This window comes from Dendropsophus ebraccatus, chromosome 14 (genome assembly GCF_027789765.1).
Source record: "Dendropsophus ebraccatus isolate aDenEbr1 chromosome 14, aDenEbr1.pat, whole genome shotgun sequence".
Lineage (NCBI taxonomy): Eukaryota > Metazoa > Chordata > Amphibia > Anura > Hylidae > Dendropsophus > Dendropsophus ebraccatus.
In genome coordinates, this window is record NC_091467.1 from 9,146,324 (window position 1) to 9,218,412 (window position 72,089).

The following is a 72,089-nucleotide window of genomic DNA, read 5'->3' on the forward strand; positions in this document are numbered from 1 at the left end:
ATCTCTTTCTGTCCCAGAACACACCGGTCCACCCAGTGTGAATGGGGGAATTAATGTTGGGGGGAAGGCAGGAGTGAATGTGGGGAGGAATATGTCTGGGGCTTTGGAGGGTGGTCGGGGTAGTGTGACATGTGGTATTGGTGTAGGTATGGATTATGTGGAGGAGGGTGGTGAAGGGGCACAGACTAGTGGTGGGAGCATAGGGCCTGGTCCAGTTGCACCCCCAGCGGCTGCAGCACCTGTACGCAGCTATGCAAATGTTGCCGCTGGGGGAAGTGGGGTGCTTTCCTCGTCCTCGGGCCCTGGGGATGGTGACTTGCATCGACGTGTCCTGCAGGCCTTAAAGAGAGGGGAGAGAACAATCAATGTAGAGGGTAGGGAGGTTGATCTGTCTTTCTTGATAGAGAGGCATGGCCTTGCAGCCTTCCGAGAGGAAAGGGGTAGGGAAACTGTGTGGTCTCTCCCAACAGCCGGGCCGGGTGGTGTCCGAAGGAATGTGGTCCGTCTGAGGTGGAGAGGCAGTGATACATGTCCCCCAAGATCTAAAGTTGTTGAGCTCCTGCTGAGGATGAGCTTCAAGGCAGCCGACATCTTTGCCTTGATACATCCCTTTGGTACCCCTGAATTCGATATCAGCTTTGTTCGGCCGGAGGGGCTTGAGCTTTTTTGGTCGAACTACGAGCTGGTAAAGGATGAGCCCGGCTGGCGAGACTTTGCCATTCAGGCGGTGTCTCGCCAAAATAACGTCAAGAGAGTGACCGTTTTAACCCGTAACGAATCACTCTCTTGTATTGACATCATGACGTGGCTTGGCCGGTATGGAGAGGTGGTGGAAGTCCCAAAAAAGAACAGGGACGAATATGGCATCTGGTCAGGGGCTTGGACCTTTATGGTCAAACTTAGGTATTCAGGAAACACCGTTACCCATATACCATCTGCCACCTTCCTAGGAAGGGATCGAATCCAGGTCTTCTACCAGGGTCAGCCTAAGCTCTGTCACAGGTGCGGTGACCCCACACATTTCAGTGCTAGGTGTACAGTGATGAAGTGCTCATTGTGTGGGGAAATAGGCCATCTCGCTGCATCCTGTGTGGAGATTAGGTGTCACCTGTGTGGTGACTTAGGTCACCCATTCAGTCGCTGCCCTCGTTCCTTTGCCAACGCAGTTGTTACCCCGGTGGAGAAAGGTCGTGAGGAGGAATCTACTGGGGGGGCAGCTGGCGGAGGTGAAGGAGTAAAAGAGCCAGGGAGGAAAAGTAAGCAAAAGACGCCAGCCCAACTGAGGCGTCGGGATAAGCGCCAAAGGGAGAGGGAGATGGGGGAGTCTCAGGAGCCTTGCGCAACTGTGGTGACCTCTGATCTCATCCCTGAGGCCAATCTTACTGCTGAGGCTCTGAGGGACAGTGATCTGGATGAGGAGATTTGGAGGATTCGGAAAGAAGAAGGTGCCATCTCTTCACTGTCCTCCCATGGTGAGAGCGCGGATGAGGATAGTGGGAGATGGGTGGAGCACAAGCGGGGTACTAAAAAGAATAAGAAAAGGGGGGATGTAAGATCTTCTCCCACCCCCCAGATGCCAAAGGAAGGTACAACCATCCTCCCTCTGATTGGTCTCTCAAACCGGTTCCAAACCCTCCAAGATGTTTCCTCCTCAGAGGTGCAGGAGGCACAGGGTGAGGTTCTGGTTGTTGCAGTGACGGAGGGGCCTGCAGGGGACGTCGAATCCTCTCTCCCTGGGGAACGTATTTCCTTTGGGGGGAGGATCTGCCCAGAGTCGGGGGACGAGGAAAATGTAAATAAAGGGGACATGGATACATCCATTTCACTAAAGAGAGGTAAACCATCATCAGATGAGGAAGGTGGCGGGCAGGATGGAAAGGATAGTGGGAAAAAGAAAGCCGTCTAACTCAATCACCCATGATGGCGGCACCCTCTCCGTTGACGCTGGCTTCCATTAATGTAGCCAGCATTAAGTCAGATACGGCTAGATTTGCGGCCTATGATTATTTTGCCCACATTAATGCTGATATTTTCTTTTTGCAGGAGACCAGGCTAACAGACCTGTCATCTATATTTAAAGCCAGAAGGGAATGGAGGAATGGGCCCTCCTACTGGTCTCTTGCGGCCGAGCCGTATAGCGGGGTGGCGGTACTTTTTGCCGCACCGGTAGAATGCCGACGGGTTATTGAGTTAGAAATGGGGAGGTGCCTGATTCTAGATGTCCTCATGAAGGGACAAGAACTTCGCCTTATTAACATCTATGGTCCACAGTCCAAGTGGGATCGGAAGTGTCTCTTTATGAGGATCAAGCCCTATCTTTTTACAAGTCGGCAGGTGGTCTTTGGAGGGGACTTCAATGCTGTCACGAGGCCCCAGGATAGGGGAGGTTCCAGAGACAAGCTGACTTATGATAGCGTCGCCCTGAATAGTATAGCTAGTGAGGCTCGCCTGGTGGATGTTCACATCCGGCATACACCAGGCCACGCGGGATTCACCTATCATAGGGGTAGTTGTAGGTCCAGGATAGACAGGTTTTATTTAAAGGAGGAAGCCGTCTCTTCAGCGGTGTCCGTTGTTGAGGTGGAGTTCTCCGACCACTGTTTAATTTTGTTTTCTCTGAATGTTACAGAGACCCCCCGGATGGGTAGAGGCTACTGGAAGCTCAATTCGTCTCTCTTGGAAGAAGCGGAAATAAGACAGTCCTTTGAGGATTTTCTTCAGAGCCAGGTACCATTGCTGGGCCTTTGTAGCAGTAAGTCAGAGTGGTGGGAGATGTTCAAAAAAAGGGTTGCGGGATTCTTCCGCCAGCTCTCGAGCCTCAGGAGTCTGGACAGGTATCGCCTGTACCAGGGCCTGAGGAAGAAACTTGAACGTCTTGTCTCGACTGGAGGTAGTCGTGATGATATCTCCAGAGTGAAAGCCTTGCTACTGAGGTGCCAGTACGATAGACACGCATCTTTGGTTTTTGAGAGGGACTACGGGAAGTACCGCTCGCCCGACCCTTACAGAAACTGCAAGATGTCAGTGAATAGTAAAATCGTCTCAGGACTGATTGATAGTACAGGATCCCTGAAAAGGTCCAGATCAGGGATCCTGGAGGTCGTCAGATCCTTTTACTCGCACCTCTTGGGGAGGAAGGATCTAGATCGGGATAAGGCCTCAGCTTTCTTGACTGAAACCGTCCCTGAACCAGGGGTAGACCCCTCTCTTGACGTTTTGACAGAGATGATCCAAGAAGAGGAAGTCAGGGTGGCTATTGATGGTCTTGCCCTCAAGAAGTCACCCGGTCCAGATGGCTTAACATCTGAGTTCTATAAGACCTTTAAGGACACTTTGGTTCCCCTCTTGACTGAGGTATTTAATGAGTGTCTCTCCTCGGGCACTCTGCCGAGGTCAATGAGGAGGTCAGCCTTGATCATCTTGTCAAAGGGTAAAGACCCGACCCGCATTGAGAATTGGCGTCCCATAGCGCTTCTCAGTGTGGACAGAAAGATTCTGGCAAAAGTGCTGTTTAATCGGCTGGTGAAGTTTGCGCCCCAGCTCCTTTCGGGGGCCCAGCATTGCTCTGTTCCAGGCCGCAGTACCTTTAGTGCTGTGCTCGGTGTCCGGGAGGCTGTGGAGCAGGGTAGGGCAGGTCACTGGAAGGGGTACTTGCTGTCCTTGGATCAGGCAAAAGCGTTTGATCGGGTTAACCACGAGTACCTCTGGTCTGTTCTTCTGAGATATGGCCTGCCGGGGGGGTTTGTTGATTGGCTTAAGACCTTGTATGCAGGGGCAGAGAGTTTCCCGCTTGTGAATGGTTGGATTGGCCGCTCTTTTGAGGTTGGGTCTGGTGTCCGTCAGGGTTGCCCTTTGAGCCCACTGTTGTATGTGTTTGCAATTGATCCTTTCCTTAGGAGGATTGATTGTGGACCGTTGGCAGGGGTGAGAATGGACCCTGCGGTGCCGGATTCCACTCTGAGGGTGGTAGCGTACGCCGATGATGTCACCATATTCGTCTCCTCGCAAGAGGAGGTGCAGTGTGTGATGTCAGAGGTGGAGCGCTACTCAGAGGCATCTGGGTCCAAGATCAACCAGGGAAAGTGTGAGAGTCTCTGGCTGGGAGGTGGAGATCCTGGATTTGATCTCCCGGACACCCTTCCAGAGCCCCAGGAGTTTGCAAAAGTTCTCGGCATTGAATTTGGCCAAGGGGATTACCCCAAACAAAACTGGGACAGCAGGCTTAAGATCGCCGCTCAGAAGGTGGATCAGTGGAAGGGTTGGTCTTTGACCCTCAGGGAAAGGGTTAACCTGATCAAAACATTCCTGCTCCCTTTGCTGATATATCTGGGCAGTGTTTGCATTTTGCCAGAGCCTCTCTGGACTCGGGTCTACAGTGTGTTCTTCCAGCTGTTATGGGGGAATAGACTGAACCTAGTCAAGAGGGAGGTTACTTACCGTACGAGGAGACAAGGGGGGTTGTGTATGGTCAACCCCGTGGTGTTCCTGGTGAATACCTTTCTTAAGACCAACATTGCAAACCTCTGGAAAGAGAGGGCTCCTCCGTGGGTATTCTCCTGTAGGGGATGGTTTCGGCCTTTCTTCCAGGAATGGGAGACAGGAGGGCAAGTGAAGGATCTCCGCACACCACACGGGCATCTTCCGGCTTATGCTACCCTGGTTCTGAAGGTCATTCGTCGGTGGGGTTTGGGGATGTGGGAGATTAGGACACTGTCGAGGAAACTCCTTGACAATAGAGTCCTGTCATCCCATTTCCGAAAACCGCTGGCGCTCAAGGATTGCCCAAGCCGGGATCTGGAGGTTGGTTTGGGCCTATTGAATTCCATCAGGATCCCCTTGAAGTTTTGGGACTTGGCTTGGCGCTGCTTCCATGGGAAACTGTATGTGAGGGACAATCTGAAGTGCAGGAGCTCTGAGGATCGGGGATGTCCCCGGGAGGAGTGTGGAGGCATGCTGGAAAGCATGGAGCATTTTCTGCTTCATTGTCCCTTTAATACAGAGGTTTACAACAGGGTGGGCGCTTCCATCGGGTGGCCCAGGTTGGCCCACCTCTCCTATGCGGAATGGGCCTATGGAGCATTCAGAAACCTTGGTGGCTGGGACCGGAGCACTTTATTCCTAGTCAGCATAGTGGTCAGGTACCACACGTGGAGTGCACGGTGTTTAGTGTCGACGCAGCGTAAAATCCTCCCTGTGGATGAGGTGGTTAGGGGCACACTCGGTGACCTGGTGAAGGTGCGCTCTCTGGAGTACGAGAGGCTGGGGGCTGGTAGGGCCTCTTGTCTTTGGAGGGGCTTTGCCTATAAGGTTCCTTAGCCTGCGTCTCCTCTCCTGGTGGTGGGCTGATGCTGGCACCGTAGTCTTTTGTTTTGTGCTGTAGAGATACTGGAGTATAGGGCTTGCAGGCGCTGAACTTGGGTTTTCGGGCTGTGTGTGGGGCTGAGAAGTCTCATTATTGTTGGGTTTAGTAAGTTATATATATTTTTTCAAAAGTTTGCGTATTTGTGTCTATTATATGTTTGTATAAATTGTATATACTGTATATTATATATGTTTTGTTTGCACCTGGGGTTCGGGTTTAGTGATAGGTTGGGTGGTGGGTAAAAGGGGGGAGGGGGCTTCTGTGGGACTTTGTGGGGACTTTTATATATATATAAAAAATCCTGGGCTGGTTCATGGACGTCCGTGATCATGTACTGGGGGCATGGGATGCGGGACCAGCTCAGGGCCAAAAAAAAAAAAAAAAAAAAAAAAAAAAAAAAAAAACTTGTTTAGTTGGTGTTGGGTTGAGTAGAATTGTGTCTGTGGTATTAGGTTGTGCACAATGCAACTGGGCCAGGGGGTTCACATTTAGTTATTTATATAGGTGTATTGTATATAGTAGTGTATATAGGTGTGTTTATAGGTGTATAGTATATAGTGGTGTATTGTATATAGGTGTGTTTATAAGTGTATTGTATATAGTAGTATATATAGGTTTGTAGTGTATATAGTTTATTAATATGTTTAGCTAAATAGTTTATATTGTGTATATATTGTATATAGGTATATAGGTTGTATGTGTGGAAGAATGAGTGTGGGGATGGACCGGTGCTTTATGTTATGGTTTCATTTTCTATTGTTTTGTTCTGGTCAGATATGGTGCGTTATTTCTGTATTTATTTATTGTTATGTTTAAAATTTTAATAAAAGAAATACAGGATCAGTAATGTAATGTATGTACACAGTGACCCCACCAGCAGAATAGTGAGTGCAGCTCTGGAGTATAATACAGGATCAGTACAGGATCAGTGATGTGATTCCACCAGCAGAAGACTTGCAGTTCATGATCTCAGTACTTCGTAATTTGTGTTTTTTGTTCCATCATTGTAGCAGTAACGACAAATCACAGAGTGGTGGTGCACAGCGCCATCTACCGGGAGTTTCCGGTACTACATCTCACCAGGAGTGACCTATGGCGCCATCTATCGGTTCTAATATATATTTTTCAATGAACCTTTGTAAACCCAGAGCCTATATGTGCGGGGCGCTATAATGGCATTACAGAGAAGCTTTTTCACAAGCATTTCCTTACGTGTGAGGGCTATAGGCTGCCCTGTAGCTGAGCGCAAAACACACGGAGACATTACTGCTTTCTGGTGACTCCGGGTTATAAGCTCCGCCCATTGTCATGTGGCAGAGAGCTGATGACGTCAGTCGCCTCCTATCTGCGCTAGCGGCCGGTGTGTCCAGGATTGAGCCAATGCAGGAAGTGTACGATCCGGCGTCATGGAGGCAGCTGAAGAGTCCGGCCGAGCCCCGCCTGAGGAGGAGACCCTATCGTCATGGGAGAGGCAAGCAGCGTCTATGGGGCTTCATACAGGCATCGCTGCGGGCAGCTTCTCTCACCGGCTCTCAAGGACCCCACAAGTGTGTTGCCCATAGTAACCAATCACAACGCAGCTTTCATTTTTTCAAACGCAGAATACTAAATGAAAGCTGCCCTGTGATTGGTTTCTATTATTCCTGGTACAAAACATAGGAAAACCTAAGTGAGTAGGGTAAGTACCTGTAAGTAGGGTAAGTACAGGGTTTAGTTATGGTTTCACCAGGCTGAACACATTTAGAGTCCTGAGATGGTTATTTTCTAGACCCGCCTATGAGCAGTGGCCGCTATGGCGTGAACCGCGAGTGGTGTCAATTGCTTCAAGCCCGCTCACTACACAGGTTTGGCCTTGATAACGCCGTGGAATATTTGCATTTATTATCTATTCAGTATTATAGTAACTTATTACAGTAGTACCCCTCTAAAGCTGGCCATACAACATAGTTGCTTGCTATCCCCCTTGACCCCACTATACACCATAAACTCACCATACACTTTTACGTGTACCATATATACATACTTATACACATACCATATATATATATATATATATATATATATATATATATATATATATACTTATACACATACCACATATACATACTTATACACATACCATATATATATATATATATATATATATATATATATACACTTATATATATATATACTTATATATATATACTTATATATATACACTTATATATATACACTTACTTATACCATATACATATACATATACACATACCATATATATATACACATACCATATATACATACTCATACCATATACATATACACATACCATATATACATACTTATACCATATATACATACCATATATACATACTTATACCATATACACATACCACATATACATACTTATACCATATACACATACCACATATACATACTTATACATATACCATATATACATACTTATACATATGCCATATATTCATACTTATACCATATATACATACTTATACACATACCATATATACATACTTGTACACATACCACATATACATACTTGTACACATACCACATATACATACTTGTACACATACCACATATACATACTTGTACACATACCACATATACATACTTGTACACATACCACATACACATACTTATACACATACCATATACACATACTTATACATATACCATATATACATACTTATACATATACCATATATACATACTTATACACATACCATATATACATACTTATACACATACCATATAAACATACTTATACATATACCATATATACATACTTATACACATACCATATATATATATATATATATATATATATATATATATATATACACATACTTATACACATACCATATATATATATATATATATATATATATATATATATACTTATACACATACCATATATACATTCTTATACACATACCATATATAGATCCTTATACATATACCATATATACATCCTTATACATATACCATATATACATCCTTATACATATACCATATATACATCCTTATACATATACCATATATACATCCTTATACATATACCATATATACATACTTTTACATATATCATATATACATACTTATACACATACCATATATACATACTAATAAACATACCATATATACATACTTATACATATACCATATATACATACTTATACATATACCATATATACATACTTATACACATACCATATATATATATATATATATACTTATATACATACTTATACATATACCATGTATACATACTTATACACATACCACATATCCATAATTATACACATACCACATATCCATACTTATACACATATACACATACCATATATACATGAGTCATGTGGACCCTAAACTCCCACCGACCTATTCAGATCAGAACATTAGGCGCTGATGTTTTATAAATATGACATTTGCTACAATGATACCTGACGTGTCCATTTTATTTTAGAAAGCAGAACGCTCTAAGAGACAGACTGATCACCAGCAACACTGAGACCTGGCAGAATATGCCTAATCTCCAAGGCCTGGAGCGCATAGGAGGGGTGGACCTGTCATTTGTAAAAGAAGATGAAACCATTGCGTGTGCCTCACTTATAGTACTCAGTTACCCAGATCTGGAGGTACGGTCATCATAGCTGTATACCCATACTCACCCTGTATTCCCTAATGTGTGTATATTAGCTTGTTATGATCTCTCAGAGCTGTCATTAAAGGGGTACTCCAGCAAAAAAAATAGAAAAAAATCTTTCAGATCAGCTGCTGTTAGAAAGTTATACAGATTTATAATTTACTTCTAGAAAAATAAAATCACCAGTCTTCCGGTACTTATCAGCTGCTGTATGTCCTGCAGGAAGTGGTGTATTCTTTCCAGTCTGACACAGTGCTCTCTGCTGCCACCTCTGTCCATGTCAGGAACTGTCCAGAGCAGGAAAGGTTTTCTGTGGGGATTTGCTGCTGCTCTTGAAAGATCCTGACATGGACAGAGGTGGCAGCAGAGAGCACTGTGTCAGACTGGAGAGAATACATCACTTCCTGCAGGACATACAGTAGCTGATAAGTACTGGAAGACTGGAGATTTTTAAATAGAAGTAAATTACAAATGTATATAACCTTCTGACACCAGTTGATTTGAAAGAAAACAATTTTTGCCAGAGTGCCCCATAAAAAAACAGTTTTGTGTCTACACCTCCTGGTCAGGACTGTGTGGTATTTGTAGTCTGATCCTGTAGACACACTCCCTTCTTTCTTCATGTTAATAATATACATGATTTGTTTGTAGTCTGTTACCATAGCAACGCATAGGAGCTGTAGATATTTTTAGCGATGAGAATTACAAACATTGGTTCATTTTTCTTTTTGGATGCATTAAAGGGAAAGGAGCATCTAAGCCGCTGATCTGTCCCTATAACCCTCAGTGCCCTTTCTTCGATATTAGGAGTTTATTTCCTATGCTAATAAATGGTTTTGGTGCACTAGGGGCGGGACTACCACCCTGACTGCACCGATCTGCTCCTGGCTTTCTGCTTCCTCTCGTAATCCGGACGTTAGTGTATCCATGAGAACTGCGCACAACCTCTATTCAGATCCAGTGGAGGTCGCTTGCATTTCCGTCACTGCATGCCTTGTTGTCATGGATACACTAACGTCCGGATTACGGGAGAAGTTCACCACTGATCCGGCAGTGGGTGTAGGGACAGATGCGCTTTCCCTTCATATGACTTTATAGTAAACCTGGTCTGTTTTAGGTTATCTATGAGGACTGCCAGATGGTGACCATTGATGCCCCTTATGTAGCCGGGTTCTTGGCCTTCCGAGAAGTACCCTCACTGGTGGAAGCTGTGAAGAGGCTACAGGAGACGGATTCTAGCCTGATGCCTCAGGTGAACTATATCTTTCTGTATAGTGCAGTGTATCTGTGAACAAATGACTGGATCCATCACATCTTGTCAGTATAGGTTTCTGCATTATAGGGGTTTTCCATTCAAACCTAACTTTTGATATGTTTCTGCCCATGGTGAGACTAACAATTCCTTTCATACATGTTATTATGTATTTAATCTCCTTCCCCCAATTCTCAGCTGCTGCTTTCTGCTGAAGACACAAAAATCTGTGTATGAGTATTTCTTTCCATCTCCTGCTCCTCCTCTCTCCCTTCTGAGACAGCTGATGTAAACAAGTCCCTGGCAGGCTTTATCTGCAACATTGTAGCTGGGAGGATTAATCACAGTGAGTTCATTAGCAGCTTGACCTCAGAATAACCCTCCCAGCATTACAAATAAACTACATTGTTACAGATAAAGCCTGCCAGGGACTTGTTTACATCAGCCGTCTCAGAAGGGAGGGGGGATTTTTGTGTTTTCAGCAGAAAGCACCAGCTGGGAACTGGGGGAAGGAGACTGAATAGATAATAAGAGGTATGGAAGGAATTGTAGCCTCACCATGGGCAGCAACATAGCAAAAGTTATGTCCCGTGTGGATAGGGGACAAGTAAGAGATTGTGGAGGGTCTGGCCTCTGTAACCCCCGACAATCTCCAGATGGACCCCGGCTCCTTTGTTTTAAATACGGCTATGCGTCGGCACATGACCTGCCGCTCTATTCATTCTCTATGGAGCCGCCGGAGAGAGCTGAGTACAGCGAAGGAGTACTTTTAAGTCTGTTATATCTGATATTCTCCTACTTACCATACTCACATTTGACTTGTACATCTTTATGTCTTCCAGGTACTTCTTGTGGATGGTAATGGAGTCCTGCATCACAGGGGTAATTCAGGTTTCTGATTTTTCAGTCCAGGGGTATAACCGTTAGGGTTTGCAGGGAATGTGCGCTGGGTGCACAGTTATGTAACAAGTAGAGATGAGTGACTAATAATAAGGTCGGGTTCTGTAAGATCGCGCATCTCTAGTAACAGGGTCAAGTGCATAAGATGTAGACTTGTAGTATAATCATAATAATAATAATAATAATAATAATAATAATAATAAAAAAGTAACCTTCAGCTGGAATCTGGATACGTCACATACCCAACTCTTCCAGCTGCAACATCAAGGCCCGGCCAAGCGATTGCCCACTCCGCCAGTCAGTTACTTAGCCGACTATGTGACATTATTGGAGCTGCTGGAGGCCGATGGGCACGAGGACGGGTACATTTACTTTATTATTTTCCTGCACAGCTTTTCAGATTTTTTTTTTTGCATTTCACTGGACTTCTGGTTTAAGCTCTGTTTCTGTAGAAGCGGTCACAGACTACTCCTCCCAACCAGATAAAGTGCTCTGCGCCTCTTCAGCATTCATCCATGCGACCTAGACCCAGCTGAGATTTGTTTAGACCCGGTATACATCTTTGCTAATGCTGGAGCCTCGGTCCATCTAGCTACAGTATATAGACAGATGTAGGAATACATTATTGTGTCATCTGCCTTCAGTGACTGGCCTTCATGTATATATAGCTGCATTGTTTACCCCCTTTATTTCTCTCCAGGTTTCGGAGTAGCCTGTCACCTCGGCATCCTCACCGGTCTGCCCACTATTGGCGTGGCCAAGAATTTGCTCCAAGTTGATGGACTAGAAAATAATGAGTCGCACAAAGAACAGGTAACCACAACAATCCTTACCGATCCTGTCATCTACGAAACACCATCTACACTGTTCTGTGCTAATACACATCAGCGGGTACATGTCACTTCTCCAGTGCCAGACAACACCTGGGTTATATATGCCTATTCTGATGATAGTGCCACCCAGGTGCTCATGGACCCCATGGGTTGGCCTCAGATAACGTATAGTAACTTAATGAGTATCATATGGCTCACCAGTGTGTGTGGGGATTGAAGGCCTGTCTAGTCTGATTTCACAGAATAGCTACTGTAACACAACTTGCTGAAAAAAGTTCTTGCTGGCTATGATAGAAAGGTATCAGAAGACACAGGACACAACTTACTGTGTACAAGGCTGAGTAGCTACAGACCTGTCTGAGCACCCATGATGTCCACTAGAAAAAATAACTAGAATGGGTATACCAGCATCAGAAGTACAATCAGTGGAGACCATCACACAACTGTCAGGACCGTAATAACTATCAGGATCATAAGGCCAGAGAGATCAGGCAGGGCAGTGAGGCCCCCAAAACTGTCTCTGCCTACTTGACGACCTGACCCTAGGCTGTCAGCAGTCCCTCCCTATGTAAGGCTATGTTCACACAACGTAAGAGACCGGCCGTTCCATGAACCGTCTGGGTCACGGAACGGCCGGTCTTTAAAAAGATCCTTAGCGCTACACTATGGAGCGTGCGGCCGGAGCTGCTCGCTCCACAATGTCCACTGACAGGCTTTTCTGCTGCCGATATTTAATGAATAGCGGCCTCAGAAAACTGACATGTCAGTTTTCTACGGCGCCGCTAGGGATCCCGGCTATAGTGTATACTCTCCGGCTGGGATTCCCTCAAAAGGCAGCACTACGTGAATTCCGTGGGATTCACGGCCGTTGATTCCCACGGAACTTACGTTGTGTGAACATAGCCTAACAATGCACACAGAGACAACAAGACAAACACACACAACAAGAAATCGTCAGGCAGATATACACTCACCGGCCACTTTATTAGGTACACCTGTCCAACTGCACGTTACCACTTAATTTCTAATCAGCCAATCACATGGTGGCAACTCAGTGCATTTAGGCATGTAGACATGGTCAAGACAATCTCCTGCAGTTCAAACCGAGCATCAGTATGGGGAAGAAAGGTGATTTGAGTGCCTTTGAACGTGACATGGTTGTTGGTGCAAGACGGGCTGGTCTGGGTATTTCAGAAACTGCTGATCTACTGGGATTTTCACGCACAACCATCTCTAGGGTTTACAGAGAATGGTCCGACAAAGAAAAAACATCCAGTGAGCGGCAGTTCTGTGGGCGGAAATGCCTTGTTGATGCCAAAGGTCAGAGGAGAATGGGCAGACTGGTTCAAGCTGATAGAAAGGCAACAGTGACTCAAATAGCCAACCGTTACACCCAAGGTAGGCAGAAGAGCATCTCTGAACGCACAGTACGGCCAACTCTGAGGCAGATGGGCTACAGCAGCAGAAGACCACACCGGGTGCCACTCCTTTCAGCTAAGAACAGGAAACTGAGGCTACAATTTGCACAAGCTCATCGAAATTGGACAGTAGGAGATTGGAAAAACGTTGCCTGGTCTGATGAGTCTCGATTTCTGCTGCGACATTCGGATGGTAGGGTCAGAATTTGGCGTCAACAACATGAAAGCATGGATCCATCCAGCCTTGTATCAACGGTTCAGGCTGGTGGTGGTGGTGTCATGGTGTGGGGAATATTTTCTTTTCACTCTTTGGGCCCCTTGGTACCAATTGAGCATCGTTGCAACACCACAGCCTACCTGAGTATTGTTGCTGACCATGTCCATCCCTTTATGACCACAATGTACCCAACATCTGATGGCTACTTTCAGCAGGATAATGCGCCATGTCATAAAGCTAGAATCATCTCAGACTGGTTTCTTGAACATGACAATGAGTTCACTGTACTCCAATGGCCTCCACAGTCACCAGATCTCAATCCAATAGAGCATCTTTGGGATGTGGTGGAACGGGAGATTCGCATCATGGATGTGCGGCCGACAAATCTGCGGCAACTGTGTGATGCCATCATGTCAATATGGACCAAAATCTCTGAGGAAGCTTCCAGCACCTTGTTGAATCTATGCCACCAAGAATTGAGGCAGTTCTGAAGGCAAAAGGGGGTCCAACCCGTTACTAGCATGGTGTACCTAATAAAGTGGCCGGTGAGTGTAGGTCAGAGATAGGGCCCTATTGCACCAACAGATTGCACCGACACCCATGTAGGCATGGATGTTACAACTACTCAAGTGTCCCTGTCAGTATAAAAACTTTTTGCAGAGATATACAGAAAGGTGCAACAGCAGGCTGCAAATGCTCAGACATGAGGTTAATATAGAAAGCATGAGCTTATTGCCAACCGCTTACTGCCACAGGGTTTCTGGGCAGAAGCAGAAAGTTCTTGGCGCCAAATTGTGGAGCAACTTGTACCAAAAACTTTCTGCTTTTGCCCAGGAAACCCCGTCACAGTAAGCACAGATGACGCTGGAGGTGGAAGTTTTGCTTGTGTTCTTCTCTATTTTATTTTAAAAACAACAGTAAGAAGACCTGGACTACAGCAGGACGAGAAGACAAAGCAGATTTGTTTTAAACACAATAAAAGGGTTACTGAGGGGTCACGGGATATTTTTATTTTAATAAAAGTTTTTTAAAACCTGTGTCTGTCCTTTTTAACTTACCTATATGTGGCTTAGCAGTGGAAGCTATTACTGAACATAGCCTTTAAGAAAGGCCAAAGCTAACACTTTCCCTTATTACCCCAGTATCCACCACCACGGGGGACCTGGGAAGAGTTGGGTACTGGTAGGTGCGGTCTGTGCTTGAACCAGTAGCAGGCTGGTATTATTAGGCTGGGGAAATACATAGAACTTCCTACCCTTGTAATGCTAGGCTGCTACTGGTTTGTACCTGGCTGGTTATGCAAATGTCTGGGTCCCCCCATCTTCTATAACCAGCCAGGTACCAACCAAGCAGCAGCCTTGTGTTACCAGGGTGGGGAGAGCCAATTATTTTGGCCCTTCCTAGCCTAATGGTACCAACCTGCTGCTGCCCATTTGTGACGGTCTGTAACTGTCGCTACCCAGTTTTTCCAGTACCTGTGTGTGGGTGGTACTGGGTTGATAAGAAGGAAAGGGGTGGGGGCCTAACTCTATCCATTTTATAGGCTAATGCTAAGCCCCAGTTTAGTAATGAATGTTGTCATCAGATATCTTCCACTACTAAGCGTGCCTTTACACAGAGAGATTTATCTGACAGATTTTTGAAGCCAAAACCAGGATTGGATTTGAGAAGAGGAGAAATTTCAGTCTTTCCTTTATGACCTGTTCTCTGCTTATAATCTGTTCCTGGCTTTGGCTTCAAAAATCTGTCAGATAAATCTGTCTATGGCTCTAAGTAAGAAAAGAAAAAAACAGGTTTAAAAGAACAGCAATAAAATCCCCCGAGACCTCCTGTTAACCCTTTTATTTGTTCGTCATCTTCTGCTCTAGAGATGAGCAAATTTACAGTACAAACAAAACAAAGCGATTCATTAGCTTGGCAATCTGCTGATCAGTCGGCTGCCTTTGAACTCCATGCTGCTCCTGTCTGCTCCTGGCTACCTGGAAAAGCTGGATCCAGTCCTGGGAAACTTCGGCCAGTTTTTCAGGACTGGATCCAGCTTTTCCAAGCACCCGGGTCGGAGTGGAACTGAACAGCATGGAGTTCTAACAGATCCAATCACAGACAGATGTCCCTGCAACCTCAGAACCCCTGTATACACTATACCGGATGCTGAAAATTCAGGCTGTAGCCATAAAGTAATGGAAGGACAATTTCATGTGAATAGTGCCATAAAGCCAAAAGCCAAACATTAAAAAATGTTCCTTTAAATTACAATACAAGATGTAAACAATATGGTACCAAAAGAAAGACAATATATATAAAGATATAAAAAGCTGCCCTATTCCAATCTATGGATATAAACAAGATCAACACCCTGGTATAATGCTAGGAGCATCTAACCTGCTGCAAAGTCCCTTATAGTGCACCAGGTGCTGAGGATGAGGGTAGGTTTGATCCTTAGTGCTATTTTCTGGATATCTGTATGTTATTGCATATGCTAATTAAGTGGATAGGTGCACTGGGGGCGGGGCTAATACTTTCAGTGCACCGATTCACCCTGGCCAGGCCCTTCTAATGGAAATTGGGGTGGCACTCTGCAGTGTTGTCACTCGGGTGCTCATTGCTGCAGAAAGCCAGGGGCAGGCCAGGGTAAATCTGTGCATTGAGAGTAGTAGCTCCGTCCCTAGTGAACCAAACCACCTAATTTACATATATAATAAACAACAATGACACCGATGGTCAAGGTAAGAAAATTACCCTTATCCTCAGTACCACATGCGCTATAGGGACATATCTGCTGGTTAGATGCTTCTATCCCTTTAATGCAAAAAGAATATGGTATACAACAGAGATGGGGAACCTGCGGCCCTCCAGCTGTTGCAAAACTACAATCCCCATCATGCCTGGATAGCCAAAGCTAAAGCATTGGCTATCCAGGCATTGTGGGGATTGTAGTTTTGCAACAGCTGGAGGGTCGAAGGTTCCCCATCCCTGGCGTACCACAAGCCGTGGACTGTGGGTAGTCATGACATGAATTCATTTTTTTATATATTTTCTATATACTTTACATATAATATTTGTTCCAGGCAAAAGAGCTTCAGAATGGAGGGGACTTCTTCTATCTCAGAGGCAGCTCAGGAAATATTCTGGGAGCAGTGAGTATGCAGATTTCCTTCACTACAGTTAAATAGAGAAAAAACTAGAATATTTGATGCGGGTTCAGTCTCGGGTACCAGGTTTGCTGTGGATTTCACGCCGCGGATTTGTTGCTGCAGATTTTATGTTGTCATTTATATTCATCGACCTACACAGCATCAAATCTGCAGCGGACATGGATCGTGCTTAGCGCAGGGGTATCAAACTCAAGCCTCTCCAGCTGCAATATCCCATCATACCTGGACAGCCAAAGCCAATTTCTGCAAATTTTATTTTGATATGGTAAATCATAAAATCTACAGTATGAAATCCGCAACATATATACAGTGGTATGTGTGAACATACCCTTAATAGGATTTTCCAGGAATTATCATTGAGTGCCTATTCTGTTCAAATTTTCAGCAACGTATGCTAACCAATGAATAAATTGACAAGTGCCTGGTCCTAGCCAACCTGGGTTCATTGGACATGAACTTTCCCTATTCTGGCACTCCGGTCAGTGATGAGCCACAGATCCCATATTGGCCAGATGAGGAAAGTGAGACGACATTGGCTGGGACCACAGATTATATATATATATATATATATATATATATATATATATATATCTACATATTATTAATTAAAGGAGACATACCAGATGGGGATTAAAGTGTATCTGTCAACAAAAAAAAACTTTTTACCAAGAGTCACATGAAAAGTTTTTACGACCGATCAGAAGAGTGAGCAGAGAGAGAGAGAGATGGGTGCTGCTCTGATGGCGGGGTGGCCCCATAGACTTACAATACAGGAGAGAGCATACTGAGCGGTGTGATCACTCCTCCGCAGCTGGAACTTTGAGCACAATAGACATAGGGGTATTTATCAAACATGGTGTAAAGTAGAATTGTCTCAGTTGCCCCTAGCAACCAATCAGATCCCCCCTTTATTTTCCCAAAGAGTCTGTGAGGAATAAAAGGTGGAATCTGATTGGTTGCTAGGGGCCAGTTTTACTTTACACCATGTTTGATAAATCTCCCCCATAGAGTTTATCATTCGAGAGCTTTCTGTTTTACTCCAGTGATACGGCTATGGTGAATGCCAGTGCTCAGGCTATTAGTTATTACCAATGATTTTCTGTATATCCGGGGGTTATAGTAACCACAGGCCTCGTGTTTCTTCTCCTAGGCCTTAAGGAGCTGCCAAAAAAGCTCTAAACCCATCTATATCTCAGTCGGCCACAAAATAAGCCTGGAGACTGCAGTAAAGCTGGTCCACTCCTGCTGCAAATATCGGGTGCCCGAGCCAATTAGACAGGTACGTCATAAATCCCAAACCATGGGAAGTGAAGAGCGGCTATAAGGCTACAAGTACATGTATGGCATGTGATAATTGAATTGGCAGAAGTATAGGGCATCTCTCTGTAGCCAATTACGCTGATACTATTCTTTACAACTGGTCACTGACCATGCACCTTTCTCACCATCAGTCCCTAACTCAGGGATAGGGAACCTTTGGCCCTCCAGCTGTTGCAAAACTACAATTCCCATGCCTGGACAGCCGAAGGTTGTCAAGGCATGATGGGTAATGTAGTTTTGCAACAGCTGGAGGGCCGAAGGTTCTCCCATCCCTGCCCTAAGGAGTTGACTAAGGAAAAGTCTTCAAGCCTTAGCAAACATATAAATAAAACTTCCTAACTGCTCCATAGTGTTGAACGGACTTGCTAAACTGTTCAGGCTCAGCAACGTCCTTCGAACCCGAACAGTCAGCATTTGACTTCCGGCGGCTGGAGAAGTTAGCTGCCACCCTTGGGATGCCAGGAAAACATATATACAACTTACGGCCTATGGCTGTTTCCATGTTTTCCAGGAAACCCTAGGGCTGCATCCAACGTATCTGGAGAACGTGCAGAACACGGAACAGATCGGCAAGTTTGTTAAACTCTACTACTAAACATAGCAGATCCAGACGTCTGCAGCTCGGGAACCAACAGGTTGTCACATGTTTGGGAGCATTTTCTGGACAGGTAAAGAATTTTATTGGCAGGAACATATCTGTTTACCAATATGATAGAAGAGGATTTCTGTGGCATCATAACTATTTTTCTAGGACAGAGCAATAAAAATCATTGACAAAAAAAATAATGCACCCAGACAGGGATCAGGTTGTTTAAAGGGGTTATCCACCGCTTCAAAAACATGGCCACTTTTCCCCCTTTCTTGTCTCCAGCTTGGGTGGGGTTCCATTGAAGTAAATGGATCTTAAAGGGGTTATCCAGCGCTACAAAAACATGGCCACTTTTCCCCCTTTCTTGTCTCCAGCTTGGGTGGGGTTCCATTGAAGTAAATGGATCTTAAAGGGGTTATCCAGCGCTACAAAAACATGGCCACTTTTCCCCCTTTCTTGTCTCCAGCTTGGGTGGGGTTCCATTGAAGTAAATGGATCTTAAAGGGGTTATCCAGCGCTACAAAAACATGGCCACTTTTCCCCTACTGTTGTCTCCAGCTCAGGTGCAGTTTGCAATTAAGCTCCATTTACTTCAATGGAACTGAATTTCCAAACCCCACCCAAACTGGAGACAACAGTAGGGGGAAAGTCGGCATGTTTTTGTAGCGCTGTATAATCCCTTTAATTGCAAACCACACCTGACCTGGAGACAAGAGAGGGGGGAAAAGTGGCCATGTTTTTGTAGTGCTGGATAACCCCTTTAAAACAAACTAGAAAAGGAATACGTTTTCAGGGAAATAGAAAATACTTTTATTGTTATAAGATAAAAAAAAAGATAAAAAGCCCAAAAATGATGGGTCTGTAGAGCACAACAAGACATACACATACAGCAAAAAGAGAGGGACCCCGGAACAAAAGACCCTGAATACAGTCCACAATGTGCAGTGTTCCCTCATCACCGTGTCCATCCTAGTTCCTGTATGAGATGGGTGGAATAAGGAGGCCCTTTCCGAACCTCTGAGAAGCATCATCTGACTCGTTCTGGAGCAGCTTTGGTGCCGCAGACTTTTCTCCTTTCCCGGCTGCATCGCTGTACATCGAATGGGCTTTTTACCAAGGCGATAACAGGATCAGCTGCATGGAAGGAGGTTTCATCAAATCCCTTTAACCGCACACCTCCCTGTAACCAATAAATTATCTGCACCCAAATCCCAATTATTTTGAAGATTGCTTAAAGGGAATCTGTCAGCTGGAATTCACATTCCCAACTGCAGACGCTGTTAGATGCTGTTAGGTCTGGGAGACACCTGGTACCTTTCATATATCCAGCTGGGCTTCCAGAACATTGTAAAAAAATTTATATTCTGAAACAAAGAAACAAAGAGGCTTTCCCAAGTTCCTAAAAAGCTGCAAGCTGTAAGGTCTCCTCTCTCCTCCTCTCTGCTTGATTGACACCTGGAAGCTGAGCCCCAGCAAATGCAGGTATGAGAGGGGAGGAGGTGTTACTTGATGCACTCAGGAGCTCAGGAACGCCTCTTTGACTCCATGTACTGTAGGATAAAAGCATTTTTTATGCATATATACAGTATATATATTCTGGAAGCACAGACAGTTACATAGGAGGCACCAGGTGTCTCCTTCTCCTGAGAGCATCTAACAGCAATTTAGGACGTGAATAGCTACTGACAGATTCACTTTAAGGTCAATGTGTCATGTAAATTTTCTTTTACTTATTAGAGTCAGATACTAAAACTTGTTCTTTTATTCTAATCTGTTTCTTTTTTCTGATTTTATTTTTTTTTTACTTCCCTTTCCGTACATTGTTACGGGGGCGGCCATTTTGCCTGAGCTGCAACAGCATTTAGTGACATGCTTTACAGCAAGACTCATGGACAGACACGACAATAGACAGACTCTGTCCCCTTGAGATGAATGTGAGACATTACTGAGCGCTCGGTGACCTGTGAACAGGTTATTCCACAGGGAGCTGCTATTGTCCACACTATCTACTGGTATCACAAGATGCTGTACAGATCACTTTACAGCAGCCTCCTCTTATCACCACAGACACAACAGGAAGTCTCAGCTTAGTTTTAGCTACAGTGGTGAGAATGAGAACTGCAAGATATCAGGATTATTTTATAATATAGATGGAAAAATGGAAAATAAAAAAATGTCACCAAAAATTCTTTAAAAATATGTAAAACATACAGGACTAGAAAAACATGACCGCTTTCTTCCCAAAACTGTGCCATCACCTGTCTGTCGGTCTGGCGGCTATGCCAGTCATAACGCATGGGCAGGCGAGACATGACGTTTTTGGAAGAAAATAGTCACTTCTTTCTAATCTTGTACAACCTCATTAAACACTATAAACGTCTGCTGGTCCCGTATGTGATAATGCAGCGTGAAAGCACCAGGCCTGGGGTGGCTGGGACCATCATTGGGCATGTCCTGTGCCCATCGGGGTGACCCACTTCATTCCTCTTTTTAGAATAGTTTTTGTCGGACTGCTTTGCACTTTATAAGTGGGTTGTCGTCTTCCTGGAAGAAGCATTTGAGGACTGTCCACAAAAGACCTACTCAGAGTTATGTAACCAGGAAAGCTTGTTATCTGTAAGCTCCTTAATCTCGGGCTCTGCTGCTTTCCATCATGCCGGCCGCTCAGCGCACGTTAACCCTCTCAGAATTCTCATTAGGCAGAAAATCCACAGGGTGCAAAAATAGACAACAAAGAAACCCGTCATTTTTATATATATATATATATATATATATATATATATATATATATATATATCATCATGAGTGTCAAGCGGGTCTGTAAATATGTTCGGGTTCGGCAACATTATCCAAACCCAAACGTTCAGCAAGATGTCTTCTTTTTCCATGAAGAAGAATTCACATGTCACATGCACAGCAGGAACAAAAACGTATGGTATGGCAGCTTCTGGCCCCCAGGGGGAGCTCACCACAGCACACTTGTACAGCACAGTAGGGACAGCGTACAGTATGGCGGCTTCCCACCACCAGGGGGAGCTCACCACAGCACACTTGTACAGCACAGCAGGGACAGCATATGGTATGGCAGCAGGTGACGGGATAACAGCTCTACATCTGGCGATAGGAGACAACAGGGATTGTGCCAGGTGACAGTCTTCATGTCCTGCATGCAGCTGCTCTGCAATGGACGGTGAAGGTAGGGGACATCGGCGGCGGCTAAAAAGAATCCCAGCTGCATGCGCTAGTGCCCTGTAGAGATGAGCGAACTTGACGGATTTCTGGTTCGTATGAACCAGAAATCTCGGCGTCTGATTCCCGCTGTCTGCTCATTCCGTGCAGCGGGAACGCCTAGGAAACTGGGATACAGCCAATGCATCCAATGTATCCACCCGCTGCACGGAGCCGGCAGACAGCGGGAGTCAGACGCCAAGATTTCTGGTCCATACAAACCAGAAATCCATCAAGTTCGCTCATTTCTAGTGCCCTGTTCGGCGGGCATGCTTCCAAACAAAAACTTTCCTAGTTCTTACTTTCAGGGAAGACCTTATATTTAGCAATTCAGCAAAACCTCTACCAGGTCTTATTTTCGGGGAAACAGGGTATACTATAGTAGTCACTAAGGCAGTGTTCACACATAATATTATAGTAATTACCGTGGAAATCTCTACAGCTACAAACTGAACGATCAGCAGATGGCAGCACAGGACAAAGCGCTGCGCTCACCATCAGGCAGCAGTTCTTAGCTCCGTGCACTGTATTATTCATGGGTTATAAGATGAGGGTTTATACCTTGTTCTGTAGCGTTTTTAGATTTGTTTATTTCTTATTTTGGCATCAATGGGTGATTACAGATGATTGGACTGAGAAGAATGTTTTTGTACTCTGTATAGGCACAGCTGCTTGTCCGGTTTGGCAGCAGCAGACATAGCCCCTTTACATTGTGCCGATTGGAGGAAGATCAGACCCCCACTGATCAAACATTGGATAGGCTATTAGTGTTATAGTCACAGATCATTCCTTTAGTAAATAGACTCCATGTCCAGTGTAAAGCACATAGTATTGTACTCCCCCCTATCACGTACTTGCTGCATACAAAGGGTTTCCTATTCACTTTATAGTAAAATTAGTAAGTGTACTGACTGTATATACTGACAGCAGCTCCCTGTGTACTGACTGTATATACTGACAGCAGCTCCCTGTGTACTGACTGTATATACTGACAGCAGCTCCCTGTGTACTGACTGTATATACTGACAGCAGCTCCCTGTGTACTCACTGTATATACTGACAGCAGCTCCCTGTGTACTCACTGTATATACTGACAGCAGCTCCCTGTGTACTCACTGTATATACTGACAGCAGCTCCCTGTGTACTCACTGTATATACTGACAGCAGCTCCCTGTGTACTTACTGTATATACTGACAGCAGCTCCCTGTACTCACTGTATATACTGACAGCAGCTCCCTGTGTACTCACTGTATATACTGACAGCAGCTCCCTGTACTCACTGAATATACTGACAGCAGCTCCCTGTGTACTCAATGTATATACTGACAGCAGCTCCCTGTGTACTCACTGTATATACTGACAGCAGCTCCCTGTACTTACCGTATATACTGACAGCAGCTCCCTGCATACTCACTGTATATACTGACAGCAGCTCCCTGTACTCACTGTATATACTGACAGCAGCTCCCTGTGTACTCACCGTATATACTGACTGCAGCTCCCTGTGTACTCACTGTATATACTGACAGCAGCTCCCTATGTACTCACTGTATATACTGACAGCAGCTCCTTGTGTACTCACTGTATATACGGACAGCAGCTCCCTGTACTCACTGTATATACGGACAGCAGCTCCCTGTGTCCTCACTGTATATACTGACAGCAGCTTCCTGTACTCACTGTATATACTGACAGCAGCTCCTTGTGTGCTCACTGTATATACTGACAGCAGCTCCCTGTGTACTCACTGTATATACTGACAGCAGCTCCCTGTGTACTCACTGTATATACTGACAGCAGCTCCCTGTGTACTCACTGTATATACTGACAGCAGCTCCCTGTGTACTCACTGTATATACTGACAGCAGCTCCCTGTACTCACTGTATATACTGACAGCAGCTCCCTGTGTACTCACTGTATATACTGACAGCAGCTCCCTGTACTCACTGTATATACTGACAGCAGCTCCCTGTGTACTCACTGTATATACTGACAGCAGCTCCCTGTGTACTCACTGTATATACTGACAGCAGCTCCCTGTGTACTCACTGTATATACTGACAGCAGCTCCCTGTGTACTCACTGTATATACTGACAGCAGCTCCCTGTGTACTCACTGTATATACTGACAGCAGCTCCCTGTGTACTCACTGTATATACTGACAGCAGCTCCCTGTACTCACTGTATATACTGACAGCAGCTCCCTGCGTACTCACTGTATATACTGACAGCAGCTCCCTGTACTCACTGTATATACTGACAGCAGCTCCCTGTGTACTTACTGTATATACTGACAGCAGCTCCCTGTGTACTCACTGTATATACTGACAGCAGCTCCCTGTACTCACTGTATATACTGACAGCAGCTCCCTGTGTACTTACTGTATATACTGATAGCAGCTCCCTGTGTACTCACTGTATATACTGACAGCAGTGCCCTGTACTCACTGTATATACTGACAGCAGCATCCTGTGTACTCACTGTATATACTGACAGCAGCTCCTTGTGTCCTCACTGTACATACTGACAGCAGCTCCAGCTCCATTTTGGCAAGGTTTTTTTTTAGTGATCTACTAAGCTTTTGAGAATCACTTAAAGGGGCACTATCAGCAGGTTAGGTAATGATATGTCCCTATTGCACAGGAGATGGTATGTCTCTTACCTTCCTCCTCTGTGCCGTTCTGGTGCAGTTAGCCGTGTTTCCCATGGTCCGGTGAGATAGTTAGGAGCACTGCTCACCCCCATAGCTTCGATCCTTCCCCGGCTGTCCCATCCTTTTCCAATGATAATGAATGGAGTGGGGCGGATCGGTGCTCCTAACGGTCTCACCGAATCGTGGAGCAAAAGACTAACTGCACCGGACTGGCGCCGAGGAGGAAGGTAAGAGACATCCTCCTCTGAGTCTCCTGTGCAATAGGGACATCAGCAGGTTAGAGTCATCTAATCTGCTGATAGTTCCTCTTTAAATAAAGTATATGTGCAGGAAATGATGTGACTGTAGTGACTCGATGAATACTTTGTCAGTACTCTTCAGTACCTACCACCTACCAACTGTATACTAATATGATGAGATGTGAACCCAGCCTAATATATTACTGACACATTATAATTCTCACGCAGCTGTGAGCTCAAGTCAATGAGCATGACCAGGTTAGGACAGGCTTTTAGGCTCTGTTCACACACGCCATGCAGTCATGCATCAAATCATAGCAGTAATTTAAGGGGAAGTTCTGGGGAAGTAAAAAAAAAAGCAGAATGGAAGGAAGGTGCAAGGACATAATAAACATGGTATACCTTACCTGTCCGTATGCCTCCATAGCACAAACCGGCTGAGCGATTGCCCACTCAACCAATCAGTGACTGGGGCAGGACACCGCCCCAGTCCATGATTGGCTGGGCAGGCAATCACTCAGAGCTGAAAATGACAGTCGGCAGTGGGTCCTGGCAGTGCTGTTTATTATGTTCCTGCATCCCACTTGCATGCTGCTTTTTTTTTTTACTTTCACAGGACTTCCCCTTTAAGTACTTGATTTCCGTCCAGCCGTTCTTCATTGCGTTGCAGCAGTGACGCTCCAGCGTGTGCGCGCATACCCTCAGTCTCTGAACAGTTATAAAAACTATCATGATTGAGAAAGAATGAGGTGTGATGTGTGTGCGGGAATGTTTGATGCCTGAGGCCTCGGTGTAGTTACTGCCCCCCTGTATGCTGGCCACGATTTATTATATTAGCAGCCAATAGCCATGTGTTGTGTCCTGCAGCCAGGACATGTGAGAGATTAACTGCCTTATATCTTCCAGGAGGGCACAGACTCTCCAGCTGGTGGCCAGCCGCTAAGTGGGGATCTAAGTGCTGGCAATGAGATGTACGCCTTGGATTTAGGTGGTTCAGATAATGCCAGTACAGTGAAAACATTACTCTTTAAAGCCACTCTGTACCCACAATCTGACCCCCCAAACCCCTTGCACCTTTGGATAGCTGGTTTTAATTAAAGATCTGTCCTGGGGTCCATTCGGCAGGCAATGCAGTTATTGTGCTAAAAAACAACTTTTAAACTTGCAGCCCTGTGCCCAACGGCTGGAGCTTGGAGTATCTGTGGCCTAACTTTGCACCACCCCTCCGTCCCTCCTCCCCACCCTCATCATTAGGAATGCCACTGGAACATTTTCTCCATGCTGAACATTGCACAGGTGCCTTAACGATTGAGCCCATGTGCCGTGCTGACACAGCTGATGAATAGGAGACAATCTGCCTGGAGCATTCCTAATGATAAGGAGGGCGGGGAGGAGGTTGTGCCAGCCTAATGCATACACAATCTAGGCCACTCCTGTCGGGCACGGGGCTGCCAGTTTAAAAGTTGTTTTTTAGGACAATAACTGCATCACTTGCCGAACGGACCCCAGGACAGATCTTGGAGTAAGCAGCTATCTGAAGGTACAAGCGGTTTGGGGGAGTCAGATTGTGGGTACAGAGTCGCTTTAAGACATCGACTTTCTATATTCACTGAATAGAATATAACAAATATATTAAAATGTGTGCATGTCACAGTCACCCGCTACCATCTCCATGGATACAGTCACACAATAAGACCATAATGCACGAGACCCCCATTGGATCCAATGGAGGTCAGCCATATTATGTACTGTCGCCTGCACGTATCCATGAAGACCTGAACTTCTGGATTAACAGGGAACTGATCCGGAGGCGAGCCATCATACTAGACTAGTAATGAGTTAACTTTCGGGTTTGTCCAAACTCAAATGCTCAGCATTTAACTCATGGAATCAGTACTGGAGTACTAGTTTATATACCCCTTTTTTCCCAGTGGTTAAAATGTAACTTTTATTATATCTTTTAAAATTCTATATGCATAAGCATGAAAAGTGCCGCCCGGCCCGCACCTCAGGGACTTATACAGCGGGTTGTGACGTCACCATTTTATCAAGGAAGTGAAGACTTGATGCAGTAGTGGAGGGAAAAAAGCGCTTTATAATAAGTGTCTATTGAGAGATTGTATAACTGGCCGGACTTCTCCTTTAAGTTGCTTAAACGTCTTTTGCTTATGTCCATTGCTGTACCCTTACCAACAGTCACATTTATTAGACTATTCAGTAAAGTCCATTGTGCAAGCTCTTTATCTGTGCAACTAAGGGTCCATTTACACAGAAAGATTATCTGCCAAAGATTTGAAGCCAAAGCCAGGAATGGATTTGAAAAGAGGAGAAATCTCAGGCTTTCCTTTATGACCTGATCTCTGTTTACAGTCTGCTTCTGGCTTTGGCTTCAAATCCCCATAGAAAACCTCTCCTGCTCTGGACAGTTCCTGACATGGACAGAGGTGGCAACAAAGAGCGTTGTGTCTCATTGGAGAGAATACACCACTTCCTGCAGGACATACAGCAGCTGAAAAGTACTAAAGGACTGGAGATTTTTAAATAGAAGTAAATTACTAATCTGTATAACTTTCTGAAACCAGTTAATTTAAAAGAGAAATATTTTCAGTGGAGTACCCCTTTAAGCACTTAAGCACAGTGGGCTCTGAGCTCTGATCTAGCATGTGGCAGGCACTGGTTTCCATCATGGTGAGCAGAGATCACTGGAGCCTGTCGTTCTGTAGAGAGCACATCAGGAACTCACCTCAAGTTATGGTCACATCTAAAATAGAATCAATCTCTTGGGATTATAGAAGATTATTTCAGCACAAAGCCCCTCGTGCATAATAAGATATGTGTAATCTGCCTAAAAAGATTTCCCTGCATCCTCTACACTTGTAAACATAGTTGTAATGGACGGAGATGACAGTGATATGGAATGTTCTTTCTCTCCATGGTAATACTCATCGGCATTAACTCCTTAAGTGCCAGGACCATTTTCTCCCGCGTACCTCTTAAGAGCCGACATCCTACAGCGCTGTTTGGGGTCCTCAGTTTTGCGCCATCTTTTGTAGTTTTCGTTGGCTCCATATTGGTGTAGATGTTTTGATCGCTCTTAATTATTTTTTTTCTGATATATAATGCAACAAAAAATCTGCAATCCCGGCGTTTTTTGTTGCTGTTTTCATTTTCACCATTGCAGGATTACTATTGTTATAGTTTATTAGATCAGACAATTACGCACGCTACGATATATAATATGCTTTTTTATTTTTATGTGTTTTATATATAAAATGGGAAAGGGCAGATTTAAAGTGTATGTACCATCGCGTACATCACTTTGTGCTTTATCCCTTAATGGGACGCTGCCGGAGCGGGGATGCTGGTGGCACAATCCTTTTTTTTAATTGCTGCCCGGTTCCCACACACGGCCCCGGTCTATTCCCAAGCAGTGGCCTGGCAGGGAGCAGTGGGGGTATGCCGCCGGCCCCCAGTGTGATGAAACCCACTCCCCTCTGTGACGTGGCTCCATTAATTCTAATAAAGCAATGTCACAGAGGGGAAATCGGCACACTGGGGGCCGGCGGCATACCCCCACTGCTCCCTGCTAGGCCACTGCTTGGGAATAGACCGGTCCCACGGCAATTCAAAAAAAGGACCGCGCACTGGCATCTCCGCACTGGCGCCATTCTATTACAGGGGTACTCCAGGCCAGCTGTATAATCCGTATCTGGCCGGAGAGGGGATGGAAATAGAAGGCTCCGATGTCTTACCTCCCTGGTTCCAGCACCGGCTCCCGGATCGCGACGCCCCGTACTCCCGTCCCGCGGCCACTTCCTGGACTGAGCTGCGGCTTGACACGTGACGTCTCAAGGCAGCTCAGCCATTCAGCGGTCGTAGCGGGGTGTCCCGTAGTGTGAAGAGACCTCCTGCAGCAAGGGAAAACAATCTGGACCTGTGACTGCGGGGTCCTATCACTGACAGGTAAATTCTGCGATTGGCATCATTGAAGGGGTTAATGGGGGGAGGCCACACAATAACTGTGATTAACCCGGGTGCTGGTCCTCAGCCTCCATGAAGCTCAATTAGCCTACTGAGCTCGCTTCATAGAGCCCCCAGACCTTCTGGCGTGTCGGTACATCATGGGTCCTTAAGGGGTTAAAGCTACGGACAGGTGATATGAATAACAAGGAATAAAGGAATACTCCAGTGATTTTATTTCTCTCAAATCAACCTGTGTCAAAAAGTTAGATAGATTTGTAATTTACTACTATTTAAAAAATCTCAGGATTTCCAGTACCAGCAGTATAAGCTGCTGTATGTCCTGCAGGAAGTGGTGTGTGCTTTCCAGTCTGACACAGTGCTCTCTGCTGCCACCTCTTCATGTCAGGAACTGTCCAGAGTAGTAGAGGCTTTCAATGGGGATTTGCTACTGCTCTGGACAGTTCCTGAAATGGACAGAGGTGGCAGCAGAGAGCACTGTGTCACACTGGAGAGAATACACCACTTCCTGCAGGGCATACAGCAGCTGATAAGTACTGGAAGATTGGAGATTTTTATGTAGAAGTAAAGTGCAAATCTATATAACTTTCTGACACCAGTCGATTTAAAAACAGTTTTTGCTTCCCTGGAGTACTCCTTTAACCTAACTGGACTATTTCATAGTCTGCCATTTGTAACTACTAGAATGTTTTCCAGTACAGACAAGACCAAGGATCTATATAGAGCAGAAGAGTTTTCATATCACATCAGGATTGGCCTTTGATGGTTTTTGGAAATGTACAGGAATCCTATCTGCCGGCTATAGATAGTGTTGGCCGCCGGTGAGATATTAATAGATTGCAAACAATTACCTGCGGGATTATATCACATCATATGTGCGGTTACCGGACAGCAGGATACAGCGTCCAGCTGCCACACAGCATGGTCTGAACTGCGTCCCACCTTCCCTGGGAGGGTTAGTGAGATCATAGCAATGAGAGGGTCGGTGTGGGCAGCAGTGACGGAGCCATCAGTCATCTGCCAGCACAGATCACATTTATATTGCTGGCTCCTCGCAAAGTCGTCTAATGCAAATGTCTGTCACCGGACACTGTTACATATAGAGTTAATCTGCCTACAAGAAAAGCTGAGTCACTATGTCATTACACTGTACTATATATCCTTGTATCTGAGCCCTGCAGATCCCGGACCCCTGCTCTGATCGAGATCTGCTGTATTGGGCTATACCGAGCAGGGTCCCCCCTGTGATGTATACTCCTATTAGAATATATAGCTTGTGTAATAGGGCTCTAACAAGCGGTCAGGACAGCTCATGGACAACTAATGGAACTCATGGACACCTCATGGACTACCCATGGATGTCATGGACCTCATGGACAACTCATGGACAGCTCATGGACCTCAAGGACAATTCTTGGACACCTAATGGACAGCTTATGGACTTTATGGACCTCATGGACAACTCATGGACAGCTCATGGACAACTCATGGACAGCTCATAGAACTCATGTACACCTCATGGACTTCATGGACAGCTCGTTGACAACTCTTGCACACCTCATGGACAGCTCACGGACAACTCATGGACAGCTCATGGACCTCAAGGACAACTGTTGGACACCTAATGGACAGCTTATGGACCTCATGGACAGCTCATGGACCTCATGGACAGCTTATGGAACTCATGGACAGCTCATGGACAGCTTATGGACAACTCTTGGACATCTAATGGACAGCTCATGAAGAACTCACGGACAGCTCATGGACAACTCATGGACAATTCATGGACACCTCATGGAACTCATGGACAGCTCATGGACCTCATGGACAACTCACGGACAGCTCATGGACCTCATGGACAGCTTATAGACAACTCTTGGACATCTAATGGACAGCTCATGAAGAACTCACGGACAGCTCATGGACAACTCATGGACAATTCATGGACACCTCATGGAACTCATGGACAGCTCATGGACCTCATGGACAACTCACGGACAGCTCATGGACCTCATGGACAGCTTATAGACAACTCTTGGACACCTCATGGATGACTCTGTGCTTACCAGTATGATTCTTTTGAAGGGAAGATGCTTATAATCTCTCGCAGAGACAAAATAAAGTGTCAAGCCTCCTATACACGACTCCCAGATGAGCACTATAGCCAATGCTTCCACAGTTGCAGTAAGTAATAATATGTGTTCAGGGCTGCACTGCCTGGAATACATTAGTATTCTGCTAAACCTAAATCCCCGGCCAAAGAAATAATATTATATTGTGAAGCCATTTAAATATTAGCAGGTAAAGAAGAGCTTAAGTTAAAGTAAAAGGTATCTGCGGTATTCTTCCCTCCATTGACCTAACTAGCTGGTTCTATAGTATTGTGTCAGCTGTGTCCATACAGTAAACAGTGGTGGCAGTGTACAGGAGCAGGGAGTCCAGCATTAGACAGGTGTCCCTGCTTCTGTATGCTTATTCTATAGCACATAGAGATTTACAGTAATACCAAAGCAAATCACTGTTGTGCCTTTACAAGGCCTGATCAGTGGTACGTCCAGGCCGTACGAATGATTACTGCATTGTCTATGCGGCCTGTACAGTGAATTGTTGTCGGTCGCTCATCATCCTGTGTAAACTAACAATGATGCATTGAATGAGCTGCACAAAAGATTCAATCAGCCGACAAACAAGCATCTGCTCGTTTGTTGGCTGATCGTTGGTCCTCTTACATGGTCAATTTGTTGGCTATTAAAGGGGTATTCCTCTGAAACATAACTTTTGATAAGTTGCTGCCCATAGTGAGACTAACAATTCCTTCCATACTTGTTATTATCTATTAAGTCTCCTTCCCCCAGTTCTCAGCTGCTGCTTTCTGCTAAAGACACAAAAATCTGTGTGAGCTTTTCTCTCTGTCTCCCCCTCCTCTCCTCTCCTTTCTGAGACAGCTGATGTAAATAAGTTCCTGGCATGCTTTATCTGCAACATTGTAGTTTTTTTTGTTATGCTGGAAGGAACATTACAAAGAGGCAACAATGTTGCAGGTAAAGCCTGCCAGGAACTTGTTTACATCAGCCATATTAGGAGGAGGGGGAGACAGAGAGTAAAGCTCACACACAGATTTTGGTGTTTTCAGCAGAAAGCAGCAGCTGAGAACTGGGGGAAGGAGACTGAATAGCTATAACAAGAAGTATGGAAGGAAATATTAGTCTCACTATTGGCAGCAACATATCAAAATTTATGTTGGAGTGGAATACTCCTTTAGCATTCCTAGGAATGATGATCAGACCGTATAAAAGAATCTTAAGAAGGCCTTAAAGGGTACCTGCCAGCACAGCTGCTAACGGATCAGCGGCCAAGTCGACTATTAATCTGATAGTTACAAACCACGCGTGACGTAAATATGCATGACCGCTATTGGGTCATAGTGGAGGCCGCACACGTCTGTCATGCAGAGATGATGCCTTAACCAAAGTCATATCAAAAGGCCAAAAACTCCCAGAGTGAACATGCCGCATTGTATTCGCCCAATGGACAACCAAAGCGTTTTATTCTACAATGATCTTTGATAAAATGCTTTCGAAGAAGGTTGAGCCTTGCCGGTAAATGGATCCTGATGGAGTTTCTGCCTCATTTATGTGGATGATAGATGGAAACAAAAAGAAAATTCTACAGACGGTAAAACTGGCGCATTGTGATCAAAGACCTCGGGAACACAAAGCACTAACTGGTTATGGGGATTGAGAGAGAGGAAGACAAAAGCACAAGATGTCACATTCAGATGGAAGGATGCAAAACCAGCAAAGACTCCAATGGAAACAATCACCATATTGTGCTGCCATTGGTAACCAGTACAATAGAAGCATAGAAACATTGCTGTACCTTACACAGGAGAGGGGAATAGTAAGAGATTGTGGGGGTCCGACCTCCGTCCCATTCATGAGGCTCCTTTGTTTTGAATAGGGCCGCTGGTACTGCACATGAGCCGCAGCTCTAGTCATTCTCTGTGAAATCGCCGGAGAAAGCCAAGTATAGTACTCTGCTCTTTCCAGTGGCTCCACAGAGAATGAATAGAGCCGCGGGTAATGTGCTGTACCTGGCTGGGGCCAATATGGAGATTGCTGGGGGGTACTTGTCTTACTTGTCCCCTATCCTGTTTTAAGTATAAAGTGTATGGGGACCTTTAGCCTTAGCTGTTGGAAAGGAGTGTTGAAATATAGGCAACAGCTACAGACTCTTTGTTAATGGGTCCACTGGTTTCTCGTCTGATGTACTCTTTTCTATGGTTATGATGTCATTATTCTTCTTGCATACTGAAAAACAGAAGCACCAAGGGTGCACATAGCGTGAAAACTGCACACAAACAGGAGAAAGAAGATGGCTAAATGAGCCACTCACCTCTCGCGAGCGCAACACCACCAAACACTTTGGAGGATAACTCGTCTGCTGCCTATCCCACAGGAGCGGAGAACCGGCTGGAGAATCAGATAGGGGTGCAGAGGCGAGGTCCCTGCTGGTAGGAATCCTGTGACATCTAGGTGCTGGCGACTCCACACATTGTACCCTTGTCAAGGATGATGGGAGACGTAGTGTACAAAAAAAAGCTGTACGATTTATTAGGATAACACGTTTCAAGGTTGTCAGATCCATCAATGATGTTTGGAAGGGAATATAAAGGAATGAAAATTGCCAGGTGGGTAGAGGGGTCGGAATAGAGACAGGACTGTTGCACTGCTGTGTTTACAAGTTTATTACTGGTGGAGCAGTAGGTATTTCTGCAGCGTCATGGTTTACTACAGGTGGAGCAGTATGTATTGGTGCAGTGTAGTGTTACTTTACCACAGGTGGAGCTGTATATATTTCTGCAGTGGTGTAAGTTTACCACAGGTGAAGCAATATATATTGATGCAGTGTGGTGTTAGTTTACCTCAGATGGAGCGGTATATATTTCTGCAGTGGTGTAAGTTTACTACTGGTGGAACAATATATATTGATGCAGCGTGGTGTTTGTTTACCTCAGATGGAGCGGTATATATTTCTGCCGTGATGTAGGTTTACTACAGGTGGAGCAGTATATATTGATGCAGCATGGTGTTTGTTTACCTCAGATGGAGCGGTATATATTTCTGCAGTGATGTAGGTTTACTACAGGTGGAGCAGTATGTATTTCTGCAGTGTAGTCTCCCACAGATTGAGCAGCATGTATTTCTGCAGTGGTATAGGTTTACTACAGGTGGAGCAGTATGTATTGCTTTAATGTGATGTTTGTATACTACACATTACCCACACATTTATCCAGAGAATTGACAGTATTTCATTTGCATAGGCCAAGCCACTGTGTCCTACAAAGAGAAGTGTTGGCATATATATTCAGTAATTTATGGTTGCACCAGTGGGATATGGATATGTCTGGATGAGACCTTAATGAAAGGAAGGCACCAAGAGCTAAAGACTTACTATACATTACTATAAGATTCTCTTTGTTGCCCATAGCAATGTGAGAAACGCTCGAGTTGCTATAGGTAATGAGGAGACTCTCACTATCGGCCAATGTTGTCCGTCTCTCCCTTAGGTAGTGCTGTCATATTAGCACCCTGCTTTAGGGAGTGGACCATCTACTTCATTTGTCTTGATCCAGAACATTTGACTTGAGAGGTAGATGTTGTTCTTTGTCCTTGCACACCGAGACTCCCCGAGAGGTTCCCTGCTGGAGCTTCTTCTTCTTTCAACCATCTTGTCTGCTGTGTGATCTAAATTACCCGTTCAGCTTCTCTTTAATGTTTATTTCACGCTTCTCTCCACTTTCTTTATGTGAATTAGATGAATGAAGATGCAACCCTCCTCTAGATAAATCCGTGTGATGCCGATGGACTCATTAGTTAATCAACACTGACAGGCGGAGTGCTTCAAAGCCCAGCCAGCTGCACCGTCTCCATCATTCCCCATACTGGAAGCTAGAAGCATATGATTCTTCACACGCTCTACATGACCACAGGGGTGTCCGCAGTTCTGTTGGCGCCAACACATCTGGACATAACAGTTAATCACAGATCTCCATAAGTTCTCCTACTACGACCGTGTACAGTTTTTTCTTTAGTGATTATTTAAAGGGGAACTCTCAGCGCAGATTCGTCTAACCTGCTGATATGTCCCTATTGCACAGGAGGCGCTGAGGAGTACGGTATGTCACTTACCTTCATCCTCAGCGCCGTTGCGTGGGTAGAACATAACAAACAGCCTTTCCACTCTCCCCTGGTGGCCTCCTATGTCATCTTTGGTCTCCGGCTGAACAATCCTGCCTTCACTTCCGAGACGGACTCATCTGGTGGTAACAGCCCGCTTATGCTTTTGCATAAACTGGGGTACTCCAGTCAGACCCTGGAGTCGTTTTTTAGCCAAACTTTTAGCAAAAAAAAAAAATACAAAAAAATTGTACAAGACTTATCAAGGCTCCTTATGATAAACATATAATAACTGCCCCCCTAAGTCTCCAATGTTATTTTTATGTGCTTTATGCATCTTTATGCTAAATTGTATGAAACCACCTAAGAGTGTTCAGTACTTAGTGGCATCTTTACCACGAGTCAGGTGTCTGCTTTGTATGGGGATCGAATATGTTAAACACTCTAATATGCATTGTGTTCCGCTCACATTGTGTTCCGCTCACGGTGTTGATGCTTGGTTTTTATTTCAGGCTGATATACGATCAAGGGATTTCTGTGTTAAAACAACCAGCGCGAAGCAGAAGCCTCAGGAATGACCCACTTCCATCAAGGTTGTAATATCTGCCAACAACAGGGCAAAAATTATCAAAGCAAGCTTGGTTCGCATGTCGCAGTTTGATTGTAATAAAGTATTTTCTAGATTTTTTAACATAAAATATTCTACATATCTATGGTATTTATTTTTGAATAAATGGGTGTCACTCGTTAACTTATTTTCTTGGTTGTTACTTTTATGGTTCCACCAAAACCCCCACCAACTTTCCTCCTTAATTCCCAGAATGCATTGCTTTCCCTCAGCTCTTTATCACCCTGCCTACTGCCCTCCACCAGCACTCCTGACAGTTCCAGGAGCAGGGTTAGAGCTCAGAGACAAGATCCAGCCACACCTCCTGTACTCCACACTGATGAAGGGCAAACACCCCGAAACAGCTGTCTGTGGATGAAAACCTTGCTTGGGTGGTTTCCTTGACTGGAGACCCCCCTCGGTTTGGTTGTTCCTTTCCGGAGGAAGGTCTGGCTAGCTCACTGACGTTGAGAAACATATGATGTTGTCCCCGCAGTATTGTTGCATATTTGATCACACCTCCTCTATTGTCTTGGCAGAAGGAGGAGCCAGAGAGCTGGAGACAATACCACATTGTGCTGTTTTTCTATTTTTAACTTCCTTTCGGTTGAACCATGCAAATGCAGGGTGAAGCCAGTACTATTAGTGATAACACTGTATTAGTAAGTTAGGCTGGGTTCACAATGTGTTTTTGCAGTCAGTTTTTTTTCATCAGTTTTATGCAAAATATGGAATGGGGCCCTTACATTGTCGCTTGTTTTCTTGAAGTTCATTGCACAACAATTCATTGTAATGCTACATTCACACAACGTACTATTTTTGAAAAGAACGGCCGTTGTTCATTGCCTTTTGTGAAAACAACGGCTGTTGTGCCATTGAATTCAATGTGTATTATTGCAGTATGAAAATAACGGCTGTTGTTTTAATGGAAAAAAACGGCTGTTCTTTTAAAAAATAGTATGTTGTGCGAACATTTTTTATGAAAAGCCATTGTTCACGCAGCATATCTTTTATGTTTGGCTACAGGCGTCGAAATAATGATCATGTTCATGCCCGGCCGTCGTGCATTGATTTCAATGCAACTTTCAATGCAAAAATAACCGTTATTTGGCACTCACTACAACGGCCGTTGTCCTTACCTTGTGTGAACATAGCCCAAACGTACACTTTGTAAAGCTTATATTCCCCTAGAGAGGCTCTGCAAGAAAAAAGAACGCAACGTTTCCCCTTTAAGTTTCAAAATGATGCTGAATAGAGAATAATAGATATAGTATAATAAGCTCAGTTCTATTGAAAAAATAAATTCAAAGGCTCATCCCCCCCCCTCTAAATAATGATCTACATTTTCACGAGGCAATAGTCAATAATCTTCTTTTATCTCGTCTGGCATTAATAATAGATGCGCGGTGCGGCCTGTTTAGCGCTATCTGATGCTGACATTCCCCGCGCCGCCACAACCTGCAGAGCTGAGAGATCCGCAGATGGCAGGTGAGGCAACGAAATAAAGAGATTCCGCCTCATTGACATTCCCAACTGGTCTGGTCTCTGCTCCCTCCTCCAGCAGTGTTTTCCCAGCCATCACAAGCCATTAGCTCAGCTGCAGGCCTCCTTCAGATGATACTCCATAAGGGGGGGGAGACGCCGGAGAAGTTTGCATTGGGGGAAATTACCGACACTGAATTCACTGGGGAACACACAGGCATTAGATACCGAGTACTGAGTAAACATATATAATCTCACAATCAACACCTCCGCCTCTCCTCGTGTGGGAGAGTTATTAGCCGGGACTGCAGACTCAGTAACCTCAGGTCTGGTACATTTACTATCGCTATAGACTGCAGCTGTCATCTTACATGAAGGGGCCTGACCCTAGACGGACCCATCAAAATCAACAGCTCTGGAGCGATGTTGGCTCTGACAGCGAACCAGGCAACATATAAGGCCAAGCGTCTCGTTATAATAGAGCTGAGTACAGATTTTGGGGGTTTGAGGGTCTTCATGTCAGATTCCCAGAATGCATTGCTTCATCCCAGGTCTCCCACCTGGCATACTTTAAGGAGATGTATTTGCCACTAGGCACCCATGGTCTGCGGGGGGCAGTGCTGTTGCCCTGACAGTACAAAGGAGGAGGGCAGTTAACCGGTAATAAAAGAAAGGACTGATCTTGGATGTTTTTTTTGTTTTTTTTTACTAACCAACACTTTTTGAGAGTCAGTTGAAGTCACTAGGTGGTGTTTGGTTTCTTCTTTTCTTCTTGATCTGGCCCAGACTCTCATGAGGAGCTCTCCTGGCCATGACTTTGGTACACAAAAGTTAAAGAATACTTGTGCCCATGCATCGACTCTTGTCGGAATGAACCACCTATTGCCCTACCAGTGTCGGGAGACCCATCCTAGAGGGTTACAGAAGCCCCAGACCCTGTTACCTAAGATGAGCGGAATGCTGAGAGTTTCCTTCCGACAACCGCGCTGCAAGATAAAGTTCTTAGGCTTCCAGCAACTTTGCTCTATCAGGATCAGTTCCTAGCTTTCTGCCTTTGTGGATACTGTCCTGCACTGTGACTCTCCTAGTCCACGGAGTGGGTGGAGATGATCTCTGACTTGTCCTGTGAAGGTTTTAACACTGCATAGTGCTGAGGTTACTTGAAGAGAAACTGTTAGGTGCGTCTTAGTTTTACAGAGTCTAGTGATCAAAGACCTCATACCAAGACTGGGGACCTGGCAGAGGGCCAGGGCCCAAAAGAACCACTCTACCCACGTGATTTCCTATCTACAGCCCCTGTAAGGTGTGCTGTGAATGGGTGAAGAGTGCGTAAAGAAGAAGTAAAGAGAGAGATGATAGGACAGGAGAAGAAGATACTCTCATTGGTTCACAGATCCATATGACATATAAGCAAACAATAACCCTTTCCATACTTCAGCTGTGCAGAAACTAAGTACTCATACTTACAATAGAGACATCCTGTGCCAAAACTTTATCACTACTACATCACCACTTACTTACAAGAAAGTACAGGCTTTTGCGAGGGGTATAACCAATAGCAACACATGTGGTGGGACACCACAATTGAAGTGGCTTCTGCTCACAAAACCACCAGCAACCCCTGCTGAATGTTTGGACTGACCATAGGTAGTAATATACAGTATATGGCTCTTATTCCAATAACTGGACTCATATATCTAGGAGGAATTCTCCAGAATGGGAAATGCTCTTACTTAGTGATTCTTCTCTGGTTTGTAGAATATGAATAACCTGCTTCTATATGGGTTCAGTGGGGCGCCCCCACATATCGGCTGATCACGAGGCACTCCGACGAGTACAGCGTCACCTTCATTGTTCACTAGGCACAGTGCTGACCACATGAGCGGCGGATGTGTCTCCTCTATCCATCTCTGTCTAGTTCACTCCCTGCTGTAATGAGAACTGTTCCCTTTCTGTCTGGAGAGATGTAGAGAGTCCGGGGAAAAGTCTGATGATGAAGAGGAGTGATGAAACTATTCCCAAGAATAAACTGAGCAGGACACAAAAGGGACGTTCTTTGTTAGGATTCAGACGGGTGGGTTGACGCTCGGAGACAGCAGGGGATGAAATGAAAAGGAGCATCAGACACAAAGATATCATCAATTATTCACTGGAATAAAAGGAGCCGTATGTGAATATGAATATGTATAGAAGCGTTTGGTTATTGTTCACACTGATAACTCTGCCCACACAGACCTGACGAATATACCCCCAGCTCTCCGTGTAGGTTGCTGTTTACTAAAAGCGGATTTGACACCTATGAAATTGCAACAGGCTATGTTCGCGCAACATATTTTTAAAATCAAGAACGGCCGCTGTTTTCAATTAAAACAATGGCCGTTCTCGAGAAATGAGTTGCATTAAAGTCAATGCAAACAGCGGCCGTTGCTTATACAGTGTATTAAACAACGGCCGACGTTTGTTGCGGCCGTCGTCTATATTCCCCATACAGTACGTTTTTTCCATGAACAAAAATTACATCCATCATTTTGCTGTTTGGCCGCCCGTCAGCACAATGACGGCTGTCGGTCCGTTATTCTATTTCAGGTGGACTGATCGCCCTTTGTCCTTAATTGAAAAGTCCATTGAATTTAAGGGGGGGTTATCCAGCGCTACAAAAACATGGCCACTTTCTTTCAGAGACAGCACCGCTCTTGTCTCCAGTTCAGGTGCGGTTTGCAATTTAGCTCCATTCACTTCAATGGAACTGAGCAGCAAAACCCCACCCAAGCTGGAGACAAGAGCGGTGCTGTCTCTGGAAGAAAGTGGCCATGTTTTTGTAGCGCTGGATAACCCCTTTAATAGTAAAAATGGTGAAAGGAAGGAGAAAAATTAAAAAACTGTGTGTGAAGCTGTCATGGGTCTCCAAAACTGCGGCCCTCCAGCCGTTGCAATACTACATTTCCCATCATACCTGGACAGCTAAATCCAAAGCTTTAGCTGTCTGGGCATGATGCTAATTGTAGTTTTGCAACAGCTGGAGGACCGCAGTTTGGAGACCCATGCCCTATGTGATAACCCCCCCCCACACACACACAGACAGACACACACAGACACACACAGACACTCACCTAAAGACTTTGTCATCAGTGCTCTCCTTCCCATTTATACTCTGATACCATATATACAAAATAAATAGTGTGAACGGCTCACCTTTCTTTTCCTATGGACCTGAAACTCAGAAAGGGAGGGTGCTCGGATTCCCAAGCGTAGGCCAGATGCTGTTGTCTAACAATGCGAATCAAGGAAAGAGGGAAAGTTTTCTTCCAGCCCTCCAACCGAAAACATAAGAGATTAAAAGCAATCCTTTATTTCATCTTGGTTAAAAAAAGTTTTACTCTCCATGAAAGAGACACACCACCGAGAACGGCTCAAACGCACAATCGCACTCTCAGTGCTTAATCATGGTGTCCACACTGACAGTGCAAAACGCCTTGGTAATAGACTGTATCCCTGTTTTCCAGGCGGTACTTGGGCTGTCTCCACCTTCCTCACGGAACAGGAAGGCAGCGGGAGCCAAATGCCCATGGTTCAAGTTCGAACAAACCTAAAAATTTGCGCTGTTCGATCATCTCTACTGAGGATATGGGCGCTCTCCTCCCTCTCTACACTCTTACACAACCTTTGTGATCTTTACTCCTAAAGTCCTTGCTTCAATGTTCTCCTCACTCTGACAGAGTCTTTGGGATATCTCCATATTGCACGCTCCACCTCTCCACATTCTTACATCATGTCCACTATACTCTCCACCCTACATCTTATCATCATGCACAGTACACCTTTTTATACTCTCCACCCTACATCTTATCATCATGCACAGTACACCTCTTTATACTCTCCACCCTACATCTTATCATCATGCACAGTACACCTTTTTATACTCTCCACCCTACATCTTATCATCATGCACAGTACACCTCTTTATACTCGCCACCCTACATCATGCACAGTACACCTCTTTATACTCTCCACCCTACATCTTATCATCATGCACAATACACCTCTTTATACTCTCCACCCTACATCTTATCATCATGCACAGTACACCTCTTTATACTCTCCACCCTACATCTTATCATCATGCACAGTACACCTCTTTATACTCTCCACCCTACATCTTATCATCATGCACAGTACACCTTTTTATACTCTCCACCCTACATCTTATCATCATGCACAGTACACCTCTTTATACTCGCCACCCTACATCATGCACAGTACACCTCTTTATACTCGCCACCCTACATCATGCACAGTACACCTTTTTATACTCTCCACCCTACATCATGCACAGTACACCTCTTTATACTCTCCACCCTACATCTTATCATCATGCACAGTACACCTCTTTATACTCTCCACCCTACATCATGCACAGTACACCTCTTTATGCTCTCCACCCTACATCTTATCATCATGCACAGTACACCTCTTTATACTCTCCACCATACATCATGCACAGTACACCTCTTTATACTCTCCACCCTACATCATGCACAGTACACCTCTTTATACTCTCCACCCTACATCATGCACAGTACACCTCTTTATACTCTCCACCCTACATCATGCACAGTACACCTCTTTATACTCTCCACCCTACATCATGCACAGTACACCTCTTTATACTCTCCACCCTACATCTTATCATCATGCACAGTACACCTCTTTATACTCTCCACCCTACATCATGCACAGTACACCTCTTTATGCTCTCCACCCTACATCTTATCATCATGCACAGTACACCTCTTTATACTCTCCACCATACATCATGCACAGTACACCTCTTTATACTCTCCACCCTACATCATGCACAGTACACCTCTTTATACTCTCCACCCTACATCATGCACAGTACACCTCTTTATACTCTCCACCCTACATCATGCACAGTACACCTCTTTATACTCTCTTTAGGGACATCGGAGTGTAATTTGCTTTGAAAGAAGAATTTCTACAAATGACAATGTGTGAATCAGGAGCACAAGCCTGTAACTAGTCTCTGGGTTCTGCTTGGGTCAAGGGTGTTGGTTTGTCCGTCACCCAACCCTCCCATCATCAGTAGAATCAATCACCTTTACCTTTCTTATGAAGAGTTGACTGGTTGGTATAAAACTCTTTTGAAGAGACCATTGAAGCGTGATAAGAAGTTGGCCTAGCCCCAATCTTCTGCTGAGCATTACCTTCCAGTGCTTGTATTCTTCAAATGTTCTGCTATTCTGAGAACTCTATAAATAACGAGCCGTTCATAGACTGGTAATGTCCCGGCAGCACCACGCGGTCTCAGAAACATAAACATTTCCTGGAAGTCAACAAACAAAACAAGTGATGGACACGCGGCTTCAGATCTAGTAGGATTTGTACTCCCTACCAGTAGAGATCAGCCAACTGGAGCAGGCTGGAGTCCGATCGTTGGGTATTTGATGCCTGGTGGCTGAAGAAGTTGGATGCAGCCCCAGGGAGTCCTGGTGGATACAGCCTATGGCCTATAGCTATATCCATGTTTTTCAGGACTCTCTAGGACTGCATCCAACTTCTTCAGCCACCGGAAATACCCAACAATCAGACTCCAGTTGCGCTCATCTCTACCCACTGAATGATGATTCTTCGGCCACCAAGGTGTTAATATGAAGAGCTTTGCCACCAGAGAACAAATGAGCTCCAGGAGGAGACCGCCACATTTCATGTTCTCTTTGGACTAGATGATTTTTATTTTATTTTATTTTTTTTTTGCAGCTATTAAATTAGTTCTTACGACTTTTGTGACCTGTATCAATGTTTTACTATCTCTACCAGGCTCAAAAGCTTAACTTAGCAGAACCGTCCTCCTTATTTTTTATTACTTTTCTTTCCAAGCAAAAAAATCTCAACTGTACAATGATGAGAGACCAAACCAAGAGCTAGATAGAGATGTGTTCTGCACCAGATGAAGCACTGGGACATAGTCAGATGTCAATCAAAAAAATTTAAGAAGTAATTGTCTCATACTTAAAGGGACTCTGTCGGTAGGTTTCTGCCGTCCTACGTAAGGGTACCATAAACTAGTGACAGAGAAGCTGAACAGAATGATGTATCACTCACATTGTTCTGTGCAGCTGATCCACAGATCTCCTCCTGAATAACATGGACAATAAGTAGTCCTCTCCACTATGTGCATGAGCTCAGTAGTCCTGGATATTCATGAGAAGCGGAAAACTCCACGCACCAGCTGCTGATTGGCAGTTATCTATCCATGCTGTGTATAGGCAGTCACCTGTCAATCAGCAGCTGGAGGGCGGGGAAGGGGTGTGGCAAGAATCCTATTCTCCTGCATATAAGGAGAACAGAATGATGTAAGTAATACACCGATCTGTTCAGCATTTCTGTCACTAATTTATGGTGCCCTCATTTAAGGCAGAATAAACCTAGTGACAGATTCCCTTTAAGGGCCTATTACATGGAAAGATTATTGTGCGAAAAATGGTTATATAGTTCAGATTTAAGCAATATTCTTTCTGTGTGTATGCAGGCAATGATATCAAACAGGAATTTATTTGGTTATTCGTATCTTTTGTGCCGACCATAAAATCATTGCTTGCAAATCTTTTGGGGTATGTACACATCTTTTGTTCTTTATTATGATGGTTGGTATACTCATACACTCCCACTGTATACAAATTAACATAATTACCATTATATATAACGACTATCGTTCCGTGTATTATGGTGAACGATTTCAGGTGTATCCATGTTTTCCAGGACTCCCTAAGGCTAAATCCGACAACTCTCTAGATTTGGGGGTAACTACACACACACGTTTACTTTCATAGAATAGGGGAGTCCTGCAGGGTGAGAGACTCAAGCACGCTACAATGAAACATACCTGCATCCCAGCAGAGCAAGAGCTCTTATAGCAGGAGGATCCTACACAGCAGAACAGCTCTACTATGTCCATACGCCCTGATGAAGCCCGTTGTATAGGTACCCGGTTTCCCTGAAAATAAGACCTAGAAGGGGTTTTGCTGAATTGCTAAATATAAAGCCTCCCCCGAAAGTAAGACCTAGGAAAGTTTTTGTTTGGAAACATGCCCACCAAATAGAACACCAAGGCATGCAGCTGTGTTTCTTTTTCGCTGCCGCCGTTGTCTCTTACCTTCACCGTCTGTTGCAGAGCAGCTGCATGCAGGACATGAAAACTGTCACCTCGACGTTCCCTTTCGCGTCCATCACATATATGAGCTCCCCCTGGCGGCTGAAAGACGCCATACCATACTCTATACCTGCTTTGCTTTACGAGTGTGCTGTGGTGAGCTCCCCCTGGTGGCCGGAAGCCGCAATACCGTACACTGTCCCTGCTGTGCTGTACGAGTGTGCTGTGATGAGCCCTCCCTGGTGGCGGGAAGCCGCCATACCGTACACTGTCCCTGCTGTGCTGTACGAGTGTGCTGTGGTGAGCCCTCCCTGGTGGCTGGAAGCCTCCATACTGTACACTGTCCCTGCTGTGCTGTACGAGTGTGCTGTAATGAGCCCTGCCTGGTGGCCGGAAGCCGCCATACCGTACACTGTCCCTGCTGTGCATCAGACATGAAGAATTCTTCCTCATGGTAAAATAAGACATCCCCTGAAAATAAGACCTAGCGCATCTTTGAGGGCAAAAATTTATATAAGACACTGTGTTATTTTCTGGGAAACACGGTAGATGTTGTTGTTAATTCAGCTACAAGGGAAGAAGCACTTTAGTCTACAGGTAATATTTGTGTGCCTGGTGATCCATGACTAATACTGCTGAGTAAAACAAGATGGTTACTCTGCGGGCCACTTGTGAAGCCCATAAAATGAGGACCTGGGGACTCTTATTAAATCTACGTTTATTTCTGTTGTAAACCACATTTTGATACCTGGCTCATTGCAACGAATTGAGCTGGATTTCCTTAGGGTGCTTTTCCATTTATTAAATGTTTAACACAGGAACTAGAGATACGAGCCTTCATGTTGCATTCAATGTTTTCCTACTTCTAAAGTCTGCTTTCATCTTAAAGGGGTACTCTGGAGAAAAAGGATTTTATTAAACAGCTAGTGTCAGGAAGTTATACAGATTTGTAAATTACTTCTATATAAAAATCTCCAGTCTTCCAGTACTTATCAGCTTCTGTATGTCCTGCAGGAAGTGGTGTATTCTTTCCAGTCTTACACAGTGCTCTCTGCTGCCACCTCTGTCCATGTCAGGAACTGTCCAGAGCAGCAGCAAATCCCCATAGAAAACCTCTTCTGTTCTGGACAGTTCCTGACATGGACAGAGGTGGCAGCAGAGAGCACTGTGTCAGACTGGAAAGAATACACCACTTCTCAACTTTTGGATATAATACATGTAAAGTGCCCCCTTCAAAACTAGCCACATTGTCTGTATATACAAGGATTCCTGGTATTGTTGACCAGTACGCAATATGCGATCAATTTGTGGACTCTATGTACATCTACAGGACAGTGATTTCCAACCTGTGGCGTGATGGAAGTCACAGGTTGGGGATTACAGCTCTAAGGGTTATAGGGTTGTGTGAATACATGTTTGGCCCAGATTTATTCATGTATTTGAGGCAAAACCTGGAGTGATTTGCCCATAGCAATGTTTTACCAGCACTGGTTAAAGGGGTTTGTGTCATGAAGCAAATAATGTATAGTCTGATGTATACCACATACATATATGTAAAGGAGAACAGATGTGCTGTTTTTAGTAAAGTAGCTTACATCCCTGTACCATTTTTCTTCCCCATGGATCTCATCACTTCCTGGTTTCCTCTCTGAACTGTGACCCTGTGGTTGCCATGCAACAGTGCAGACACTTTCCCACAACCCCACATGCTGCAATGTGACATGAAAACCAACTGACAGTACTATGGGGACAGATCATGTGACTGCAGCTGAACCCGAGTGAGCTTACAAGCTGGAGAAAGGCTTCTTTGTGAAAAGAGGGCCGAAACGCCCAGTTCACGCTCCAGTTCAGGTGCAGTTTGCAATTAAGCTCCATTCACTTCAATGGAATTGAGCAGCAAACCCCGCCCAAACTGGAGACAAGAGAAGGGCTGTCTCTGGAAAAAAGTGGCCATGTTTTTGTAGCGCTGGATAACCCCTTTAATAAAGATGCTGCTAGGGCTGTGGGGAACATAACAAACATAAATACTTAGGTTGCATTCACACGTCCCGTAAAATTGCCCGTGGTCGCGGATCCGTGCCAACGGACAATTTTATGAACCATTAAAGTGAATGCAGCCATTCACACGATCCGTGCCGTGACCCGCATCACGAAAAAATAGGACATGTCCTAGTGCGGATCGAGGCACAGACCCCCCCCCCCCCCCACACACACACACCCGGCAGCAGAGATGGCAGGAGCGCATAATGTGCTCTCTTGTTGTCGCATCTGACTACTCACCTACTCACCAATACTGGCTGTTCTACTTGTTCACCAGAGGTGGCCTGGACTACACTCCCTTCTCCCCGTGGCGTAGTCCAAGCCATTTCCAGAGAGCACATGTAAGCCGTCCGGGGGAGTAGGTGAGTAGTCAGATGTGAAGACAGGAGCGCACATTATGTCATCTCTGCTGCCGGGTGGCAGGGAGCGATCTGTGCCGGGCAGCAGGGGGGCTGCACTTTTAGGGGATCGCAGATCGCGGCACGGATCGTGTGAATAAGGCCACACCTACCATCATTGCTGGTTTCCAGGCCGCCCAGTGTCTGCCCTTATCCCCGTTTTTAAGACTTCCACTAATGTGCTGTCAGGTCAGGAAATGACCGCCCGACATGGACAGTAATGAGAGATCTATCTATGCTTCTGAGTAATATTGAGTGGACTTACCGAACTGTTCGGGTTTGGCAACATTCTCCGAACCTGGACGCTCGGCATTTGACTCCCAACAGCTAGAGAAGTTGGATACCTCTCTAAAGAGTCCTGAAAAACATGAATGCAGCCATAGGCTGTTTCCATGTTTTCTTTGCAGCCCTAGGTCTGCATCAAATTTCTCCAGCCACCAGGAGTCAAATGCAGAGCGTCCAAGTTCAGAGAATATTGCCAAACCCGAACAGTTGGTAAGTCCGCTAAACACTATTTCTGAGGTCTATGAATGTCTTTTTGTTCGGTCAGGCCTCAGTTCTAGTACTACTAATACTATATTGAACAGTCACCCTTCTGCCACTTTACGAATTTTAAACAATTTCTAAGCAGTGACTTTACTTCTATTTATTGCGATGAGCTTGGCCGGAGTTTGGGAGTCACGGCCTCTCTTAAGCTTCACAGCTGCAGCGGTTTCATTTTTTCCCCTTTAACCGTCTATTTCCTTCTTAGAATTCTCCGCTGATCCTTTAATGCTCTCAATATGGGTCACCTTTTCGTTTGCTTGGAAGCTGCAGCAGATTCTGCCCTGATTTTTCATCTATTGCTGAATATTTATGAGCTGGAGATTTCTTTCCCGGAGGAAGAGAAGGTTGGCCTAAACATCTTGTGGTCAGAGAACAAACACTTGGGACGTCTTGTTCGGGCTCTGATATCAATAACATTTATTATAGGGCCATTGTAGCAAAGCAACGCGGGATGGTAGAAATACGTCAGTCAGGGTTCAGTTTTCAGCTTATGTATTTAGTGTTTAGCATCAGCTATGAAGGGCCTAAAAATCGGTGGCCCTAGTGTCTCCACTGGCCCCAGTATTTCATGTTCCCTGGACTACTGAATCTTTTGCCCTTTCATTCGTAACAAAACCTTAATTTTATTACTTTGCCAGAACCGCTCTAGTCTGGGGTCCACAGTGTATACTTCCAAATATTATAGGGAAATGAACCTAGTCAAGAGAGAGATTACTTACCATACGAAGAGACAATGTTTGGTGTACAGTCAACCCAATAGCATTAAAGGGGTACTCCAGCGGGGGGGCACCTTTTTTGCTGGGACCGGGGAGGAGGTGGCCGAGGGAAAAGACGTCCACTCACCTCCCCGGTTCCGGTGGCCGGTTCCCGCCCGCTTCTGGGTGTCTGACGCAGGCCCGAGACGATACGCTCAGCCACTCAGTGACAGAGGCGAGATCTGAGCGGACTTGAAACGGATCCCGCCTCCTTCACTGAGTTACTGAGCGGACCTGAGACGTCACTTCTCGGGCCCGCGTCAGACACCCGGAAGCGGCTGGGAACTGGCCACCGGAGCGCCGCGATGCGGGACCCGCCACTTGAGCCGGGGAGGTGAGTGGATGTCTTTTCCCTCGGCCACCTCCTCCCCGGTCCCAGCAAAAAAGTGCCCCCCGCTGGAGTACCCCTTTAATAGTGATCAATACTGCAAACCCTTGGAAAGGGAAGGCTCCTCCATGGATATTCTCCATGGAATCCACGGGATTATTGTGGCCTTCTTCCAGGAATGGGAGATGGGGGGCAAGTGCAGGAGGTTTGCTGACTGCTTGGGCATCTTCTGGCTTATGCTACCCTGGTACTGAAGGTACCCATTGTCAACCCATTTCCAGAGGCCACTGGTGCTTAAGGATTGGCCAAGTTGTGATCTGAAGGTTAGTTTGGAGGTTAGATTTGTATACTATCAAGATCTCCTTGAGGTATGGGAACATGGCTTGACCCTGTTTCAGTGGGAAACTGGGCGTGATGGAGAATCTCTGTAGTACAGGAGGTCTGAGGAATGGGGATGTCCCCAGGAGGAGTGTGATGTGTCTTTACCCTATGAGTGAATGGTGGAGCAGGGAAGGATAGGATGGAAAAATGGCCAGTGCTTGCAACACTCCGCAGGAGATTTATCAAGACCGGTGTACTCGTATAAAGCCTCCATACAGTCTGCTGGATTTACTAAGAGACTTGGGTCAATAATGTCTAGGTTCTAGTTACCTTAGTGGTCAGGCACTACACTTGGAATGCAAGGTGTTTAGGAGAGATAAGCGGCCATTGGCATTGGCTGTATCCCAGTTTTCCAGGCGTTCCTTAGGAGGTATCCACCCGCTGCACGGAGCGAGCAGACAGCGGGAATCCGACGCCGATCGTTCTGGTTCTCACGAACCAGAAATCCGAAAAGTCGGCTCATCTCTAGTGTTTAGTATCGACACAGCAGAAGACCCTTCCTTTGCTGAGGTTCTTAGCCTCTTAGGTCTCCTTGCCTGGTGGTGGCCTATTAATTTTACTGGTATATTTGTCTTTGTGTTACTTATTGGTGTAAACATTACTTTTCCATCAGCAGAACATTGTTTTTATGACGATGTAAAAGTAGAGTCTGCAGGCATAGATATCAGATCATACCACCAGAAAACACCAGAATTTCAAGAAGCAGGGCCACTCTAGTAAAGAGGGGCAACCACTCTAGTGACTAGGGGCAACAACTCGAAATAGCTGTCTGTTGATGGATACCTGGCTTTGGTATTTCCCTAGTCATATTCTTAGACTCGTAAATTGAGATGAATATTGACCACTTAATATGGTGGTTTTGGTGGTTTCTCTACAGGAGCCACCCCTTGGCTGGGTCCTTCCAGGAGGGATATCTGGCTAGTCCTGTGTTTCGACACTCTTAAATGAGACTCCACAGACTTTTTTTCTGAAAATTTGTATATTTACCAAGGGGCATTGCACCTAGGATTTTACTGTGTTGAAGAGGATGTACCATCATGCACATCCTCTTTAATCTGACCCACGGATAAAACGGTGGTGGCACGTGGTCCATTTTTTGAACCACGACCCGACTCCCATGTACAGCGCCGTTCTATCCACGGGTACCGGGCCGGGACTGAAGCACTGGAGGCGGGCCGGCCCGCCCCCAGTGGGAGGGAATTCCCTCCCCTCTATGACGCGGCTCCATTAGAATCAATGGAGCTGCGTCATAGAGGGGCGGGGGATTCCGCCTCCTGTGCTTCAGTCCCGACCCCTGTACCCGTGCATAGAACGGCGCCGTACACGGGAACCGTGCCGCGGTTCAAAAAACGGACCGTGGCACCGGCTTCCCCGTGACAGCGCCGTTCTATGCGTGGGCCAGATAAAAGAGGATGTAACTGATGGTACATCCTCTTTAAGCACTTATACTAGCAGCCTACAGTGTCTTATTTAGCTGGTCTTTAGCATTGCTCCCGCCTAGCCAGAATCCTGCTCCACACTGATGAGGGGCAACACCCGAAATAGCTATCTGTGGATGGATACCTAGCCTTAAGGCCCTATTCTACCAACAGATCTGACGACAGATTATCTGCCAAAGATTTGAAGCCAAACCCAGGAACAGACTATAATAAGAGAACAGGTCAAAAAGGAAAGACTGGATTTCTCCTCTTTTCAAATCCACTCCTGGGTTTGGCTTCAAATCTTTGGCAGATAATCTGTCGTCAGATCTGTTGGTATTTCCCTTGTTATATCATCAGACTCATAAATTGAGTTGGATATTGACTGAAAGGGCCACTTAATATGGTGGTTTTGTTGGTCTCCTTACAGGAGCCACCCCTTGGCTAGGTCCTTCCCTGGAGGGAGACCTGACTAGTCCCATATTTCGAGACTCTCTCCACTCTTTTTGGCACTCTAGTAAATAGGTTGTGCCAGGTATTGCGGTCCAGACTCCTTTTAGTATGTCCGAGCTGTAACACCAGACATGGTCCATGGACAAGAGTGGTCCTGTTTCTTAATAAAAAACCACTCATCACAGCCAACCCTAAATTGTAAAGCATTTCCTCAGAGCGCAGGAGGTCACAATATCTAATAGTCTTTCATCATAGTGTTTGGGCTGCCAGACCATGAGGTGTACGATTTTCCCGCCAGCCCTTCGTACTCAGTCCTATGACATAATGTTTCTATTCTGACTATGATTGGAAATCTTAACGCGGCCTGAACGATAAGAGGATATTGCAGGATATCGAGCATCGTGCAACTGCTTTACATAAAGATATATAGAGGGTTGTTGCTGCGGATGACCCAATTTCCTGTACATGTAACATAGATGAAGAAACTCTGTTGCTAGCAGCGTCTGTGCAGATGGCCAGAAGACTAGAGGTAGTGCGGTTTGGGGTTTATATCAGAGCCAGATAGCAGAAGATCCGTCTCAGGGGTGATAATTAGTCAGAGCGGATGAGGTAATGCATGGAATACAGCCATCGCATCGGAACACAGCGAAAGGGATTTTTCCTCAACCAAAAGAGGTGTGAAATAATGCAGTGAGAACGTTACCTCAATGTGTGATCTGTGGCCAGGGTTCACCTACGTATCCACACAATATAAGGAGAATTTAGAGTGTTATGTACATAACGTTAATGCTAGAAAGAAGAGATCGTCAACGTTTTCTATCAGTCCGTCACCATTTTTCGAGATCTCACCTTGCTTTTAGCGAGCCGGAATATTTTTGTTTATTTCCAGAGACTAAAATCTTCTGCAGATCCCACGTGTACGTATTGCAGTGTCCTGATACCCATATCCCAGCTACTAAAAAGTACATAGTTGTTGTGTGGCGTAAGAACTTCTCTGAAAAGTCTACAATAGAGATGAGCGCAATTCGAGCATGCTTGTGTCCAATCATTCGGCACAGGGGCGTAACTAGAAATGGCTGGGTCCCATAGCAAACTTTTAGAATTCTATTAGGGTGCGTTCACACGTACAGGATCCACAGCTGATTTGATGGCCCAGATTTGATTTGCTTTAAATCTTCAACTTCAAATCTGCGCCATCAAATCTGCTGCAGATCTGCTGTGGATCCTGTGCGTGTGAACGCACCCTTAAAGAGAATCTGTCACCAAAACAATGCTATCTAATCTATCGCCATCGTGTTATAGAGCAGGAAGAGCTGAGCAAATTGATATATATCTTTGTGGGAAAAGATTCAGTATAAGGGTACGTGCACACTACGGAATGGCGGCAGATAACTCGCCGCGCATTCCGCAGCTGACACCCACCAGTAGACTGTGGTCGGACGCGTGTGTCTCCGCCTGTGTCATTGACTCCATTCTATGCACGGGCGGGGTCTGTCCAAGGAATGAACCTGTTCATGGAGCAGCTATAGTACGCACCATCCCTGGTTAGCTAGATTCAGGACAAGCTAACCAGGGACACTACAGGGCTGAGCAGGCCACCGTGATGCGGCAGGACCCATGGCAGACAATATGGCTATGGCAGTAGTTTCGCCCCTGATTCAGCATTTGATTACCAGTACCTGCAGAAGTTGGATGCAACCCTTTGGGGATTCCTGGGAAACATGGATACAGCCTATGGCCTATGGATCCAATTATGTCCCCAAAAAACAAGCAGATTATTTCTAATTCCAAATAACCGGTGTACATTCTCTGTGCTTGTGTTCCTTGCAGCACTATACCTACAGCGCTATACCTACAGCCCATATGCCAGCCTGTTCTTATCACAGCCACCGCTACAACATCTCCATCTGCAATTAGTTCCAGCACAAAGTCAGCGGCGGGTACAGGAGCCATACGGGAACATCACACATGTCATATGCAATAAGTTCCTGTGAGCCGCAGTGACATTTCTCTGCAGACTCGTCTCGTGTAGAACAGCTCATTAGTTCTATATAAAAGGAACGGCACAACCTGGAAGACATTCTGCCAAGATGTCCTGTAGCTCCTGCACTAGGGCTGTCTCGTTCCTCACTAATAAACTTGACTTGGATCCTCCAGGAAGAGGTAGGTTGAGCCGGCATAAGATTAATTACCAGAAAGTGAACTAGAACCTTGGGGTATGTTCACACACGTTGCAGTATCATTGCATTAACGCCATGGAGGACAGCTTGACAGCAATTACATGATTAATTACTGCAATGAAAGGATGGAGTAATGAAATGAAAGGGTGGAGTAATGCAATAAAAGGATGGAGTAAAGAAATGAAAAGGTGGAGTAATGCAATGAAAGGGTTGAGTAATGCAATGAAAGGATGGAGTAATGCAATGAAAGGGTTGAGTAATGCAATGAAAGGATGGAGTAATGCAATGAAAGGGTTGAGTAATGCAATGAAAGGATGGAGTAATGCAATGAAAGGATGGAGTAATGCAATGAAAGGGTTGAGTAATGCAATGAAAGGATGGAGTAATGCAATGAAAGGATGGAGTACTGCAATGAAAGGATGGAGTAATGCAATGAAAGGATGGAGTAATGCAATGAAAGGATGGAGTAATGCAATGAAAGGATGGAGTACTGCAATGAAAGGATGGAGTAATGCAATTAAGGGGTGGAGTAAAGAAATGAGAGGGTGGAGTAATGCAATGAAAAGCTGGAGTAATGCAATGAAAGGATGAAGTAATGCAATAAAAGGCTGGAGTAATGAAAGGATGGAGTACTGCAACGAAAGGGTGGAATAATGCAATGAAAGGCTGGAGTAATGCGATGAAAGGATGGAGTAATGCAATAAAAAGGTGGAGTAAAGAAATGAAAGGCTGTAGTAATGCATTGAAAGTATGGAGTACTGCAATGAAAGGATGCAGTAATGCAATGAAAAGATGGAGTACTGCAATGAAAAGGTGGAGTAAAGAAATGAAAGGCTAGTGTAATCCAATTAAATGATCAATTAATTCTCTGGGGAAAAACCAGACATGGTAGCGCATCCATATACTTATTGCTTTGCTTCTCAGCACTATATACTACTAACATCAAGAGTTAGTCACATTTTGATCAAAGTGCATAAACCCACACACCACGTCAAGGTTCCCAAAACATATGGGACCCTAACTAAAAAATGGCGCAGACCCATGTGGTGACCACACCACCCATCGGCGAGGAAGGGAAGGGTGACATACTAGGAGGGGATGGATACAGGGAAGGGGGATATACAAGGAGTAGATGGATACAGGGAAGGGGATATACAAGGAGGGGATGAATACAGGAGAGGGGGGCATACAAGGAGGGGATGGATACAGGAAGGGGGATATACAAGGGGGGATGGATACAGGGAAGGGGGATATACAAGGAGGGGATGGATACAGGGAAGGGGGATATACAAGGAGGGGATGGATACAGGGAAGGGGGATATACAAGGAGGGGATGGTTGGAGGGAAGGGGGATATACAAGGAGGGGATGGATGGAGGGAAGGGGATATACAAGGAGGGGATGGATGGAGGGAAGGGGGCTATACAAGGAGGGGATGGATGGAGGGAAGGGGGATATACAAGGAGGGGATGGATACAGGGAAGGGGGATATACAAGGAGGGGATGGATACAGGGAAGGGGGATATACAAGGAGAGGATGGAAGCAGGGAAGGAAGATATACAAGGAGGGGATGGATGGAGGGAAGGGGGGATATACAAGGAGGGGATGGATGCATGGAAGGGGGATATCCAAGGAGGGGATGGATACAGGGAAGGGGGGTATACAGGGAGGGGATGGATACAGGGAAGGGGGATATACAAGGAGGGGATGGATGGAGGGAAGGGGGGGTATACAAGGAGGGAATGGATGGAGTAAAGGGGGATATACAGGGAGGGGATGAATACAGGGGAGGGGGATATACAAGGAGGGGATGGATACAGGGAAGGGGGATAAACAAGCAGGGGCGGTCTCGGCATTTCTGGGGCCCCAAGCAAAGTAATGTCTGGGGCCCCCCCCCTCGACACTCGTTCCAAAACAATAGACCGCTGTGTGTTGCCCCCAGTAGTATATACCCCTTGTGCGCTACCGCCAGTAATATATACTCCTTGTGTGCTGCCCCCAATAGTATATACCCCTTGTGTCCTGCCCCCAGTAGTATATACCCCTTGTTTGCTTCCCCCAGTAGTATATAGACCCCTGTGTGTTCCCCCAGTTATATATAGCCCCCCGTGTGCTCCCTCAGAAGTATATAGACCTCCTGTGTGCAGCTCTAGTTGTATGTAGACCCCCTCTGTGCTGCCCCCAGTTGCATATACCCCCTGTGTGCTCCCCCACTAGTATATAGGCTCCCCTGTGTGCTCCCTCAGGGGTATTTAGCCCCCCTGTGTGCTCCCCCACTTGGATATAGACCTCCTGTGTGCTCCCCCACTTGGATATAGACCCCTGTGTGCTCCTCCAGTAGTATATAAACCCCCTGTGTGGTTCCCCCAGTAGTATATAGACCCCCTGTGTGCCCCACCAGTATTATATAGACCCCTTGTGTGCTGCCCCAGTAGTATACAGACCCCTGTGTGCTCCCCCAGTTATATATAGACCACCTCTGTGCCTCACAAGTAGTATATAGACCCCCTGTATGTTCCCCCAGTAATATATAGACCCCCTGTGTGCCCCACCAGTAGTATATAGACCCCTGTGTGCTCCCCCAGTAGTATATAGCCCCCCCCTGTGTGCTCCCCACTTGGATATAGACCTCCTGTGTGCTCTCAAAGTTGTATATAGACCCCATTCTGCTACCCCAAGTAGTATATAGCCCCAAGTAGTATATAGACCCCCTGTGTGCTGCTCCCAGTAGTATGTAGACCCCTCTGTGAAGCCCCAGTAGTCTATAGCCCCCCTGTGTATTCCCCCTGTTATATAGCCCCCCTGTGTACTCCCCCCATTTATATAGACCCCCGATGTGCGCTCCCCCAGTTAAACAGACCCCTGTGTGCTCCCCCTCCCATATAGTATATAACACAATAAAACAAACACTTATACTCACCTGGGTCCGGGCGTCTCCTCTTCTCTTCACTCACAATCTCTTCACGATCACAAGAGGCCGCACTCCCCTTGTCCTGGCGCCGATGCTCCAGTGATGTCACTGGAGCGCCGGCACCACAAGGACAAAGCTGCCATTTGTGACCGCAGGGAAAACCCTTCCTGCAGCCACAAGAGTGACTGACAGAAAGGGGGCCAATGTCTCCCACCCTGTCAGTGCTTCTGCATGTAACTATGAGCGCTCATTACGAGTGCTCATAGTTACAGTTCAGATGGCAGCAGCGAGCGGGGCAGCGGCCCTGTCCAGCGGTCTTGAGCACAAGAGCAGGGTGTGGGGGCCCCCCTGGATGTTGGGGGCCCCAAGCGATCGCTTGGGGTGCTTGGTGCCAAAGACCGCCACTGTAAACAAGCAGGGGATGAATACAGGGAAGGGGGATATACAAGGTGGGGATGAATGGAGGGAAGGGGATATACAAGGAGGGGATGGATGGAGGGAAGGGGGATATACAAGGAGGGGATGGATACAGGGAAGGGGGATATACAAGGAGGGGATGGATACAGGGAAGGGGGATATACAAGGAGACAATGGATACAGGGAAGGGGATATACAAGGAGGGGATGGATACAGGGAAGGGGGATATACAAGGAGGGGATGGATGGAGGGAAGGGGGATATACAAGGAGGGGATGGATACAGGGAAGAGGATATAAAAGGAGGGGGTGGATACAGGGAAGGGGGATATACAAGGAGGGGATGGATGGAGGGAAGGGGGATATACAAGGAGGGGATGGATAGAGGGAAGGGGGGTATACAAGAAGGGGATAGATGGAGGGAAGGGGGATATACAAGGGGGATATACAAGAAGGGGATGGATACAGGGAAGGGGCATATACAAGGAGGGGATGGATACAGAGAAGGGGATATAAAAGGAGAGGGTGGATACAGGGGAGGGGGATATACAAGGAGGGGATGGATACAGGGAAGGGGGATATACAGGGAGGGGATGGATACAGGGAAGGGGGATATAAAAGGAGAGGGTGGATACAGGGGAGGGGGATATACAAGGAGGGGATGGATACAGGGGAGGGGGATATACAAGGAGGGGATGGATACAGGGGAGGGGGATATACAAGGAGGGGATGGATACAGGGAAGGGGGATATACAAGGAGGGGATGGATACAGGGAAGGGGGATATACAGGGAGGGGATGGATACAGGGAAGGGGGATATAAAAGGAGAGGATGGATACAGGGGAGGGGGATATACAAGGAGGGGATGGATACAGGGGAGGGGGATATACAAGGAGGGGATGGATACAGGGGAGGGGGATATACAAGGAGGGGATGGATAGAGGGAAGGGGGGTATACAAGAAGGGGATAGATGGAGGGAAGGGGGATATACAAGGGGGATATACAAGAAGGGGATGGATACAGGGAAGGGGCATATACAAGGAGGGGATGGATACAGGGAAGGGGATATAAAAGGAGAGAGTGGATACAGGGGAGGGGGATATACAAGGAGGGGATGGATACAGGGAAGGGGATATACAAGGAGGGGATGGATACAGGGAAGGGGGATATACAGGGAGGGGATGGATACAGGGAAGGGGGATATAAAAGGAGAGGGTGGATACAGGGGAGGGGGATATACAAGGAGGGGATGGATACAGGGGAGGGGGATATACAAGGAGGGGATGGATACAGGGGAGGGGGATATACAAGGAGGGGATGGATACAGGGAAGGGGGATATACAAGGAGGGGATGGATACAGGGAAGGGGGATATACAAGGAGGGGATGGATACAGGGGAGGGGGATATACAAGGAGGGGATGGATACAGGGAAGGGGGATATACAAGGAGGGGATGGATACAGAGAAGGGGGATATACAAGGAGGGGATGGAGTGCCATTAGCAGATGATCACATATTATAATGCAGCACAGGTGCCAGTAGTCATCGGTCTTGCTCTTCTCCAGGTCAAGTGCAGAGACGTCTCCTCTGGGCTTTACATTGATTATGAAGGGTGAAGATGATTCTATTATACACCAGGACGTTCTACCTTCAGGTGACTTTGACTTATTGACTCCCTCGCCCCTCTCTGAGTAACAGCGCTGCCGGCGGGGGGAGACTCATTATGCGGCTGCACATCTGCAATTAGTGGAAATGCTGACTGTATAACTATACCGCATGGAACATACATGAGAAGCCACACAGCAACCTCATATAGATTGGAGATGGTGAAGGCTGCTCGCTGAAACGTTCCTCCGGTCAGTGGGGAAAGAACAACCGTATAATAATATGGAGCCCACTAGGCCCCATCAATGCTTAGTAAAATGCATCCTAAAATTCTGTGCCCGCATCCTCCTCCATACAGGTGTGTGTGTATGTGTGTGTGTGTGTGGTGGGGGGGGGGGGGGGGGTTCAGGATTGCCCCCCTCCCAGTATGAGGCCATCCAGTATCCCCCCCTACCCCGTCACTCTCCTTCCTACTTCCTAGATGGACTCATCTCAGCAGCAATGACCTTCTCAGCCAATCACTGACTGAGGCTGGATGCAAGATCCACTGGCACCACTGACATCTATCTATCTATCTATCTATCTCCTATCTATCTATCTATCTATCTATCTATCTATCTATCTATCTATCTATCTATCTATCTACTATCTATCTATCTCCTATCTATCTATCTATCTCCTATCTATCTATCTATCTATCTATCTCCTATCTATCTATCTATCTATCTATCTATCTATCTATCTATCTATCTCCTATCTATCTATCTATCTATCTATCTATCTATCTATCTATCTACTATCTATCTATCTCCTATCTATCTCCTATCTATCTATCTATCTATCTATCTATCTATCTATCTCCTATCTATCTATCTATCTATCTATCTATTTATCTATCTAGTAAAAGAGAAGAAGCAGCACTGCTTTAATGTAGTATTGGTGGTGCCAGCGGATCTTGATCCAGACCAAAGATCGTAGTGAATATATATGCAGAGAATCCACAGCACTCCAGCGTAGTGAAAAAGCTCTATAAGTTGTGTTTATTCAGTCAATTCATAGTGCAACACTCCAAATCCATCCTGAGATGTCCATTCTTCTGCTTCATTCCCTATACTTCATATGGATGTCGGCATACTTTGGGAGGTATTCACACAATGCGTTTTTTACCATTGGAGAGGCCAGAGGAGGGCGGAGGCTATGTGCAAAGGATCTGAAGACGTTCTCCTCTCACAGGGATGAAAGCCTGCGATCCGGAGCATGTGAACAGGGTCTTTTGATGTCCAATGCTGACATGAAACCCCAGGAGCCTTGCCTGTGTAACTATACAAATCTCTTGTAATGTGATCTCCTAGCCGGACATCCAGCAACCTCACTACAGCCCATCTACTTGTGCTTTCACAGCGCTGGAGGACAACTCAGACAACATCAAAGCGGTGAATTAACCCTTCCAGGGGTGAATGGACACTATATGCAAAAATGAACTTTTATGAACTACTGTGATCAGTGAAACTTGTTTCTATATTTCAAGTCACAATATCACTTTATGCACTGCTGCACTACTTACAAAGGGTTAAACTCCAGCAGGGAGCAACCCATGTGACCTACCTGATGAATGTTTTCAATTTGTAATCACGATTTCACCAATCCTATGTTGTGCTTTGTATATATATACCTGAGTTTTGTACCATGTATTCACGCTTGAAAATGGTGACAGAGAGTCACTGAAACGTTGCGTTTGGAGTGTTGCACTATAAATTGACTGAATAAACACAACTTATAGAGCTTTTTCACTACGCTGGAGTGCTGTGGATTCTCTGCATATATCTATCTATTTATCTCCTATCTATCTATCTATCTATCTATCTATCTCCTATCTATCTATCTATCTATCTATCTATCTATCTGTCTATCTATCTATCTATCTATCTATCTATCTATCTATCTATCTATCTATCTATCATCTCCTATCTATCTCCTATCTATCTATCTATCTATCTATCTATCTATCTATCTATCTATCTATCTATCTATCTATCTCCTATCTATCTATCTATCTATCTATCTATCTCCTATCTATCTATCTATCTATCTATCTCCTATCTATCTATCTATCTATCTATCATCTACCCATCTATCTATCTATCTATCTATCTATCTCCTATCTATCTATCTATCTCCTATCTATCTATCTATCTATATATCTATCTATCTATCTTATCTATCTATCTATCTATCTATCTATCTATCTCCTATCTATCTATCTATCTATCTCCTATCTATCTATCTATCTCCTATCTATCTATCTATCTATCTATCTCTCTCTCTCTCTCTCTCTCTCTCTCTCTCTCTCTCTCATATATCTATGTCTCTCAGTGTTTCCTATCAGTCCCTCTCTCATATCTCTCACCCCCCTTACATAACCACAGCTGATGTCTGACTTACACCAGTCCCCGGAGACCCCGCACAAGGTCATACGGAAAAAAATAAGTCTTTCTAAGAATAATTAAGACTGGATGTTATGTCACTGTGTAAAGCCAGAATAATCTTACAATCCACGTGAAGCGAAGGGCGAGGAAAGGCAATGGCCGCAGCTATATCCTGCAGTAGGGTACACGACGCTTCTATAGAGAAGCTATACTGTAATGTTCTTCAGGGATATCGTTTGCTCTAGGCATCCTCCTCCATACAGGTGTGTGTGTATGTGTGTGTGTGTGGGGGGGGGCTTCAGACTCGCCCCCCTCCCAGTATGATTCCATCCAGTATCCCCCCCCCCTACCCCGTCACTCTCCTTCCTACTTCCTAGATGGACTCATCTCAGCAGCAATGACCTTCTCAGCCAATCACTGACTGAGGCTGGATGCTGGGGCCATTCACTGACTCAGCGGGGGGCCACTTCTGAAACAAGTCAGTCTTAGAAGTAGGAAGCAAAGTGATAGTGAGAGATCGGATGATGTCACATCAGGACCGGCAGGGGATCTAGGTAGATGAGTACACTGGGAAATGTAAGTATACCTATATTACTCCTTCAAAGGGGTACTCCAGAGGGAAAAAATCATTAAAATCATCTGGTATCTGAAATTAATACAGATTTGTAAATTACTTCTGATTAAAAATCTCCAGTCTTTCAGTACTTATCAGCTGCTGTATGTCCTGGAGGAAGTAGTGTATTCTTTCCGGTCTGACACAGTGCTCTCTGCTGCCACCTCTGTCCAGAGCAGGAGAGGTTTTCTATTGGGATTTGCTGCTGCTCTGGACAATTCCTGACATGGACAAAGGTGGCAGCAGAGAGCACTGGGTCAGACTGGAAAGAATACACCACTTCCTGCAGCACATTCAGCAGCTGATACTGTAAGAGTAGAGATTTTTTAATAGAATTCATTCACAGATCTGTATAACTTTCAGACACCAATTGGTTTAAAAACATGTTTTCTTTTTCTCTGGGGTTCCCCTTTAAAGGGAACCTGTCACCCCCCGTGCCGGAGTGAAAGCCGCCTGACCCCCCCGCTAGAGCCCTGGATACTTACCTCGTCTCGCCAAGTCCCGTACCTGGAGCCGGTCCCGGGACGGACATATTCCTGTCTGAAGCCTGGCGCGCACTGCTGATATGGAGCCGTCATTCTCTATGGGCGTCGGACTCATCTATGCAGCGGGGGGGTCAGACGGCCTTCACCCTGGCCCACGGGGGGGGGGGGGGGGGGGGGGGGGGGGGGGGTTGGGGGTGAAAGTTGTTATCACGCACCATGTTTTTTTTTTGTTTTTTTTTTCCCCCTCTCCTTCTAATAGGCCCTAAAAAAAAAAGCCATAAACTGAGATTGCTTCTTCTCTTTTTTATTGTGTAAAAATAAAGTCAACAATTTCAGCAGTGAAACTGAACATAAAAGCAGAACGGGGGGAAGATAAACAGAATAAACAAGGGGTCCTGGTACAGGGGCTCGTACAGATTTAAAGGAACAGAAAGCAATAGGTCGAGAATATGGAGGATGATACCGAGGTCATGAAGGAGTTACAGCTTTGGTCTGCAAAAACATAGAGACTGTTACTTAATCTGTGAGACCATCACCCGATTCTTGGCGGTAGGGCTGGAATATTACGTGGAATAAAAATTTTGCGCTTTGATCTCATTGGGTCGTCCAGTCTTCCCTATACCACAGGACAGTGTAATAAGAAATCTTATTGAGCCCGAACAGGTAGTTATACAGGTGCTTGAAGGTGTCCCTGTCCATGACTTAGTTGTGGCCTCCACGGAGATGGGGATCCTCCGCCCCTCCAGCTGCTGCAAAACTACAATTCCCATCATGCCTGGACAGCCAAAGCTTCGCTTTGGCTGTCCAGGCATGATGGGAATTGTAGTTTTGCAACAGCTGGAAGGTTGAAAGTTCCTTATCCCTGATCTAGACCATATTATATCACTCCATACAAACATGTATAATTGTTTCATAGTATTAAGACTGAGAAATAATTTCTACTTACTATTAAAGGGGAACTCTGTTGGCAAAAAGATATACAGATTTGTAATTTACTTCTATTTAAAAATGTCCAGTCTTCCAGTACGTATCAGCTGTTGTATGTCCTGCAGGAAGTGGTGGTGTATTCCCCCCAGTCTGACACAGTGCTCTCTGCTGCCCCCTCTGTCCATGTCAGGAACTGTCCAGAGCTGTAGCAAATCCCCATAGAAAACCTCTCTAGCTCTGGACAGTTCCTGACATGGACAGAGGTGGCAGCAGAGAGCACTGTGTCAGACTGGAAAGAACGCACCACTTCATGCAGGACATACAGCAGCTGATAAGTACTGGAAGACTGGGGATGTTCAAATAGAAGTAAATTACAAATCAATATAACTGTCTGACATTTGAAAGAGAAAAAAAAATCACAGGGGTTCCCCTTTAATACCATAGCCTATACACATCATTCAGTGTGAATTTAACCAGCAATTACCCCAAATGTTCTTTATAACTAAAAGTGGATATATAGGGAGATTTATCAAACATGGTGTAAAGTGAAACAGGCCCAGTTGCCCCCGGCAACCAATCAGATTCCACCTTTCATTCCTCACAGACTCTTTGGAAAATGAAAGGTGGAATCTGATTGGTTGCTAGGGGCAACTGAGCCAGTTTCACTTTACACCATGGTTGATAAGTCCAGACACCACAACAGGCCCCATAATCCTATGGCAGGGATGGGGAACCTTTGGTCCTTCAGTTGTTGCAAAACTACAATTCCCATCATGCCTGGACAGCCAACGCTTTAGCTTTGGCTGTCCAGGCATGATGGGAATTGTAGTTTTGCAACAGCTAGAGGGCTGATGGCTCCACATCCCCGACCCCGTCCTACAGCATTCTCATCTAACAGCATACACATTGGGAGCAATGATCTGTAGACACTCCTGAAATACTCTGTTCTGCTCAGAGGCCAGCTCAAAGCAGATCGTACATTTTACTACCCCAAATCAGCGGGTCTGCCGCTTCTTCCCCCTATCTGGGGCATGCTGGGATTTGTGGTCAACCGGTTGTCGAGAACTCAATAAGATTTTCTATTATTACAGTCCAAACAGTCTAAACAAGCCATAGAAAATATAGAAATTCTGAGAAAATAAGTGCTCTCTCTATATTTCTATTTTTTTTTTCTTTTTATACTTTTTTTTTAACATAATTTGAGGGTGTGTAGCGGGAATCTGAATGCATCACAATGCACCGTTCCATAGAAATATTTTGTGTCTATAGATATATATATATTTCTGTATATTATCTCTTTGTATAGAACATCACATATAATAAACTTCCTTTTAGGATCTGATACAGAACATTAGGGAGTTATCAAAACGAGGAAGGCTTGTGGGGGCATCACGCCCATCGGAGGCAATAACACAGGAACTACCCCCGATAGCTACATAGTAAAGTATGGCCTGGGGGGGGTTACACAGTAGTTAGGCAAAAATAGTCTGTCGTAACAACAGCATCCATCCTAAAATGGCGTGTACCTGAGAGAGGCTTTAGATTCAGTGCAAGTCTGAAATACAACGGAAACTTTGAATTTGACATCTTTAGTTTGAGGGATTGTCTGTGGCTATACTGACTGAAGAGGGGGAGCTATTGTTTCCTCTGAACGCATCTTAAAGTGGTACTCCGGCAAAAAAAAAAAAAAAAATTCAATTTACTTCTATTTAAAAATTTCCAGTCCCCCAGTACTTATCAGCTGCTGTATGTCCTGCAGGAATTGGTGTATTCTTTCCAGTGCTCTCTGCAGTCCATGTCAGGAACTGCCCAGAGCAGAAAATAAAACAAAAATCTCCCTAGATAATACAGTTCCTGACATCAGCAGCTGATACGTACTGGAAGACTGGAGATTTTTAAATAGAAGTAAATTACAAATTTTTTTTTGCTGTAGTACCCCTTTAAAAACTGCAAATTTATAGTCAGATACATACACCAGGAAATAGGAGCCATAAGGGACAAAAGGCCCCCACCCAGTCGGAGGGGATCTAACCTGACCGTCCCATTATCCCTCCCTGAACTCCAAGCGATTGGCTCTCTAACCCTGGTGGTAAGGACCAATGTTTTGTATCTTCCCCGCTTTTCTCTCTACACCGGGCTTCTTCTATAGACCAATCCCTCCTCCCATCTACTCCTTAAAGCAAAAAGTATAGGAAGGGTTTTTTTTTTAAATAATTTCCTTAAATTTCATTAAGGCGTGCTCCACCCGCGGGACGGACTATGATAAGATGTCGCTCTTACAACTACAAGTCCCAGCTGAAGAGGTTGTCATCACGTGGCTGGATTGTTATAGGGCTGGATTGTTATAGGGCTCCTATAGGGGTTGTCCAGAACTAGAATGAAAAAAAAAAACATGGCTGCTTCCTTAGGTATGGCCCCTTGGCTTCATTTCTACTTGTGCTTATCTAATCCCGGACAATCCCCACAAAATCCCTTTAAGAGCAACGTCCTACCAACCTCTCCGTCCCATAAGCCCTATATATATATATATATATACATTTTAATACAGGCTACTAAAGGGGGGAATTAACCCTTTAAGCTATTTGTGGCTACTAGTGAAAGTGCTTGAAAACAGAAAACGAACCTAGCGACCCCCATCCCCCGCCCCAGCGTATGAAAATTACATTATTTTTCTTTTTTTTCTTAATTTTTTTTTTTTTTTTTACAAAATCGTTAAAATAGCTTAGAAGTAAAAGCCTGGAAACTCCTGGTAACAAATCTGCACGTTATCAAATTCCGTAAGTGTCTGGATGAAGCGACTCTAATATTTCCGGAAATAATCGTAGACCAAAATGCTTCGAATGTTATTAAAGGGGGGGGGGGGGGGGGGGGGTGGAAAGAAGTACAAGGTCCTCATCGGTCATGCACACATGAGGTTATAACGGAAGGACAAGCAAAAAAAAAATATTTACAACAGATAGAAAGAAATGGCTACTGTGTGTCGGAGGCCTCCTTTAATGGAGGCCGCTGTATTGTCTGCCATGCTCGGAGAATCTGCTGGAGTTAGTCGGTCCTCAAGCCCTGACTGTGTCAAGCACTGACAGCGATGGGAAAAGAAAAATGATGATGTAGACGGCTACAGGGCAGAAGCCGCATAACAAACATCTACAAAAAGTCTGAAAACAAAGCAGAAAAACGAATGTGCTGAATATCGGTACCAGCGCAAGGCACTCAAAATTAACCCCATCCCTGCTGGAGACATTGGGACATATCACTGTGCAGACCCCCCCGCCCCTCTCCCCTCCAGCAGTTTAGAGGTTAAACCCAGTTGGCAATGTAAAAACCAAACCTTCGAGGGATCTTTCAAAAGCGAAATCTCCCTAAAAAACGATTTAAAAGCGGAATCCTTCCGACGGAAACCTCCTCCTTTTGCCTGGTGCCTGCTCCTACAAATGGCTGAAGGTTCGCTCCAAAATGCATGATGGATGGTTAAAACGAGTGAAGGCTTAAAAGAATTTTTTTTTTTTTTGTTACCCAAAATAATAAAAAAAAAAAAAAAAAAAGATCCCCCTCCCCCCCTCTCCCTTTGTGGCTGATGAGCCGTCATTGAAAGGCAGGTGCAGGACGACGCTGATGATGAGGATGATGAGGAGATCTCGTAGAAGCTAAGAAATGACAAAATCCAAAGAAATGGCCAAATCTGTTCAGTTGATCTGACGGCATGCATCGAATGTCCACTTGGTGGCGCCACCAAAGATCTCAATGTTGGTCTCTGCCCAACTAATGACGTTACCAGTCAGTGCTTTGTTGCTGCAAGTTGCCAGGTTATAGACTTCTCCCACTGTGAGTTTTCTATCCCACATATTGAAATGGGCCAGTTCTCCGACAAAGGCCTGGGTGGCATCGAAGCCGCCTCCGAGGGTGTCCTGATGGAAGGCAAGAGACAAAACAATGCAATGATGCAGAGTACTATCCTGGCATCCCCACCTGCATAGCCAGAGCATGGGGGACCAATATATAACCAATGCAAAGTGACAGAGGCAGCCATTCTCCTCTGCAGACTTCTCCATTGATGTCTATTGATTTGCTTCCTGTACCATCCATAGACTTCAAAGCAGAGCCACAGGCAAGCACAGCCATCCCTCGAAGGGAGCCAGTGCATCATGGGACCTCTGGCGGCCACATTGCTTTAATGTAAATGTAATTGTAATTGTAATTTACTTATATTTTAAAATCTCCAGTCGTCCAGTATTTATCAGCTGCTGTATGTCCTGCAGGAAGTGGTGTATTCTCCCTAGTCTGACACAGTGCTCTCTGCTGCCACCTCTGTCCATGTCAGGAACTGTCCAGAGCAGGAGAGGTTTTCCATGGGGATTTGCTGCTGCTCTGGACAGTTCCTGACATGGACAGAGGTGGCAGCAGAGAGCACTGTGTCACACTGGAGAGAATACACCACTTCCTGCAGGACATACAGCAGCTGATAAGTACTTTTTTTTTTATAGAAGTAAACTATAAATCTCTGGCACTTCCTGGCCCCAGTTGATTTGATAGAAACATTTTGTTTTTGCCAGAGTACCCCTTTAATATAAAGAAAAGTAACCCCCCCCCTGCCCCACATATCATGCTGTTTGGCAGGGGATATCTTTTCTTATTTCTTGCATTAAACTCTAACTTTCTGTGATTGGTTTCGCCATTGCTACATCTCTTAGTGCTATACGTCGATCTCTAACTGTAAAGAATCCTTCCCGATGATCATGGAGCGGCCTGATGTCCTCATACAACCAATGCCCAGTATGAAGGATTAGATGGTATTTACATCCCTATTGTCTTGTCTTTTCCACTAGGTCCGGACCCCCCAGCTCTTCTGTATCCTCTCTACACAGGGACCCCCGCTGTTCTTCATACGCTGCATGCTAAAGCTGAACCCCCACCTTTCATAGTCAGGCGGAATTACCTGTTCTTGGCCGATCACCAGCACTCCCTGGTGTTTGATAGGATGATACGGAGCCAGGTTTTCTCCATTCCCTCTTAATACTCCATCCTGATAGGCTTCCCACACCCCATCCCTGGTGGTCCAGGCGATACAAATGTGATGCCATTTACCATCATTGATCACAAAGGGCAGTTTTGCCACCTGTAGGATAGAAGACACATTTCATGAGCAGTGACGCTTATATACTCAATATCAATATATACACAAGCCTGAGATATCATTATAAGCAATAGGTTTTGGTGTTCATACATAGGAATAATTGTGCCAGACATCTGAACATTAGACAATACAATAGTCTGCATTACTATGAGGGTTTTATACACCTTTCTAAAGAATTCTTTATAGTTTTATATATATATATATATATATATATATATATATATATATATATATATTTTTTTTTTTTTTTTTAAAAGATATTTTATTAAAGGTTACAGAGAATTAGATTTATTGGGTGTAATACCAGCTATGAGCAGTAGGTGGTGCTAAAATCTCTCAATTGCAGTAATAATCCTGTATCCCACTGAGTGTAACTTTATATAATAGGGTTTCTCCTCCATTCAGGAGACACAGAACCTGATAATAAAGTGTCGGCTTTAGTACCTTGTCATTAATGAGTATTTCCATCGGGTTGTTGCCCCACTCGATGAGCACCAGTTCATTGGCTTGGCCAGGCACCGCGTAAGAAAATGGGGTGCCAACACCTGGGGAAGCGTTGGATTTCAGCCACATGCACACAGTGAACGCATACATTTCTGGTAGACTCTTTTTCACTTTGGCATACATGTAGTTAGTCCTCAGAGGAAAGGTGAGCTGGAATTTGTCTGCGGGTCTGCTCTCTTTTTGTCCTGAAAATAAAGATATATAAATAAATGTATTAATAATAATAATAATAATAACAATAATAACAATAATAATAAAATAAATTAGGATAAATAATAATAATAATAATAATAATAATAATAATAATAATAATAATAATAATAATAATAATAATATAAAATTGATTATTGTAATCTCCTTTATGACCAGCAGATGGCGCCAAAGAAACAGCCCCAATCCTGATTACATAGAATACCAGTCAGTATAGAATGCTCTGGGTACTTGAAGTCTTTACAATGCTGTAAAAACAACGGATTGCGAACACTGATCAATATTCTGTTGGCATCTTATGGCAAAAAAAAAAAAGAAAAGAAAAATGGACCTAAGTCTGGTGAAAATGCTGAGAAAGCTAAAAGCTGCACAGGTCACCCAGCTCTGCAATGAGGATCCAAGCCCCGTGCAGGTAGACGGGCGAATCCGATCTGTATTACATAACAGACTGCAGACTGACGTTAGGCAGGAGACATAGAGGGGTATTAGGCTATTGTGGTACTTTTAGTCCCACCATATGTATGACAGCATCAGGGACATATATATATATATATAGTATCTATATAGCAGGGGATGGGGGACCTTGGCTCTCCAGCTGTTGCAAAACTACAACTCCCATCATGCCTGGACAGACAAAGGTAAAGCTTTGGCTGTCCAGGCATGATGGGAGTTGTAGTTTTGCAACAGCTGGAGAGCCAAGCTTCCCTCCCCCTGCCCCAGGTCGGTGTATGTCCTCACCCTTCTCCAGGTCTGTGATCCGCTGCTGCAGGGAGGTCAGGGCGCTCTCAATCTTCCCTCTCAGCTCGGTCTCATTCTTCGGGTTCACCTTGCCTTCTTCTAGGTTGTTCACTCTGGATAGAACTTGCTTCTCCAGGTCATCTATCTTGGTTTGCAGCAGATCCTTCAGGCTGGTCGCCTGGGCAGAAGCATTACCCCGGCTGTACTGCTGCAGGGGGCAATGTCCAGGTGTTAGTACCACAGCAGCACTACCTGCATTACACAGCAGCACTACCTGCATTACACAGCAGCACTACCTGCATTACACAGCAGCACTACCTGCATTACACAGCAGCACTACCTGCATTACACAGCAGCACTACCTGCATTACACAGCAGCACTACCTGCATTACACAGCAGCACTACCTGCATTACACAGCAGCACTACCTGCATTACACAGCAGCACTACCTGCATTACACAGCAGCACTACCTGCATTACACAGCAGCACTACCTGCATTACACAGCCTATTAGCAGCTCACTGACTCTGAGGAGCTACTGACAGCAACTGAGTAAGTTCACCTATCCAGACAATGTGGTCGGTGAAGAACCCAAGTCCTGGTATACAGGGTAGAGGTATATAAATATATAGGTATATTAGATTAGGCTATAGGTATATAGGTATATTAGATCAGGGTATAGGTATATAGGTATATTAGATCAGGGTATTGATATATAGGTAATTTAGATGAGGGTATAGGAATATAGATATATTAGATGAGGATATAAGTCTATAGGTATATTATATAAAGATATATATATATATAGGTATATTACATCAGGGTATAGGTATACAGGTATATTAGGGCAGGGTATAGGTATATATACATTAGATCAGGGTATAGGTATACAGGGTTTATATCAGGGTTTAGGGATATAGGTATATTAGACCAGGGTATAGGTATACAGATACATTAGATCAGGGTATAGGTATATAGGTATACAGATACATTAGATCAGGGTATAGGTATATTAGATCAGGGTATAGGTATATAGGTATATTAGATCAGGGTATAGGTATATAGGTATATTAGATCAGGGTATAGGTATATAGGTATATTAGATCAGGGTATAGGTATACAGACACATTAGATTAGGGTATAGGTATATAGGGTTTATATCAGGGTTTAGGCATATAGGTATATTAGACCAGGGTATAGGTATACAGGTACATTAGATCAAGGTATAGGTATATAAGTATATAGGTATACAGGCATATAAGATCAGGGTGCATCACACCCGTATCTCATCCCTATTAACCATTGATTTCGCACAAATACGTCCGTTTTTCCCCCCATTAAATGGCTCAGTTAAACGGACAGCAAAAGTGCAGTGTGAACTCCACCGTAATTATTGACTTTTTTTTACAAAAATCCGACTCACCTCCAGGTTTTCCAGCCTGGTCTTGAGACTTTGCAGCGTCTGCCCGAGCTGGGTGAGGGTCTCAGCCGTCGGGGTCCGGGACAAATCTCCCATGGTGTTCTTGGTGGTCCCCGTCTCCTTTTTCCTGGAAGCGGGGGCTCCGGCGGTTTTGGGGTCACTTGGGGGGATCTCCAGGATGGGCTGTCCCTCGCACCGCGCCAGTTTGCCCGTCAGGTCCCTGATAGTGTCCTTTTGGCTCATGATAGTCTCTTTTTGCTGGAGGACGGTCTCTCTCAGCTGTAAGACGGTGGTCTTCAGGTCTTCGGTGGGACCACTGCTCTGCATTGATGAAGTGCACATATCCATGTCCACAGGCACTGAAGTGCAGATAAACCTCGTCTGTGCGAAATTCTGTGCGGAGCCACTAAGAAAAAAGAAGGAGAGGAGTAAGCACCTCCAGCAGGCTCCTGGCATCATGGCTCGGTCCTCACTGAAGTCCTTGGAATGATGGCTGGGATGGTTGTGAGAGCTTCAGCACCAGGAGCTGTCCACTGAGTGATCCCCTGCTGCAGTGCCAGCCCCTTATATAGTGTGGGGAGGAGGCTCAGCCCCTTATATAGTGTGGGGAGGAGGCTCAGCCCCTTATATGGTGTGGGGAGGAGGCTCAGCCCCTTATATGGTGTGGGGAGGAGGCTCAGCCCCTTATATGGTGTGGGGAGGAGGCTCAGCCCCTTATATAGTGTGGGGAGGAGGCTCAGCCCCTTATATGGTGTGGGGAGGAGGCTCAGCCCCTTATATGGTGTGGGGAGGAGGCTCAGCCCCTTAGATAGTGTGGGGAGGAGGCTCAGCCCCTTATATGGTGTGGGGAGGAGGCTCAGCCCCTTAGATAGTGTGGGGAGGAGGCTCAGCCTCTTAGATAGTGTGGGGAGGAGGCTCAGACCCTTAGATAGTGTGGGGAGGAGGCTCAGACCCTTATATAGTGTGGGGAGGAGGCTCAGACCCTTATATAGTGTGGGGAGGAGGCTCAGACCCTTATATAGTGTGGGGAGGAGGCTCAGCCCCTTATATAGTGTGGGGAGGAGTCTCAGCCCCTTATATAGTGTGGGGAGGAGGCTCAGACCCTTATATAGTGTGGGGAGGAGGCTCAGACCCTTAGATAGTGTGGGGAGGAGGCTCAGCCCCTTATATGGTGTGGGGAGGAGGCTCAGCCCCTTAGATAGTGTGGGGAGGAGGCTCAGCCCCTTAGATAGTGTGGGGAGGAGGCTCAGCCCCTTAGATAGTGTGGGGAGGAGGCTCAGCCCCTTATATAGCGTGGGGAGGAGGCTCAGCCCCTTATATAGTGTGTGGAGGAGGCTCAGCCCCTTAGATAGCGTGGGGAGGAGGCTCAGCCCCTTAGATAGTGTGGGGAGGAGGCTCAGCCCCTTAGATAGTGTGGGGAGGAGGCTCAGCCCCTTATATAGTGTGGGGAGGAGGCTTAGCCCCTTAGATAGTGTGGGGAGGAGGCTCAGCCCCTTAGATAGTGTGGGGAGGAGGCTCAGCCCCTTATATAGTGTGGGGAGGAGGCTCAGCCCCTTAGATAGTGTGGGGAGGAGGCTCAGCCCCTTATATAGTGTGGGGAGGAGGCTCAGCCCCTTATATAGTGTGGGGAGGAGGCTCAGCCCCTTAGATAGTGTGGGGAGGAGGCTCAGCCCCTTAGATAGTGTGGGGAGGAGGCTCAGCCCCTTAGATAGTGTGGGGAGGAGGCTCAGCCCCTTAGATAGTGTGGGGAGGAGGCTCAGCCCCTTATATAGTGTGGGGAGGAGGCTCAGCCCCTTAGATAGTGTGGGGAGGAGGCTCAGCCCCTTATATAGTGTGGGGAGGAGGCTCAGCCCCTTATATAGTGTGGGGAGGAGGCTCAGCCCCTTAGATAGTGTGGGGAGGAGGCTCAGCCCCTTAGATAGTGTGGGGAGGAGGCTCAGCCCCTTAGATAGTGTGGGGAGGAGGC

At 45.5% G+C, this 72,089-nt stretch overlaps 2 protein-coding genes and 1 long non-coding RNA gene across 7 annotated transcripts; 1 reads left to right on the plus strand and 2 right to left on the minus strand.

The window, feature by feature from the left end:
- The first annotated feature begins 6,682 nt into the window (after positions 1 to 6,682).
- Positions 6,683 to 35,732, plus strand: ENDOV (endonuclease V). Of its 4 annotated transcripts, none has more exons than XM_069952079.1 (9): positions 6,683 to 6,833; positions 8,829 to 9,000; positions 10,126 to 10,260; positions 11,103 to 11,151; positions 11,861 to 11,973; positions 16,697 to 16,765; positions 17,934 to 18,062; positions 18,615 to 18,771; positions 35,490 to 35,574. In XM_069952079.1, the coding sequence occupies exons 1-8, from the start codon at positions 6,769 to 6,771 to the stop codon at positions 18,696 to 18,698; spliced, it is 816 nt and encodes a 271-aa protein (XP_069808180.1). In that variant the 5' UTR covers positions 6,683 to 6,768; the 3' UTR covers positions 18,699 to 18,771; positions 35,490 to 35,574. The 4 variants fall into 4 exon arrangements, with proteins under 4 accessions (XP_069808180.1, XP_069808182.1, XP_069808183.1 ...); XM_069952081.1 differs by having other exon boundaries at positions 11,103 to 11,142; XM_069952083.1 differs by lacking the exon at positions 6,683 to 6,833 and adding an exon at positions 6,844 to 7,040.
- Positions 35,733 to 38,582: 2,850 nt separating this feature from the next.
- LOC138772894 (uncharacterized) lies at positions 38,583 to 42,269 on the minus strand. The gene is made up of 3 exons (XR_011359849.1): positions 42,190 to 42,269; positions 40,259 to 40,377; positions 38,583 to 39,215 (listed from the first exon to the last, which is right to left on the minus strand). It is a non-coding gene; the product is annotated as an uncharacterized lncRNA (long non-coding RNA).
- A 23,423-nt stretch (positions 42,270 to 65,692) lies between these two features.
- On the minus strand, positions 65,693 to 70,647 carry NPTX1 (neuronal pentraxin 1). 2 transcript variants are annotated; one of them, XM_069952607.1, is made up of 5 exons: positions 70,127 to 70,647; positions 68,703 to 68,907; positions 67,695 to 67,939; positions 67,053 to 67,232; positions 65,693 to 66,024 (listed from the first exon to the last, which is right to left on the minus strand). In XM_069952607.1, the coding sequence occupies exons 1-5, from the start codon at positions 70,580 to 70,582 to the stop codon at positions 65,803 to 65,805; spliced, it is 1,308 nt and encodes a 435-aa protein (XP_069808708.1). In that variant the 5' UTR covers positions 70,583 to 70,647; the 3' UTR covers positions 65,693 to 65,802. The 2 variants fall into 2 exon arrangements, with proteins under 2 accessions (XP_069808708.1, XP_069808707.1); XM_069952606.1 differs by having other exon boundaries at positions 68,703 to 68,910.
- Positions 70,648 to 72,089: the final 1,442 nt, after the last annotated feature.

Bases quoted from the DNA above. Each gene is read 5' to 3' on its own strand.
- ENDOV (XM_069952079.1), top strand. From the start codon at position 6,769: ATGGAGGCAGCTGAAGAGTCCGGCCGAGCCCCGCCTGAGGAGGAGACC. The intron at 16,766-17,933 runs GTGAGTATGCAG...TTCTTCTCCTAG, and splicing joins CAGGAAATATTCTGGGAGCA to GCCTTAAGGAGCTGCCAAAA. The intron at 18,063-18,614 runs GTACGTCATAAA...CATGTTTTCCAG, and splicing joins TGCCCGAGCCAATTAGACAG to GAAACCCTAGGGCTGCATCC.
- NPTX1 (XM_069952606.1), bottom strand. From the start codon at position 70,582: ATGATGCCAGGAGCCTGCTGGAGGTGCTTACTCCTCTCCTTCTTTTTT. The intron at 68,911-70,126 runs GTGAGTCGGATT...TGCCCCCTGCAG, and splicing joins CCAGGCTGGAAAACCTGGAG to CAGTACAGCCGGGGTAATGC. The intron at 67,233-67,694 runs GTACTAAAGCCG...TCTATCCTACAG, and splicing joins AAATACTCATTAATGACAAG to GTGGCAAAACTGCCCTTTGT.